Raw genomic sequence first — 59,656 nt, 5'->3', positions numbered from 1 at the left:
AACCTGATAGAAGAAGAAAGTGAGAACTATCCTTGAGTGCACTGAAGAGTGCTTCCTGAATATAACACCAGTAGCACAGACACTGAGATCAACAGTTAATAAATGGGACCTCATGAAACTGAAAAGCTTCTTTAAGGCAAAGGACACTGTCAATAAGACAGAACAGAAGTCTACAGAATGGGAAAAGATCTTTACAACCACACAACTGACAGAGGGCTTATCACCAAAATATATAAAGAACTCAAGAAACCAGACATCAAAATACCAAATAATCAAATTTTTAAAATGGGGTAGAGATCTAAACAGAGAATTCTCAACAGAAGAATCTCAAATAACCAAAATACATTTAAAGAATTTTTTCAACATCCCTAGTCATGAGGGAAATATAAATCAAAATGACTCTGAGATATCATCTCATACCTGTCAGAATAGCTAAGATCAAAAACGCTGATATTAGCTTATGTTGGAGAGGATGTGGAGTAAGGGGAACACTCCTCCATTGCTGGTGGGAGTACAAACTGGTACAGCCACTTTTGAAAATCAATATGGCATTTCTCAGAAAAATGGGATTCAATCTACCTTAAGACCCAGGTATACCAATCTTGGGCATATACCCAAAAGATGCTCAATCATACCACAAGGATACTTGCTCAACTATGTTCATAACAGCATTATTCATAATAGCCAGAACCTGGAAACAACCTAGATGCCCCTTGACCAAAGAATGGATAATGAAAATGTGGTACATTTACACAATGGAATATTACTCATCTGTAAAAATAATGACCTCATGAAATTTACAGGCAAATGGATGGAACTAGAAAAAGTCATTCTGAGTGAGGTAACCCAGATGCATAAAGACAAACATGGTATATACTCGTTTATAAGTGGATATTAGGGTAAAGCACAGGATAACCAATCTACAATTCACAGCCCCAGTGGAGAAGAATAATGAAAGAGACCTCTTGTTGTGTATAGGGGGTGCATTTCTGGGTTAAGAAGAAACCTGGTGCCAGGGAAACTCCCAGGAATCCACAAGGACGACCCCTGCTAAGACTCCTAGCAATAGTGGAGAAGGGGCCTGAACTGGCCATCTACTGTAATCAGATTGGTGACTACCCCAATTGTCATCAGAGAGCCTTTATCTAGTAACTGATGGAAGGAGATGCAGAGAAGGCACAGTGTCAATGGCAAAGACACTAGGAGTCAGGTAAAAGGCAAATAGAAGACTCATTTATTCAGTAATGGGGAAAGTCTTATATACCCTCCTCCCAGGCTTTGTCTCAATCTGGTGACATTATATGGCTGTCCCTTATTGGCTGGGCATGATGACAGCACCTGTTGCTAAGCCCTCAAACAGAATCCACATGATCAGGCAGACCCCAGGTTGGCTCATAAGAAAGTATGCTATGTGCATGCCTCAGCAACTGGTTTGAGCAAATTTCCTCAACCCTATGGGCCTGTCCTACTACACATCTACTCTTTTTATTTTATTATGTGGGCCCTCAGCAGGAGTCAGAGTTCTTTGCTCCAGCCTTGTTGAGACTGCCTGGGGTGGGGGGGGACTCAGCAATTAGACTGTGCCTGACTTAGGTTGGCTTGCCACATAAACAAACTCTTACCCATCATTGACTATCAGCCTTCCGTGGGCAGTCACCCTGGGTGGGGAGGATCAGAGAGTAGCCTTTTGAATTTCAAATTTTGGAAAGCAAGGCATGCATAAACTCCTGTGAAGGGCTATGAGTTGGATGTCTAAAAGCCATTAACACCTGTAGATTCTTCTTGTGAATGCCCACTGTTGTTGAATGTGCTGTAGGAGACACTTTAAAAGGAGAAAGATTAAAAACATCACCCCATCAATCAAAACTTAAGTGAGGATCCAGGAGGGGTCAAATCACCTTTTTATGTTGCAGAGATCCACACCTAAGCACTGGGCTGAGCTCCAGGAGTCCTCCTAAAGAAAAAGAGGAGGGATTGTATGAGCCAGGAGGGTTAAGGTCATGATGGAGGAATCATCAGAGACAATTGACCTGAGCTAGTGGGAGAACATTGTAGCCAGAAGTTTTCCTGTGTCATGCCTGGTCCACAGCTGCTCAGACCCAAGTAAACACACAGAGGCTTATATTAATTAAAACTGCTCAGCCTTTAGCTCAGGCCTACCACTGACTAGCTCTTACACTTAAACTCAGCCCATTTCTGTTCATCTATATGTCACCATGTGTTCTATGGTTTTACCTGTGTGGCATTACATGCTGCTCCCTGGATGGCAGGCTGGCATCTGCTCACTCAGTCTTCCTCTTCCTAGAATTTTCCTTGTCTGTTTATCCCACCTATACTTCCTGCCTGGCTACTGGCCAATCAGCGTTTTATTAAACCAGTGTACAAAAGCATTATCAACATTTCCCATTTTCTGTTTAATTAAAAAGGAAAGTTTTTTACTTTAACATAGTAAAATTATATATAACAGAACATCAAGCAAGAATTACAGTTACAATATCTAGTCTATTTATACTTGGCAAATTTAAAGAAAATATTTTATTTATCCTCTATTTATGAGTCCAAGGTTTCATATCTACCTTATCTCTTATTATAACCAAGGAAAAGTATAATTATAATTATCTAGTCTTCAACTACATCAAAGACTTCAGGAAGATACAATATAGAGGCTCCAATTGTAGATGGATTTCTAAGCAGTCTTATTAAATAAAAAACATGGAGCCAGAAATAGGGGTGAAAATCTGACAGAGATCAGAGGAATTGCAACAGCCACCAGCTAACCTTACTTCACCATGCCGCAGCTTCCAAAGTGAGCTACTTCCTGTCTACTTGGGCTTTTATTGCCTTGCTGTTCTGCCCCCTTATTGGCTCTTACCTCTGCTACCTTACTTCCTTGTCACTGCCTGTCTGTACAGACCTCCAGGTCTCTATGGTTGGTACTGGGATTAAAGGCAAGTGTCACCATGCTTGGCTCTGTTCCCAACATGGCCTTAAACACACAGAGACCCTGCCTGATAAATGATTGGATTAAGTGCATGTGCTACTACTACCTGACTTCTACATTTACTTAAAATGGATTGCTATCTCCTCTGATCTCCAAGCAAACCTTATTTATTAACATGTAAATAAAATATCACCACAGAACATGGGTTCTGAACCAATAGTTAGGGAGCCTGCAAGGGACCGACCCAGTCTCTCTGCATGTGTGTGACAGTTGTGTAGCTTGCTCTGTTTATAAGGACAGGACCTATCCCTGGGGCTTAACTGGCTTTTGGGAACCTGTCCCCCATGCTGGATTACCTGGCCCATCCTTTTGGCAGGGGAGGAGCTCGGTATTACCTCAGTTTTGATGTGCCATGCTATGTACCAGCCCATGGGGGTGCCTGTCCTTTTTCTGAATGGAGAAGGAGGAGGAGTGGACAGGGAGGGGTAGATAAGAGTTGGGGGGGGGAAGGAACAAGAGGAGAAAGGGGAGGGGACACTGTGATCCCAAATGTAAAATAAATGAAAAAATGTTAATTAAATAAAATAAAATTTTACTTTATTTAGTTAAAAGTCTTGTTTAAAAGGATAGGAAGAATGGTGAGCTATTCACTTGGCTGTCGTGGGTACAATACCAGGGGTAACTGCACAATCACAGCTCTGGGCTCTACTACTTGGCTGTATTAGTCAAGGTCACTCACCTCGCAGTCGGCCCACATGAAGGTCATGGAGGCCTGGGGCTGGCTGGTGCAGAGCTATGTGAGGTGAGGATGTATACGGGGCCAGCCATGCGTCTGTGACTATGAACTATGTCACCCTAAGGAATTTACTCTAAATTAGTGTAGTGACTAAAGGGACTGCTCTCTGCCCTTTGAAGGTTTGCTGGGACAAACTGGTAAAGATGAAACCAGAAGAAAGGCATGCAAATCTATTAACATGCAAAGGGGGAGAATAGCATTGGAAAATCACAGTAGTGAGATAACTCACTGGCCCAGTGCCTTCAGAAACTTTGTGCTTCTTTCTCTGCAAAGAGCAGGAAGGGTAGAGAATGTGGACAATTTTAAGGCATGTAGGTGATTTTTAGGAAACATTTGTGGATTTGGAGATTTTTGTTTGAGTGTTTCATTTGTGCTGGGATCGAACCCAGCACCCTGTACATGTGAAGCACACACTCTACTACTGAGCTACATGCAATCCCAGCTTTCCTTGGGTTCTGATCGTGCAACAGCCAGAAGCAGTCTGTTTAGCTGGCAGAACACACTATAGTTTGTAAGTAATTATCTGTGGGATTGAAATGTAGAGCAATGGCAGTGACAAAGGTCTGTCCAGCTGTGCTGACGGGAGGCTTTGGTCTTCATTCCTAAGGCAGGAGCTTGAATGTTTTCCAAAGGGACCAGAGCTCTGTGTTTTCCAAAGGACCACAGCTCAGTGTTTTCCAAAGGACCACAGCACAGTGTTTTCTTCCTTTGGTGTCCAGACTTTGAACAGATGAAGGTGTGTAGAAAGCCTCTGCCTACACTGAGAAAAATAAGGGAAGGTAAGAGAGATATTCTGTAACATGAATTGCTAAATGGTCTTATTAATAAAAACTCCAGAGCCAGATATTGGGGTGAAAGCTGAAAGATCAGAGAAACAGAACAAGCCAGCCACGTTCTTACTTCTATGAAATCCTTAGCTTCAAGAGAGAGACTTCCTGTTTACTCACGCCTTATATACCTTTCTGTGCCCTGCCATCTTACTTCCTTCCTAGTGCTGGGATTAAAGGTGTTGCCACCATGCCTGGCTCTGTCCCCAGTGTGGCCTTGAACTCACAGAGATCCAGAGAGAGAGAGAGAGAGAGAGAGAGAGAGAGAGAGAGAGAGAGAGAGAGAGAAAGAGAAATTAGAGAGAGAGAAATTAGAGAGAGAGAAAGAGAGAGAGAAATTAGAGAGAGAGAAATTAGAGAGAGAGAGAGAGAGAAGAGAGAGAGAGAGAGAGAGAGAGAGAGAAGAGGAAGAGAGAGAGAGAGAGAGAGAGAGAGAGAGAGAGAGAGAGAGAGAGAGAGAGATCTGCCTCCTGAATGCTAGGATTAAAGGTGTGTTACTACCACTGCCTGACCTTTATGTCTAATTTAGTGGCTGGCTTTGTCCTCTGATCCCCAGGCAAACTTTATTGGGGTACACAATGTATCACCACATTTTCATTTTGGATCAGAGCTGAGGTCTGTCAGCGTCTTGGTAGAAAGACTTCTGAGCCCTAACTTTTAGCCTCCAATAAAATCAAAGGAATGTTCCTTAGACAAAAATCAAGAGAATTACTTTTAAAACCAGGACCCCCTCAGGGAAGAAAAAGTAGAGACATCTCCCCAAACTGATTTAATCTATGTACTACACCCCCCAGCCTTTCCTCCCAGATCCCCCAGTTAAGTATATTATTGTTGTTGTAGGGATACATAAAGTAGGGTAGATACAGAATGGGAAGGGGATGAATCTGGGAGGATGTATAAAATTTGCAAAGAATTAATAAAAATAAATTTTAAAGAAATGCTATCTATCCAGCCCAAATCTGTTATCTCAATAAAATGCAAGCAGCACTCACCACAGAACTGAGTGTGGTAAAGTGTGCCCTAGAAATGAGATTCGCTTTAGAGAATCACCTTCTTGCTGTTTAGAAACCCATGAAACTTACTATGAGCCTTAGGTGGGAACATTGTTAAACTGCTGAAGCATGTCATATTGCAGTACACCTTGAGTATGAGCCATTAGACTACCTGGAGGCAATGCAGCTCAGTTCTCATTGTGGGTCTCCAAGAAGCTGTCTACTTAATTAAATGACAAACATTCAAGCTATGATGCCCCAGGTGCTGGAGTCCACAGGGGGGTGCCTACGACTGACCTTGGCCACTTGCTACCTGTCTGAGTTGGAATAAATAATAAAAATCTCTTTGAGGTTGAGTTGCTCTTCTGGGACATGGGGAGCAAGATACAGAACTAAACTTTCTGGGTTATAACTTTCCTCAGCTGTAAGTCCCAGAAAAATCATGACTCAAGAGCTGTATCATGGAAGTTCCATCACACATAGCAGGAAATGCCCAGGCATGGCCACAGGTGTGCCAAGCAGCCAGCCTACCTCTGCTTTGCTAGGTTCTGGCCTCCACCCTCTGTGTTCGCTTCTTTCACAACTATTGCAATTGCAGGTAAATGTCAGGTCACCAAAAGGGAGAGAGAGGGAAATCTCTCTTCCTCAATGGGAAAACCTTCATCTCTTTCTTCCAATCATCCTTCCCGTCATCTCTCTCTGACAAGAACTACCCACGTCACTTGATCACTTCTGAACTAATCACTTGAAACAGGTGTCATGATGGGTATAAAAGACCATTCCAACCTTATCCTTGAACTAAGGACAGGACCACCTTCCCTGAGGACAGGGAGATGGGGGAAAACAACAGCTTCCTAGAAAAACAAAAACTGTCCTAATAAGTTGTGGGCCAGCTAAACATGTCTATATCACCATAAAAAAAATTCTTGTGATGAACACATAAATGGGTGAAAATGGCCTATACCATCGCCTGGCATGTGAGAATGATAGCAACTTGTATTTTGAGGAGTCATAATATTAGTTACTTTATATAAATTACATAATTTAATTGGTGTTCTGTATGGTACCTACCATTATTATACCCATTTCAGTTAAGAACACTGAGTCACGAGTGGAATGAGTAACTTAATCCAGGCAGAATATACATTCAAACTCAGTTTTATTTATTTCAAAGACCTGCTCTCATTCATTGGTTCCCTTCAAAGCCCTACTCTCATTCATAGGTTCCCTTCAAAGCCCTATTCTCATTCATTGGTTCCCTTAAAATCCTACTCTCATTCATTAGTTCCCTTCAAAGCCCTACTCTCATTCATTGGTTCCCTCTGATTTTCTGTGCTGAAATGCAAATCAAATGTTCCATTCCTTCACTAATATCAAGAAATGTATGCATTTAGGACTGTAGAAAATTAACCCACAAATAAATAAGAACATTGTAGCTAGAGTTTTCCTGCCTGGCCCACAGTCAGGACAAATCTTTGTCACCCACCAGTCCCACAGCCTCTCAGACCCAACCAAGTAAACACAGAGACTTGTATTGCTTACAAACTGTATGGCCGTGGCAGGCTTCTTGCTAACTGTTCTTATAGCTTAAATTAATCCATTTCCATAAATCTATACCTTGCCACGTGGCTGGTGGCTTATCAGCGTCTTTACATGCTGCTGGTCATGGCTGCGGCTGCAGTGTCTCTCCCTCAGCCTTCCCCTTCCCAGAATTCTCCTCTCTCCTTGTCCCACCTACTTCCTGCCTGGCCACTGGCCAATCAGTGTTTTATTTATTGACCAATCAGAGCAATTTGACATACAGACCATCCCACAGCAGAACATGAGGAAACAGCAGTGATGGCCTTGGTGGCAGACTGGAAGAAAGACCCCAAGAGAGAGGGAAGTCTTTATACACAACTCTCTTTCATCAATGAGAAGACTTTCCTCTTCTTCTGGTCCCCATCCAACCACTCTCTCCCTCATCCCCCTGTGACCAGAAGTGACTAAGGGCTGAACAAGGAGACCATGGATTGAGCACCCTTGGGAAATCCACATGGTCTGGACCTTGTGCCATGGTGACTGGGGAGGTGGTAGGACAGCCTGTCCCACCTCTGTAGTAGTTTGTAGTTTTCATAAGACTTGGCAAAAAAAACATGACTGTGCACCCTGCCAGATAGAGGAATGGAGAAGCAAAGCAGAGGCCCTGACATGCTCACCTCTGGGAGACTTTAAATGCTGCCTCCCCTAGGATCTCAGAGGCCTCTGCACTACATCCCCATCAACTTTATGAGTCAGGAAACCATTGCACCAAAGAAGACCAACCCCATTAGAAAACTCAATCCTTTCCCTAAAGTCTTCCTCTATCTCTGACCTATGAACCCCAATCTACAATGTTATGAACTCTCAAGAGTTTAACTCTCCTGCCCCTGAGTCAGAGGTATCTCCAGATACATTTGTTTTGGATGGAGAGTACTGGTGTTCAAACTCAGAGGACTATGTGCCTATCCCAGTTTTCATGCCCCTTCTAAGGTCATGTCCCACACCTAGATTATGTCAGCCTGAGTCATATTCCTGCAAAAGGATTCCCAGTCACAGAACACTAGCAGACCAGATGGTCTTCCCCAGGGGAGTATGGAAAAGAGGTTTCTCTTTATGTCTCAACTATTTCTGCAGCACCAACTTTAACACCAAGAAAGCACCTTCCAGGACACACTCTGGGCAGGTTTGGGCAGTGAAGCTTTTAAAACAGAATTGATTCGCTACTAACCCATGCAGAACCTTGACTGTTAACAAGGTCTGCACCTTGTTCGTCATCATTTACTTTATCTAGTCTGGAAAATTTCTTTCTAGATGTCTGTGCCTTCTGACATTAGACAGGTTAGTAAAACAATCAGTCTGGGAAACAATGAGGTGAAATCAGTGCTGACTGTGATCATTGCAAGTTCCCCTGGACCCAGGACTGAACCTCTGCAGAAAAGCACACATGGTAAAAAAGTGCTCAATGTTGATAGAGGTTTAAAAAAAGAATAAGAAAGACATCTTGCTCATTGTCTACACACAGTCACTGTTTTGAATGTTAGTTGTTTTCTTTTTCTTTGTCCTTTCTCCACTATAGAAAATGAAAAGGAGTAAAAAAAAAAATAGTCAAAGCACAGAATAGCTCTCTAAGACTGTGTGGTATGTGATTATGTCACCAGTTGATGTGTGACCAATGGTGAGTGCTTTGCCTTCTCTGGATCCTATCTCTCATGTCCGCAAACAGAAGCTTGGTTTTTTTTGTGACAGTTGATATTGACTCTCAACTTGAAAGGGTTTAAAAACAGTGGTTCTCAGTGTGGGTTTGGATGCATTCAGGTCTGCAATCAAGCACTTACATTATGGTTCATAACCGTAGAAAATTACAAAACAAAATAATTTTATGGTTGGGGGCCCCAGCTTTAGGAAGGTTGAGAACCATAGGTCTAGGATCATTTAGGAGACCAATAAATATCTGGGCATATCTGGGAGGAAGTCTGTAGATTGGGTTAACTGATGTGAGAAGGCTCACCCTAAATGTGAGCAATGCCATCGCCTGGGCAGATCTTGGACTGAGAAAACGAGTTGAGGACCAGTGTTGATCTTTCTCTCTGCTTTATGAATGTGAGTGTGATGTGATCAGCTGCCTGAAGCTCCTGCTACATTGACTTTCCTGCCATGATGGACTGAAATCAAAATAAAACTCCCTTAAGTTACTTTTGCAAGATATTTTATTACTGTGATGAGAAAAGTAACTAATTTTATTTTCAAAATCACTTATATATTAAAATGGCATTTAAACATAATTTACTGTCGATGTTTCCCAAGTTCTGAGTCATGGAACTTCTCCAAATCCATCAGCTTCATGCAGGCTCAGACCCATCTCCCTCAACTGGGTGTGGTCTATTCTTCCCTTTCAACTCTATCTGCAGGATCCTGCCTTCTTCTGATGTGCTGTGCAATGGTTGCTCTCCGAAAATAGCAAGTACCTACTGACCACTCAGGAAGGAGGTGCAGTGAGGACCCAGAGATAACGATCTACAAAAGACCCAGCAGCCAGATGCGGCCAGACAGTCTGAGGTTCAATCAGAGCAACTAAGAGCACGCAAAACCAACAGAATAGAATGTAGGGTCAGCTGGTCCTGAGGTTTGTAAAGTGTGGCCCTAGGAGATGGGAAGGTTCCCCAGAGGCACTGGCACAGAGTGGGTGGGAGACAGAAACAAATGGCCAGCTCCACTCTGCCAGCACGAGTCCACCTCTGACTCATACATTCCCAGGTTTTCTGCCTAGAAAGAAATCTAAAGGTCACCAGTGTTGTCTTCCCTTCCTCAGAATGAGTCCTGCACACTTCCAGTAAGCTCTCCTAAGAAAATTGTACTAGATCTATGAAAAGCTTCAAGAGCATCATCCCGCTGCACTTTACAGTAGAGAAGGAAACAGGAATCATAGGCAAGAAAGAGAAGTGGCTGGACGTGCACCATGTTCCCAGGACATGGAACACTGGGAAGTCCCAGATAGCATGGAAGACGGGCACTTACTTGGGAAAATGTTCACAATAGATTGCTAAGTGGAACACAACACATACACATTTGTTCTGTGGCTAATTGTCTGCATCTATGTCATTGAAGGGCATTCTTGGAGTGTCTAACTGGGGCACCACCCTGTCCAAAAATGGTCAGCAGCTGGCCTGTGGCATTGGCCTGGTGGCCCTTTTCTCATCTGCCAACTCTCGTTCCTGCATGATATCTCCTCCTGCTGCTGCTGCTACTGTTGAATGAATAAATATCTCCATGCTATAGTGCTGCCACCTCCCTGTCTCCATTTCTGGTACACCAGAACTGCAGGATTCTTCAACTGGTGACTCTGAGCCACATCCAGTTTTTCTGATCCTGAACTGCTCAGGAATGTACCCAGAGTCTCATCTGTTTTCTTTGAATGGTTTCTTCCATTTCTGGCCATCAACTTCTGTCTAACAAGCATCAAATCCTGTTCGTCAGCAAGAAGGGATCTTCTTCTTCTCTGGTTTTGTTTTACTCTTCCACTTGAAAAACAACAGAAGAAAAAAAAAAAAACAACAGCAAAACTTCTTACTGTTCTTCAATTTGCAACACTAAGCACGTGTATGAGTGTAAACACCTCTACTCGGTATTACATAACCAATAAGGGAATGTGTCTTGGGGTTGGAAAGATATGATAGACAGGTAACAGCCCTCCAGAAGTGATACATGATCGGTTATATGACCACAGAGGTAGAAGTTGGAGTCTACTTATGGAGCTGGAAGAAGGAACAATAGTCACAAGATGCTGGCAGCTTCCTTCCTTTACTCCAAGGAATGCCGGTGGCCGAAAGGGTCAACCAATCTGTTTCCTCACCTGCAGTCACTGGTGGGGAGCACTGCTTCTGTCCTGTAATCACTGGTGGGGAGCACTATTTTTCTCCTGCAGTCACTGTGGGGAGCATTGTTAGCTGTCTTGATCCTTGTTCTACAGTGCACATTTCAGCTTCCAAGCTCTGGATCAGCAAAGTAACACATTTGTATTGCTTTAAGTCATGCAATGTGGGGTACCAGGTTATCACACTGAGGAAAACTCATCCAAAAGGTAAGAAGTTCATTCTGGAACAGCCAAACCTGCCCCATTGTTAATGACTAGGATGGCACTAAGAATGACTTTTCCTTAACTATATTTTCTGTCTTTAATCAAATGAACACACAGTAACTTTTGTAATAAGGCGGAAACATTTTCAAAAAGAAAATCCTAGTGAAGCATTATAGGAAGGTCCTGGAAGGGAGATGAGCTGGAATTTATAAAGGTCCTGGAAAGGTGACCTGCAATCTCACCTGTAGCTTGGTGGGCATGGGACTGAGTCAAAGGCGACAAGCATGGGGTCTGAAATACTGCCTTTACCATTTCGGACCTTGATGTCCAGGGAGTCTGGAGACAGGGTTAGGACAGCATTCGGAACTTTGGTGCTCTCAAAATACAGACTGAGAGAAGGAATCTAGAAGTGGGCAAGCATAGAAAAGAGATTAAAAAACAAAACAAACTGAAAAGGAGTCAAGGATGTTGCCTGTACCAACATTGGGGAGGAAGCAGGAAGATAAGGAGTTCAGGGTCTTCCTCAACTTCATAGCAAGTTCAAGGTCATCCTGTCTACATGAGACTGTCTCAGACACAGACACACAGACACACACAGACACACACAGACACACACACACACAGAGGGGATGCACTAGGGTAGCTGTGGAAGAAAAGTCAAGCTATTACATGAAAGTGAAATGAGTCTCAGACACTACAGTGACAAACAGTTCTTTCTTTTCATGTCTGTAGGAAGAAGTCTCAACAAAGTCAAGGCAATGGACTGCCTACCCGGAGAAACCGCAACACAGGGATTTTACAGGCCCTGTTGCAGAGGCCATGCAGAGTTACCTACCAGAACATTCCATCTAGGCCTTCCTGGAAATGACCCTTCCTTGGGGCTTTTTCTCACCCTTTTCCATCCAATAAATGCAACTTTCATAAGCACTCCATAGTCTCATGGTCATGGAGGAAAATAGGGGAGGTATATTCTAGAAACAGCTAATAACTCAAAAGAGATATGGTGCAATTTTTAATCTTCTGGAGATTCTATTAAAAATAAATGAAGTGAGATGAATTTCAACAGTGTGGTGATATATTGTGTAGCCCAATATGTTGTGTACCCTAATAAACTTATCTGGGGATCAGAGGACAGAGCCAGCCACTAGATTAGACATAGAGGCCAGACAGTGGTAGCACACACCCTTAATCCTATCATGGGAGACAGAGATTTGTCTGGATCTCTGTGAGTTCAAGACCACACTGGAAACAGAGCTAGGCAGTGGTGGCACACACCTTTAATCCCAGGACTTGAGATCTCATGTGTTTGCTAGGGAAGGACACACGCCTTTAATCCTAGGAAGTAATGTGGCAGGACACAGAAAGGTAAATATAAGGTGTGAGGAAATAGGAACTCACATTCTTGAGACTGAGGATTTCGTAGAGGTAAGAGCTTGTGGTTAGCTTGCTCTCTGATTTTCAGCCTTTACCCCAATGTCTAGCCCCAGGTTTTTTATTAATAAGACCATTTAGCAATTTGTGTTATACAATAGTATATCTCATTTAAATTAATTATACTCAAAATATTTCAACATGTAGTCCAAGCTTAAAATATATCGAGATAGCTATCATTTATTACTTCACACTAGATCTTCAGGATTTGATGTGCATATTGCATTTATATTTTAGATTTATATCTATTATACTAGCCGTATTTTTAAGTATTCAACAGCTCCATATAGTTTGTAACAATTATACTAGACTACAGTTCTAATTAAAAGAAATAAGACTGAATTAGTCTGTTGCATGTTACTGCTGTGAGATGTTCTGTATGTCCTGTGGGAGCCCGTTCTCGGGTTCCTCGTGGCTTTACCCAGCAGGTCCGCATAGAGGATGATTAGGACCATGGGCCTGAGTGCAGGTGTCTGAGATGATCTGCACTTGGCTGTGCTGGGGATGGTCTGTATGTCAAGTTGCTCTGATTGGTCAATAAATAAAACCTGATTAGCCATGGCTAGGCAGGAAGTATAGGTAGGACTAACAGAGAGGAGAAATAAAAGAGCAGGAAGGCAGAAGGACTCACTGCCAGCTGCCACCCTGACAAGCAGCATGAAAATGTCGGTAAGCCACGAGCCACGTGGCACGGTATAGATTTGTGGGAATGGACTAATTTAAGCTATAAGAACAGTTAGCAAGAAGCCTGCCACAGCCATACAGTTTGAAGCAATATAAGTCTCTGTGTTTACTTGGTTGGGTCTGAGCAGCTGTGGGACTGGCGGGTGACAAAGGTTTGTCCTGACTGTAGGCAAGGCAGGAAAACTCTAGCTACATGTTACTATAACAAAATACCTAAACCTGGCTACTCTATAAAGAAGAGAGTTTTCTGTCCATGACCACATTGCTCCTTAGCCCCAATGGGCTCCTTGTGTTCCACACAGCTATACACATGAACCACTTCAGATCCCTTAGAAGAACCACACAGAAAGTGCAATTAGGGGGATCAGATATTAATACCTAAAATTAGTTGCAGAAGTGTGAAATACCAATCATTACATAATTTTTAAAGCATATTCTCCTCTTAGAGCACGAAAGATTAAATAGAGACAGACCAGAAACATGTTGTGTATGTTGAAAGTTCTATTAGCCAAAGCCCAAGGTAACCCAAAGCATAGCTGTGCTCTAGACACTAGTTGAATTATGTTGCATTTTGTTGTTGTTGTTTGAGAAGTCAAGAAAAATACAGATTGTTTTTGTTCTAAGACACAAATCTGAAGGTATTTTTTACCACTAACAGAAAATGAAAAACAGTATGCAAATGGAGAAATAACTTTCTATCTCAGAAACTCTGTGCTCCTGGTTCCATTTTTTTTTTTTTCAAATGATCCATTTGTGATGTGTTGTCCTGGCCCCCTACTCCTCCTTTGGTTTTCCACACTGTGAAGCTTCTTATGTTCCAAGGTTCATCACCCTTTGCTAGGTCTACAGACCTTGTTTATTGCCCTACCCTGCTTCATTATGTTCTTTTGACACTAAAAATTTATCAGAGCATGCACATTTATGTATCCATGCACTCACCAACACATATAGACACACACAGACAGACAGACAGACACACACACACACACACACACACACACACACACACACACACACACCTGAACAGACCCACATGTAGGAACATCATACCAAACACCAGAAGTCCTCAGACGGTTGTCAAAAATTCATGAGCCACATAGTCATTCCAAGGCTCCTAACTTTGTGACATCTGGTTAAATTTCTTGGCAAAAAGAAACATAATGTCACGTTTTTAAAAGTCTACAGGATATCTTCAAGGATATGGAGTTCTATGATATTGTTTTTATTTCCTAGGATGTGCACTAGGTGAGTATTCTTTCAGAATGCTATGTGGTCTACTTTGCTAAACTTACCTGTAATTGGTAGCATTTTCAAAGTATATGAATCCTTCAAGGTGGTTTTCTTCTTAGTAGGTCATGATTTGCTCCAGCAATCATGCTCTGGGACTTAAACCCTTACCTCATACACATAGTTTTAAATGTAGTGAGCTTCTCTTCATTCCTCTGGAGCCCCCAGAGGATAAATGTTGCCTATCTAACTGAAAAGCATGGAGCACAGTGGAGATTTAGCTGGGTGACAGATGAGCAGTGCTACGGACTGGACCCAGCTAAGAAGCCCCAGGTGTCAGAGGTGAGGGACATACCCAGTGTGATGAGAAAGAAGAGGAGGAGAAATAATGAACCAACATTCTGAATATAAAATCCTCAGATAGAAACTGAATCAACTATTGAACGCATGTCTGATGGCCCTTGGTCTCTTCCTTGCCCTTTTGTAAGTAGTGTGGGGCTGTCCTGGTTGGGGCATCTCCCAAGGATGGGAGGAGATAGGCCATAGCCCGAGACTAGCTGCCCCACCAGAAATTAATCTCAGTCCTGACCAACATTCTTACACATTGCTTTCTCAGCCAAACAAGACACAAAATTCAGAAGATTGTTCATATCTAAATTCAAAGTTTTTAAAATTGGTGTTTTCAGTATATTTTTCTAAGCCCCTGGGTGAATGACATATTTAAGGTCAGCATTAAAACTTCTCTTCTGGGCCCAGCTGAGCACTTTTCTTCCCTGGCTAGAAGGCCAGACACAAAACTGAGCAAGAAGCCCCATGGAAATTGTGTCTAAGATGTAGGAAATTTCCACAAGCCAGTTTTTTAAAAAATGACCTGACTTCCTGCCTTTTTTTTTAATGAGACTAACTAAACACACAGACAATGTGCCAAAATCCAACTATAGAATGTGCATCAATTATGAAGTCAGGCACCTCAGATCCCTGCTAGAAACCAGGAACAAAGGGGTTGAAGCCAGGCGGCCCTTTCCCACCTACGACATAATCTCTACAGGTAAAAACAAGATAGTCTGTTGGTCAGAAGGCCAAGCTGGATTTTGAAGATATGATGCAAGGCAGAACCTGTCAATGACTCACTCTACAGGGCACCTATCTCTGAGCCTGCTGAAGATTCTTGTGCCTATTGGACAGGGATGGGAAGTCCTCTTATAATAGGAACTACCCCACCATGTACACACATCTCTGGGAAGATTCCCCCATCCTCATACATGGAAGCCTGGAATTTCCCTGACAGTCACTCTCCTGTTGCAAGGGTCTAGTCACTGTGTTTCCAGAGAATACTCATGACCACAAATCCACAACCCCCCCCCCCCACACACACACACCCAGTCTATTGTTCATGGGGCTCCAGCACCCTCAGGATGCCAACAATGCCCCTTGTTACACTCGTGATGGATTCCTTTCTTAAGGTCAACATGAGGGTTAATATGACCTTCCCGTATTCTTCACATTCATACTGAGATCTGGCTTACACCTACTTAAGAACAAGGGGGATGCTGTTGGCAGTCTTTCCGCTGCCACAGTTCCTTCCTAGAATATCTCCTTTCTCTGTTTGCTGTGTTACTGTAACTGCAGCCTCGGCCCTCGTGGAGTCCAAGATCAGAATAATGGCAGAGAACAACAAAAGAGTTGCCCCTCCCTTTCTGGGTGGGCTGTAGGCGCAACAGTGAGTAGTAGACATCTTTAGATGGTGGCTGGCCTGTCCGTGAAAGTGCGGTTCTTCCTGGATTCCGAACGGCGGCTGTCAGTGCTTTCTCTATGCAAATAAGCAGCATTGGTTTAGTGCAACGTGAACGTCTGAATCCCAGGACTGAAAGGGCTTTTGTTTTAGATACTTCTTTGACGTGGTTTTTCCTTTCACTTTGGTCCTACTCAAGTTACCCAACAATCACTTACTGTTCAGAGAGAGCCACCCCTGCCAGAGACATCAGGACCTGAAAATCCAATTCTCTGAGAGTCAGGAGTGACTCTCAGAAACCTGTCCCAGGTCTGAGACGGTCGCCCCCTTAGGAAAGTTAACAGACTTTAAAACACTGAGACAATTGCTCACTTCAGGCAATTCAAACTACTCCTGCCTTCAAGACACTACAGCAAAAACGCAAGCCTTAGCTAGAGAGGTAATTTTTCACCAGATTGCTTAACGTGAGACACAGTTAACTCATTTCCTGGGACCCTGGACATGCCATGCCTCTGTTTAGCAAAGCTTAAAAAACAGGCACTTCACCCGCTGCCGGCAGTCTCCTCTCTGCTGTCCTGCCAGTGTGCAGTCGTCTCAGGATGCTCTTCCACATGATTGCACTTCGAAGAGGCTGTGGTGCGGAGAAAGATTTGGTGTGTGCTTGCATAGCTGGCTGGGGGCCAGGTGTCCTCACTAGATAGAAAATAAAAGTGAAAAATGAGCCCCAAGTTCCCTAAAGGGCAAAAGAGCATGAAGGCACTGTCGGCATGAATGGCCCGAACGAAGAGAGCCTCTGGCTTAAGTCTCACGTAGGCACCTGGGTCGGCAGTGGATGGAGGGCTCCCCTCCCCTGGGTCGGTAGTGGATGGAGGGCTCCCCTCCCCTGGATCAGCAGTGGATGGAGGGCTGCCCTCCCCTGGGTCGGCAGTGGATGGAGGGCTGCCCTCCCCTGGGTCGGCAGTGGATGGAGGGCTCCCCTCCCCTGGATCAGCAGTGGATGGGGGGCTCCCCTCTCCTGAGTCGGGGTCAGATCCGAGTCAGAAGCTGCAAGCGGGACGGGACGTACAGAGGAACAAGGAGGAAGGATACTGAGTGCACTAGGTTTAGACCATTGTGGGAAAGAATGGTCTTGACTGAAAACATAAGGAGGGGACAAAGAAAAGAAAATTCTAAGTGGGTGTTAATTTTTAATTGGATCAGATCAGCCAATATCTGAAACTGTGTTAGCACCTCAAAAACAATATTCATACCTGTTTAAAATAGACTTTGAGACCACAATTCTAGTAACAATTTGGTCATAAAAATAAATTATATGCAAGCATATGTTCTCTCTTTCTCTCTGTCTCTCTGTCTCTCTCTCTGTCTCTCTATGTCTCTGTCTCTCTATGTCTCTGTCTCTCTCTCTCTCTGTCTCTCTCTCTCTCTCTCTCTCTCTCTCTCTCTCTCTCTCTCTCTCTCCTTGCCCCCTTTGTGTGTGGGAGTGATGAGGGTGGATGTGGGTGTGTGGGTATGGGTGTGCAAGTGTTAAAATCCTGTTACAGATACAACTTAAAATGTAAAACTTCTTGGGTTGTTATTAGAAAGACCCAATACCCAAGGGCTAAGACCCAAGTCACTTCATCTTAAGAACGTCCCTTTTCCTGCTGGAATAGACCAACACCTTCAAGAGAAGAATCATGGGAAAGAGATGGTAACAACAGCATGTTTCTGGCCCAATCTGATTTTTAAAATGAAGAGAGAGGGGGAGGCACAGAGAGAAAGAGACAGGATCAGAGACAGAGACTGAGAGCATGCACTTCCCTGTCCTGTGGAAACCGGTGTGTTACACTGGCATGACCCCAGCCAGAACACTACTACTTTCACTTTTCAAACAATGTGAAAGAGAAAACTTGGTGGCAAGGACAAAAGAAGTGATTCTTCTTAGCTATTTGTAGAAATGCATGGACCTTGAGACAGAGCAAGGAACAGTTTGTATGTGAGCCAAGAATCTCATCTCCGTGATGCTCAGAGCAGAAACTTGTAGTTGATAAGACAGTTCAGAAGTTAGGACTTTGCTGGGCTCATCAACCATCTATTTAAACCTAGTTGCTTCTCCCTTTTCCTTATGAAGTACCTTTTAATGACTAGTGACCGACAAGCTCAAATGTTTCGGATGCAGAATCTAAGCTGTCATGAGTGAATGCCATAGCAGAGGGGTGGTTAGCTTGTGTCCCAGATTTGCTTCTCACAAACTGTGCTCAGATGAGTGATGCACGCCCCCCCCCCCCAAGCCTTAAGTTCCTCCATGACAAAGCAGGGACCATGACAACTGAATATCAGCACAGTGTTTTGTGAGGGTGAATGAGATCATAGACATGCCTTCCTCAGAACAGCTTCCAATGTGCAGGAGTCATTCCCTCCTGAGGGCGAGGGAACCAGAAAACCAGGAGACACAATCAAATATGTCAAATAAATTATTAGTAAGTAAATACTTACTTTAAAATACTCTGTTCCATCACAGTAACCCAGGTCAGTGCAAATCAGCATGCAGCCAACCTTGGTGGTTTAATTGTTTGGTTGATTTTGTCTCCTACTGATTTTGCCTGATGGTGTGGATGACTTTCTTCAGAAGTCAAGGATTGTCATGTCCTTTCTGTTTGGTCCTCTGGTATAACAGCTCCGAGTGTGACATGGAACAACAGAGACTTATGCACATATGCATAATCCAGGACAAGCACTTAAGAGCTGGTATGCCAGCAGGTAGTTGTAGGGTAGTTATGACTCTGAGAGTCTCTAGTATTTAATGACATTTTTGGCCTCTAATTTGCTCAGATTGTGATGGGTTCTTTGTTTATATGTTGTCAGGGTCTCACCATGTACCCCAAACTGACCTCAAACTCACTATCCTCCTACCTCAATCTTTTGAGTGTTGGGATTTTTAAAAAACATATTTTATTTTTAAAGAGCAATTTTTAGGTTCAAGGCAAAATTGTGTTGAACACTATCATTTTTTATCCACATGAGTACAGCATCCTCCTCCAAAATAGAGCATGTGTGACAACTGATGAGCCTAGGTCATTGTCACCCAGAGGTCATGGTTTGCATTAGAGTTCTATAAGTTTGAATGACTATTTGATGTCTAGTGTCCCCACACACATCACAGTGTCTTACAAAATAGATTCGTTGTTCCAAAAAGTGTATGCTACAGCCCACATTTTAAAGAAGATACAAGGCAGGTTTGTGGACCCTGGCCTGTCATCCTAGGATTGGGGAGATGATAGCAGGGAGACAATAAGTTTAAGATCTATATTGAACTCAAGGCCAGCCTGGGCTCATGAGACCCTGTCTCAAGAAAATAAAAACATAAAAGTGAACGAGTATGTGTTTATGCCCACCCACATAACCCACTAACTGCTCTTTATTTCTCCTGTGAGTCCAAGGAGACTAGAAAGTGGTTCCTCTCTAAACTCACTGATGACAACTCTTCTGAGACCAAGTGAGAGCATCTAATCTTCCAGGAAGGAGCAAGCCTTACTGCCAGGCAGGCTCCGGGCCAAGGACCCAAAGCAATCACAGCACCCACAAAAAGTGTTTCAATTTCACTACTTTTATCAATAGACAAAATGGGTAGTTAGGGCTGGATAGACAACTCAGTGAGTAAAACATTTGCTGCCCAAGCATGAGGACCTGAGTTCAAATCCCCAGAGGCCCCAGGAAGATTGTGAGCATTTGTCTTTAGTCTGGCCCCTCTCTGGCAAGATGAGAGACAGAGATCGGTGAATCCCTGGAAGATCAGAAGCCAGCTAATTCAGTTTATACAACCGTGAACAACAAAGAGAACCTGTCTCAAATAAGGTGGAAAGGAAGGACTGGCAAGCAAGGTTTCTCTCCAACCTCCACATGCATTCAGAACTCCTGTACTCACACACAAGAGCGAACACATCACACATGCATCCACACACGTCATACACATACAAGCATGCACATGCGCACACAGAGACAAACAAGAATATTTAATAATGAGAACAATCTGGATTATATTCATCTTTATGCCAATGTAATTACAAAATGTGGTTTGAATTTTTATGGAAAAAAATGAGAACGCTGAGTTTGGAGAGGCTTCGCGGGGAGGTCTTAAGGTAAACAAATTGGTGATGTTATCTCCTACTGTGTGTCTACTCATCCATTTTCTTCCTCTTGCCATTCCCAGGCAAAAGCCACAGCAACACTGAGTTCTCCAAGGTTGTCTTTTTAAACAGCTACCAGTATTGATTATACAGAACTTGTTTATTTCGTGTGCCCATCATAAGCCTCTCCCAGATTTTTCACACCCCCATCCCAGATACCAACTAACAATGTCACAGCAACTAACAGCACAGTGGGGTCACACCTGCATGGGCCAAATTAAGATCTGGCCTGGGTAGCACTCCTCTGGGAGTAGATCTCACTTCAGAGGCTCCTGTGAATCACACAGAGCAGCAGTGATCACACTTCTCACAGCCAATGGGCTGTGCCTTTTGCAGATTAACGAGCAAGAGCAATGACTGAGCACTTAGTTGTCACCTGGTCAAGTGCTGGTCTCCATCCACACTGGAGAGCTGTAATGAAGACGTGGCTAGCATTTTCTATCTAAAACAATGTAGAGGAGAAAACAATTAAAGAAACAAAACAAGCAAAAATGGTAGTGTTTCCTTCTACATTGCAGTGTGTGTGTGTGTGTGTGTGTGTGTGTGTGTGTGTGTGTGTGTGTGTATGATATTGAGAAGTTATTTCCACCAAAATGCTTGAACCAGTTGCACACTAGGCAGTCACACAGACTAGTTTTGATTTATTCTTGGGTCAAACTGTAGCTGCTGCTCACCATTTTTGCCCCTCTAAACAATGCAGTTCTGATGTGCACAAACCAGCCTTGCATTGACTCTATTACGTGTAGGACACTCACTATGTATGAAGAACACAGGTACCTACTCCATGACAACCGCCCTCACTCAGAGTTCGCTTTCTACTTCTAAAGCCAGACAGCTCAAAAGAAGCACCTAGAAAATGATCATTCAAACCCAAGGTGTATTTTCATGGGAGTAGTGTCTGCCCTTGAGAACGTCATCCTCTATTCTCATGACAGTGAATCAGACTGAAAAACAACAACAACAACAAGAAAGACCTTCTCAGGCCTAGTAGGAGAGGTACTCTTTGGCACAGGAACAGTGGGATTGGCTATCAGAATGCCAATGTCAAAATCAAGTGGTAAAATCGTTTGTATTTGGGTGTGAAACTGGCTCCTTTAGGTTTCATTGAGTAAGCGGAAGAATGAGCAGGGCGGGGAAATGGGTCTGAGTCAGGGGGTTACTGTCCAAGCATTACAACCTGAATTTTGGCCCCCACGCCCTGGTAAAAGCTGTGCACTGTATGGCCAGTGCTTCGGGGTGCACATTGGAGGATCCAGGAACTCTCTGGCCAAAGAGAAAAACAGCAGGAGCAGGGAGAGACTCTGGCTTGAGGGAATAAGGTGGAGGGGGTACAACAGGACACCTGACATCCTCTTCTGGCCACGACACGTGAGCACACGGACACACGCACACATGAATATAGTATATAGACAGCACACACACACACATACACACACACACACACACACACACACACAAGGGTGGCTTCACCTTAAAGGAAACATTCCCTTACAGAGCTTGAGGATACACCTGCTGATGAACCCGGTCTGAGAAATATCTCCCCATGTTAATTTGCAATACTTTTCTCTGCTGTTCACATGCAAGTTGGTCTACAAATTGCCGGGAGTTTTTGTTTCAACACTGTGTTTATCATGTACTTTTTTAATGTATATCAAATTGAGCAGTTTGGGGTTTTCTTTTTGTTTTGTTTTGTTTTTACCCAGAAAACCACATCCTTTGGCTGATCCCGGCCACTTGAATCTTTCTATAAACTGGTTTTTTCCAGCTTTTGCTCGTGTGCCTTTGCAGGTGTTAAGTGATTAAGCAGAATGAGTTCCGTGAGGTATACAATACGAGCTTTAAAAATAGTATTCGTGTGGCCAAACTGGTTTAACGTTGGAATCATTGCTGTTATATTGTACTGTCAGCCTCTGGAAAGAGGCCCAGTGTTGAATTTTAATCCCTTCAGCCCTCTCTCCAGTCCTAGTTGTCCCAGGCATCCAGTAGCAAACCCGAGGGAGTGTGCTAATTGAATCACACCCGACAGGGAGGGAGGATGGGAGGAGCTGGAGAAGGCTCTTGAAGATGCAGAACCTTCCAGCCTTTGCCAAGGCCGGAAGTAGCAGACTGATACCAGGTTGTGTGTGTGTGTGTGTGTGTGTGTGTGTGTGTGTGTGTGTGTGTGTGTGTGTGTAGGGCGTCCCCCGATATTGTGATTCAGCACTGGCTCTCCCTAACCTCTACAGGTTCCTTTTCTTTAGCATCCCCCACCCGACCCCTTGGTTCTCCTCTACCTTCTGGCTCAGGACACTGTTCTGACCCTTTGTGTTACTAGCCTGGACCTTCCTTCCTTCCTCAACCAACAAGTGGAGTAGGTGTCCATAGGCGCGAACACAGCGCTTGGCAGAGTACTGAAACATCCACTCTGGCAGCATCCACCCTGGACACAGAGGAAGCAGTCAAAGCACTAACAGTACCACATCCGGGGCAAAGCATGCTGTATGCTCTGATTCTTTCAAACTCTTTTGAACTTGTTTTTTATGAACAGGCTTAGAAAAATATGTTAACTTACTTAAAGTCACTTAACTGAGACATCTCAGGGATGAGAGCCAAATTAGTCTGACTCTCAACTCATACTTTTAACCAGTGAATTCATTCATTGGTAAGAAAAGGAGATACTATTTGCTACTTGAACAAAGTGTATTTTCCATGTTAGTATCATGAGAGACACTTCTCTCACATCCTCGTACCTGTACCTGTACCTGTACCTGTACAGAGGAGAGGTGTGTGTGCCTGCTAAAGCAGAAGTCAGCTCCCAGCCCTCATCTCTTCTTCCTCTCCAGGAAGTTCTCTCTCTCCAGAAATAGACATCATGAGACCTTTTCTACGATATGGTATGCTATGGTATGGTATGGTATCATATTACATATAGTACTCTATTCTTCATATTGTAGTACAATGTATTGCATTATCGTGTGTTTATCGTGTTAGCATCCTAAAAGATACTCAAATCAAAGCTAAGACTATTTAGAGACATTGTTTCTGCCTATGTGCTCTGTGGGATAAATAAATACAATTTGCCAGACTCTGGTAAAGAAATTCACAGAATCAGACAGCAATCTTCCAAGCAGCTAAAAACAAGAACAGGTTCCCACATTTAGAATCTGACGTGGAGTGGTCTAACAAAATACAATGTAGTGGCCTTCATAAAACCCCCATTGAAGACTTGGGAATAGATGAGTTGGTAGAATGATTGTCTAGCATGAAGGAGCTCTGGATAAACCAGCACTGCATGAACCAGGTATATTGGTTGGTGCCTGTAATGCCAGCACTCTGGAAATGGAGGCAGGAGGATCAGAAGTTCAAAGTTCAAGTTCAAGGTCATCCTCAGCTACATAGCAAATTTAAGGTCAGTTTGGGCTACACAGGATCTGTTTAAATACAAACTATCAAACAAAACTCTTCTTTGGAGAAGACACCTCTGCTCATTGGAGTTCCCCTAGCCCTCCTCCAGACAGAGACTTCCTGGGAGGCCTCTGATGGACACAAGGACAATGTCCAACTCTAAACCCAGGTCTGAAAGACAGAAGCAAAGGAGAACCTCTCACACAGAGATGCCCTCCTAGCCTTGGTCTGAGGTGAGCCACAGCAGAGAATGCACTGTGCTTACAAACCTATGGGTCTGCAAGTGACAACGTGCAGAGAGTGAGAGACTTTGGAGCACTCGGCTCTAATCCAGTCTTTTTGTCAGAGTCCTCCTTTCACGGCTCAGGGATCTATGTGAAAGAGGGGAAAAGATTGTAAGAACCAGGGATAATGACAACTCCAAAGAAAGAGTGTCTTCCAGACACAGCAAAGCTCATGCACATAGGAACCTATGGAGACTGTGACAGCGCACAGAAAACCTGCACAAGTTCAAGCGAGAGAAAAACCTCAGGACAGAGAAGGGGAATGGGTACAAACACTGACTCCAACCAAGAAGCTGTTTGCAAATGATACCTCCCGGGAGAAGGAAGAGCAGTTTTTGCCAGCAGAATGCCCCGAGTATAATAACCACACTCCAGAGCAGGCTCCAAGCTCAGGAGTAGATGGCCAACACAAAAATAAACACCATGGTTTTTGTGTGCTTCTTTGTTTGGTTATTTCTTGTCTTTTTGTTTTGTTTTTTAGTGGAGAGAAAGAACATGAATTTAAGTGGGTAGAGTGTGGTAGGTTCTAGAATGAGTTGGGGGAGGGGAAAGAATATAATCAAAACATACTATATGAAAAAAATAAGAAGCCAAGAAATAAAATAAAAACCCACAAATCAAAGGCCTCAGCAATGGCTCAGTGATTAGGAACACTTAGTACACTTGCAGAGGACCTGAGTTGGGTTCCCAGCACCCACATAATGGCTCACAAGTACCCATAACTCTAGTTCCACAGGCTCCAACACCCTCTTCTCCTCCGAAGACACCAGGCAGGCACACGATGCGTAAACATACACACAAGCAAACAAATAAAGAAGCAAACTGTAGAGCAACCATCACAATCACACAAATAATGAGGCTAAGTTTCCCTGGCTCGGGGACAGAGCCATGGTCAGCAAAGCCTTCGGTAACCTGACTCCTTTCCACTCTCATCTCTTCGCTCCCCTCTGGAGCTGAGCGCCCCTGTCCACTGGCCTTGTTTTACAGGCCCATGAGCTCTTGACTAGGACATGGGACCACGAGGAGGAGGCCTCCACTGGGACACTTCAGTGTATCTCCATGAGGATAGAGGTATCCTGGCCCTGAATTGGCAGTCCCCGGACAGGAGAGGGTTAAAGTTGCAGCATGTTTACATATTAATTTATTTGCTGACTTGGTTACTGTCCATATACTGGACATGTGAGCTCGTGAACACAAGGACCTTACCTGTCTTGTTCTCTCCCAGACGCTGAGTAGCAAGAACAGCATCTGACATGAGGGAGGCCTCTAGTAATTACATCTTCAAAGGGTGATTAAGTCTTAGACAACGCCATGTAGATTCCCCAAGTGTGGTCGGTCATCAGGTCAGGTCTAAAGAGAGGTTTGTACACCCTGTATCCATGTCTGCCCTCTAGGGTGACCTGATTTTCTAGATAACCTGGGTATAACTCCACGTTGTGTGTTTACCAGGCAAGGCAAGACGGCAGCAAGCTTATAAGCACATGTATTGCTTCATAGGGTACAACAAGCAGCAATTATCAGGAGTGATCACAGTTCAGCCTGAGAAGTCAGGTACCAGACAGGAGGGGCCAGCCATGAAGGTGCACAAGGTTATGATGTCCAAACCGTATTTTCTAGGTAATGGGGAATCCCTAAAGTCAGGAAGCTGAGAAATAGCATGATAATATAACCATGGGAAAGACCTAAAAAAAAAAAAATCAGAGAAAGGAAATCTCAAAATTAGGAATGCCAGTTACAATTCTATGACACATGTCCTGGTGAGGGACGATGGGAAAACATGCCAGTTGGTGGTTTTGGAGACAGAGAGGAGGTGACAAGTATAGGGAGTAATAGAGGGAAATGTGACTCTGTTAGATGCTAAGTGTAGATACTCAACAGAATCCTGTGGGTCTTGTTGAAGCCATGGAAGAAAATGAAAATGCCTCACTGAAGTGCAGGTCATACAGAAAAGCCAATGAAAGGAAAATCACTTTCCCCAGGAAAAACATACACACAAAAAAAGTGGATACGATTGCAAAGGTGTCACACACTCAGTCCCTCATCTGAGTAAAGGGTCTGTGGACCTTCATTAGGAACCCCTGAGTAAGAAGAGGACTTCTTCTGACCTTGCAGAGTCTGGGGAGAAAGACCGGATGGGTCCTGACTGCCACAGAGGCACTGACAGTACCAGATTGGAAAGCAGAAGCAGCAGTGGAAAAGGGTAAGATGGGGTACAGAAAGAGCAGACTCTTGGTCTCCAGTTAGAAGTGGTCCGTCCGAGTGCCCAGGAGACTAGCACACAGCAGGAGATGGAGAGGGAGATGGGCCGGCAAGATTTTTAGGAGGCTAAGGAAGGCAGGTTGCTCAGGTAGCAGACAGAAGAAACTCATGGGAGGTCTCGGGTGAGTGCTTCCTTGGCTGCCACGGGTATTCCATCCTCGTGAAAAAGTAAGGCGAGGCCCCCACTTCCGCTTCATCATCACTCACTGGCACCAGCCTGCACACTGTTGCCCTCATCCTGCATGGCCCTACGGCAGTCATCACCTAATAATGCTCAGGAGCATCCTCAGGAGAAACTTCTTCCCAGCATCTGCGACAAGAACTGCAGATTTTTGAAGTACGTTTTTTTTTTGGGGGGGGGGCGGGGTCTTTCATATGTAAGGAAGTGAATTTTAGAACAGGCCTCCCTCTTGGACTTGACTACTTGACTGGTCCACTTGAAGCAAATATAGATTGGATTCTGTTTTCCAAATTCGTATGTATACATTAGCACATGATTTTCAGAATAATGTTCATTTTGGGCCCCATTTTATCAGCCTTATCCTCCCCCCACACACACTTATTTTTACTTATTTTTGTAGGTTATGTATTCTTGTAAATGATCCTCAATTCTTTTTCTAGGACAACATGGCACATAAACATGAGGGAATATATGAGATATAGCAAAAGGAGTTCTTAAAGTCCAGGACTTCGTGGCTGGGAAGATTATGGGATGTGACAACAATAAGGAGTATGTTATTAGGCCAGTCCAACATAATAACTTAGAGGCGTCAGGCAGAGCTGAGTCTGGGCCACCTCTCTTTTCTGGTTACTGGCTATGAGACCTACTGTTCTTTGAACCTTAAGTAGTGACCTCTTTGCATTTGGAGGGGTAGTTTAAATAAGGTAATGTGAGGGAAACAGGTAGCTCAGCCCTGGATCAGCACTAGCTGCTGTTATTACTAACATCGCCATGCCTCAGACAAGTAGTTGGTAGGTGTCCCCTCTTGGCCACGTCTGCTGGCACACTGGCACAGCCAGAAAGCCCCCTCCCCCAACCTTCCGTCCCTCGCTTGGCTCCGCTGGTATCCCACACCCACAGACTCCAAGCAGCTGTCTCTCACTCGACACGGATCACTCCTCCGGAGCTCACCTCCACACCCACCACCTCTTCTAGGATGCAGTGCACACATCCATGTCCTCTCTTGTAAAATGTGCCAAAGAGAACTAAGTGCACAGGTTTAGGGCGTTTCTGCCTTCCCTGCCCTGATCCAACTGTACACCCCCACTGATACATACAAGACAGCCCTGTGATCCGGAAAAGGGTCTCAGTACAACCCCCAGGGGACCCGTGGCCTTGGGTGGAGACAATTCTTCCGCAAGGCTCTAGCTGGATCAGTTTCAGTGCCGCTCACTCGGACCCCTCGGACCTAACCCTTGGGCTGGGAGAGATGAATGACCCGGGCGAAGGAAGAAGCGAGGGCTGCGCAGGCCCTCATCGGGGCGCTACCGAGTAATGGGGGCAGGATTCGAAGAAGAAGAGCTGCGGGCGCCCCACGTTTCCTCCAGCCTGATGATAACATCAGCGCCTGTCAGGTGGTTGGTGCGAGGGAGTGCGCGCGCGCGCGGGAGCGAGCGCAGGGAGCGCGCTCGCACAAACTTTGTGCCTGCGGGTGCGCCTGGGTCGGCTCGCCGGGCTCCGAGAGTGGCCGGCCGCCGGGCTGCGAGGGCCGGCGGCGGCCGAGGGATGCGCCGCGCCCCGCCGAGCCGGTCCCGCCGCTCCAGGTGAGACGGCTCCAGGAGCGCAGCGCGCCGCGGCCATGGGCACCCTGGGCAAGGCGAGAGAGGCTCCGCGGGTGAGTAGCTGTGGCTCCTCGGGAGTCGGCATCTTTAGTGGGGAGGGAGAGCTGAACAGTGTCCCTGCGGTCCTCTCCGTAGTGGTAAGGAACGGGATCGGAGGACCAGGCGACTCCTTCCGAGGAGAATCGCTTCTCGGGGTGGACCATAGAGGTAGACCCGGGAGCCAGGTCAAGACTGACGTCGGGGGAGAACAGGCGTGAGGCCGACACCCTCGGAGCCCAGCACTTGGGGCCAGGAGGGAAGACAGAGTCGGGCGCTGGAGTGGCGAGGCCACAGGTCGCCTGGCCAGATCTGGAGTGGTCTGGGCCCAAGCCTTCACCTACCCAGCGCCCCACAACGGTGGACCTTTCTGGATGCTCTTCGGCAGGTCACCCCCGGGAACTCCCACTCGCATACTTTCTGAGCCCCTGGCACCTGCTGAGGGCGCGGGGAGCAGGAAGCGCCACCTGGTGGTCTCTCCAGGCCTTTCTGGAGCGACGGCAGAAATGGCTGCAAACGGAGGTGGCTGTGCTGGCTGCTCATTGAGGGAAAAAAAAAAAGTTTCCAAATCAGTGGTGTGCAGAGCCTGCACTCCTACCCCCATACTCTAGAGAGATGTTTGGGAGAGTCTTGGATGACAGGAAGTGAAGAAAGAGTGACTATGAACAGTCTTGCTCTTGGAAGCAATAAGGGCCTTAGGTGGTCAAGGAATTTGACATTTGCCCTCAAAGCACAAGGAACCCTCAACTGCCTGGACACCGCTTCTCCTCGGTTGGGGCCGATCGGGTTGTGCCCTTCACAATGCCCTTCATGTGGACGCAGATGTGAGCGCACCATGACCGACCTATGTATGTCCCTATGTCCATTCTAATTCCCTGCCGGGCCGTGCATCGGAGTGGCCTCCACCTTCCTTTGCGCTACCCTGCAGTGGATCTGTCCATCAAATTAACTGTACTGTGGGCAGCGTGGGCAGGACTGGAAGGTGCACTCGCAGAAGCGGCCAGCGAAAGTCGCCTTTCCAATTCTGAACAGATCAGCGATGTCTCCACTCTCCCTTGTTCCTCCTTTTGCCCTGGGGATACCGGTGCCTGGAGACCAAGTGTCCCAAACCAGTTCAGAACTTCCTTCAGCAGGCTCTGGGAGTGTGTTGGGGGAGGGAGAGCGAACCACTGTAGAACTAAGAAAACATCTTCAAGTTAATGTGTTTCTTTCAAGATTTTGTTGTTGGTTTTGTTTTATTTAATTCTCCAATTAAACTAGAAACGTGTGGCTACTGCCTTTAAAATATGCCTTTGTAGAATTAGCAGCTGTGCATTCTGTGGATGGTTAAAACGTTCTCAGAACTTCCTATAATAAAGCCCTGTATTAAATCAGCGGGATTTCAACCTGTGGGTCCTGAACCTCCTGGAGTCACCACATATCAGATATCCTACATGTCATGTGTTTACATTACGACTCATAACAGTAACAAAATTACAGTTATGAAGTATCAACAAAATAATTTTAGGATTGGAGATCACCACAACATGAGAAACTGTATTAAAGGGTGGCAGCATTCGGAAGGTTGAGGACCACTGGTATAAATCCTTACCTATAACCGTTCCACTAGGAGATTGGGAGAGAGGGGAGGTGGAGGGGGCAGGTGCTGGGGTGTAGTTCAGTGAAGAGGCTTGCCTGGCATGTGACAAGCCTGGATGTGGTCCTAGCACTATGAAAGAAAGCAATTTAAGATGTTTCTTTTATTTCCTTTAGCTGCATCCAGTGAGGGTGGTAGGGTTGTTTTTTTAACCAGGTGGGATGAGGCATGCTTGCAATTCCAGCACCAGAAGGCTGATTGAAGGTAGAGAGTTCTAGGCCACCCTAGACCCTGTTTCAAAAAACAGTTTTTAAATACTTTTTTTTAAAAGAAAGAGCGGGGCGGGGGGGGGGTGGGGGGTGTTAATGATCTGAGAGTTTTCCAAGGCAAGCGGTCAAGAGACTGAGCAGAAGGAGAGTTTGCAGCCCACAGGGCACCCTTGGCTTTTAACACATCCTCTCCTGTTTCTTCATGCCTGAATTTCTCAGCACTGGACCAGGTTTGGATAGTTGTGACTGATTGTAGGAAGGGAAGGGAGCCTAGCTCGGAAGTGTGGCATGGTGCTAAGGAAGCTGGCTGCTGGTCTTCTCTGTGCTTGAGGCCAAACATACCTCTGTCGTTTATCTGTGGATGTTTGGAGAAGGACTGTGTAGAGACTGGGCAGCTCTCAGGGGCTAAGGACCATTCCAGGGACCTGCTGAGCAAGTAAGAACTGAGATGCCACCTTTTCATTATCAGCCATCTTTCTGACGAGCTGGCTTTTGTTGTACATTGAATAAACCTTTTCAGTCTCTTGATAACCTACTCACCAATTCTAGTGTGGTTATAAGCATATAGCCCCCACCCCAAATGCCAATTAGATGAATAGAGGTAGGGAGACCCCAGGTATTAGTCCCCTGAGATAGTCCACATGCACAGCCTCAGAATGTTTAGGACTCAGTTTCCACATCAAATGGTAGCATCTTTCTGGGCTGTCGCTTCAGAAACAATGCAGATCCCAGTACAGTGTGGTTGGAAAATGGAAACTCACTTTGTGAGAGCTGTTACTGTTTTTAGATTATCATTTTGTTCCCACACACTGATCTGACTCTCGGGGCCTGAATAAAAATCAGTGATGGCCAAGAGTTGGATGGAGTTCTGCAGCCCCAACTTGATCCTTCTTTGGAAATCAGTGGCTTGGACTAGCAGGTTTCTGGTAACCAGAGTGACTAGGCTTCATTGGTCTCACCTCAGTTTGGAACAGAGTCCCATGTACACCACAGACTGATGTTCTGAAGTTAGAACAGAACTGGAAGGACCAGGGTGTTCCCCTGGAGTCTGGCTGTATGGTGTGGCCCATGTTCAGAGTACTGTCTTTATGCAAGCTGATTTCTCCAAACCTAGGTGTGCCCAGGGTGGTGTTTTGTTGGTTAGTTTGTTTGATGTTTGTGTTTATAAGTGCATGGTTGACCCCTTCTGGGTGAAGCTTTTACCTTGTCAGGGCACATCTTCCACAGTCCCTGGAGAGTGCTTTTCCTTCTTCAGAGAACATTATGCTTCTTGCCCTCCACACTCTTTGGACATTGGCCTAGAAGTTATGTGGTGACACTCACTGACTTGTTTAGGTTTCTCCTACTAGGGCTGTGTGTGAAGGAACTCCCGATGCTTTTATACAAGAATAAGGAACGTGCACTGGACATGTGGTATAATTTACAGAGTAATTACAAAGTCCATCTCACTGTGGTCTCCCCTGACCTACGGCAATGTCCTACTCATGGAATAAGTACTTGGCTAATGGATGCCGGTTTATGCTTCTAATATGTGTTATGGTTCTAGAGCATTTTTTTTCACTTTTCTTCTTTGACAGGGAACTATAATTTAGCCAAAGGTGCAACAGGAAAAGAAAAACTAAGTACATACGTGCCCAAAAAGTGATCAGCAACAACACCTTTCATTATTGAACCTGCAAAGATTATAGATGTGGGTCTCTGTGTGTTTTTTAACAGAGGGAAATAAAACACACTACATGAGACACTTTGCAGAGTGACTTGTATCAACCAGATCATGGCCACTAAAGCTAAGCAAAAGCACCAGACTCCTAAGCCATTTCCAGGCGCAAACAGCTATTTTACATTCAGTTCTAGAGCAGGCAGTTCAGCTCAGAGTCAACCTTCTCCTCTTCATTAAGGACCCAAGTAAGGACCTGATAGAATGTTTACTGGTCTAAATGATTCATAGCGATTTCTTGTGTTATCAAAAATGAAACTATTCATTAAAACCAACCAAGACTTGTAAGAGAAGCAGAGATGGCTGAGAAATCTAAATGTCACCACTATAATAACCCCCACTTTCTCCCCACCCTGGAGTCTTTAAGATCTCCTGAAAGGCTCTCAAAGGTGTTTCAAAGGCCCCCTGCCCTTCGGCATCTTAGGCATTGCTCAAATGAATGAAACTAGCTGAAAATGAGGCCAACCGAACCAGTCCTTCAAACCCCAAGGCAGTAGCCTAGCAGCTAGAAGCTAAGGGCTGCCAGGGCACAGGTTTCCCTCTGCCTCTCCCCTTCTGAAAGAGCATGGAGTAGTCCTTCCAGCAGTGGGGAGAAAGCTGTTGCGGCCCTGAAATCTCACCTTGTCATTTGCTGGCGAGATGTCTCTTTAACAGCCAACCAGTCCGGTCAGTGCTTCTGCCAAGTGGGAGGGGTGTGCCTTCAACCAGCCCAGCTTCAGGGACTCATTCATTGCCCTGGCTCCTCTTCCCTCTGTCTTCAGAGCCTAGAGCTGCCAGCGAGACCCCCAACTACTCGGTCTATCCTAACCTGGACCTCTCTTTCCCAGCAGGAAACCTCCCCATGGCTCCAGAGCTGGCCCTAAAGCAAGACTAGAGGCCAAATCAGTCAACGGCCCTCTCCCTGCCCAGCCTAGCTTGGCCCAGATCACCCAGTTCCGAATGATGGTGTCCCTGGGACATTTGGCCAAAGGAGCCAGCCTGGATGATCTGATCGACAGCTGCATTCAATCTTTCGGTGAGTTGCCTAACTGCCCACATCCATAGAAATTGCTGGGTTATTTCTTTCTTTTCCTTAAAAAGTGTCTTATACAAGAGCAACCTAGATTGTATTTTGGTTTTAAAAATAGCTTTTGAGCCTTTGAAATGTTGGAGACAGTCTGCACGGCTATGGCACATGACTGTGTGGGTGGAAGAGGTCGTGATGAGAGGTGCAATCTGAAGTGAGAGAAGTTACCGAGGGGAGTTGGCATTTTCTTTGCATGGAGGTTTGTCGCGTGGTGGGAGATACCAGAAAATGGCATTGGCCTCTAGTGCTGTCTTCTTCCTTCTCGGGGGTAGAAAAAAATAAGTCTGTCTCACACCGTCAAACAGAATTTGAAAACATCCAGGTCATTTGGACAAATAAGGTCCCAATACTTCCCCCTTACAGTATGGAACTGTGCTTGTGTTTGTGACGAAAAGATAAGAAGAGTTCATGGGTTGCAAGGTCGGGTGTGGGGGGAGAGTCAAGGAGCTAGGAAGTGAGCATGTGGGCACATAGGCCAACCATGCATGTTCCGGGTGCTGCCCTCTGTCAATACATGCAGAGCTTTACCGCCAGCAAGCAATGCCCTGAAAAGATTGATTTGTAATTAAGCATTTTCTTTTGCTGATGATTTGAAAGTACTAGATATTGGGTTTGCTTCAAGACGAGCAGAATTAAAATGGATGGATTTCAGTGAAATCTATTAATTCAAAGATTTCCAGCATCCTTTCCCCCTGTCTCCCTTTCTATGTCTCTGCATCTCCTGCTGGGAAGCAGATGAGTTTGCTGGGCTCAGCTCTGAAGCATCAGCCCACCCCAGCCGGAGCCTCCTGGAGCGTAGAGGGGAGGTGTGCTCAGCTCTCAGAAGTGGGGACCGTTAGTAGTTAGGGCTTGTTCGAACCTTATTTTAGACTTGGGAAAGACTTGGCACTTGGGGAGATTCGTTGCGTGCAACTGTCTCAATTTTGGTTTAAAACAGTGCTTCTTCAACATTCTTGTGCACACAGTCATGTGGAGGGTTTTTTTCTTTCTTTTCTTTTCTTTTTCTTTTTTTTAGTAATGCAGATGGCTGGGTCCCACCCCCAGAGTTTCTGCTTGAGTAGGTCTGGCTAGGGTGGGGTCCAATAATTTGCATTCTAACGAGGTCCCAGGTGAGGCTGAGGCAGCTGCCCCCAGAACCCCACTTTAAGAATCACTACTTTAAGTTACTGTTTGCTCTAGACTTCTTGCCTTTGGAAAGAGGGAGGGGATTCGATGTGTGACTCGGTGGTAGAGTGCTTACTTAACACACAGGGGCTTGAGTGCAACCCGTCTATCCCTGAAAAGAAAAAAGCCATTTGTTCTGTTCCTTGGTTTACCCTTACCCGAAAGATTGATTTGAGACGGGTATTCTGCCACTAAGCTACGTCTTCAGTCCCAGATTGAATAACTTGGTGTTTCAAAAACTGTCTTAGAAAATATGTACATTCAGGGAGACAGCTAGAAGCTGGTGGGGACCAATGGTAATGGGGTGGTGGTTAGTGCTGCTAGATACGCTGTCCATCTCTTTGGCTGCTAGTTGTATTTCCTAGACCTTCACAGGACGTAGCATCGCTACTGCGTGAACAAGGACCTTTATTCTCTACTTCACTACTGAGCACACTGAGACCGTAGATGTATTTATTATCTTTATTCTTTTTCCGCCAATCATCCAACTACCTGATGAATTCAAAACTGTTTTCTTAGCTTTCAAATAATGGTGGCTTCAACTTCAAAATATATATGGTCAATTCCGGAGTCCTTTCTGAAAATAACCCATCCTAGCCCACTCCCCATGACCAGTCAGCCCTACAAAGGCAGCGGTACATTGTTTTCCGGAAGATGTTAATGTGAAAACTTGAGACTTAAAATGCAACGGCTGTGTAGGCCCCACTGAGGCTAAACGTCCTTTGGGTCATTACCAAGAAGCGTGTATTAAGTCCCTAATTATACCTGGGTGGGACCCAAGAAAAATGACAGTGACCAAGTGCCTGCTTCATTAGCACTTATAAAGCACCTGTGAAATAGCCTGTTCAGGAATAAACACACACACACACACACACACACACACACACACACACACACTCACACACACATACACACACATTCACACACATACACTCACACACACACACACTCATACACACACACTAATAAATGAAGGTGTTCAGGAACAAGTTCCTTTTACTATATAGAGTTTGAGCAAGAGCACTTACTGGGAAAGACCAGACACCACCTCACAGCCCCTGGAACATGGGAATGCTGTGGACAAAAACCTCAGAGTTTATGACAGAAATGTCATGATCATATGTTGCAGAATTGCCCATCCCAGAATTTACATAGAAGACAAAACAGCAAAAGCCAGTGTATGTCAGAGACAATTAGAGAGGCTGCCTTTGTGAGTCGCCTTCTCTTGGTTATCAGCTGACCTATCTATTGTGAAGAGGAGCTTCACACTGGCCTTCCTTTACTTTCCCCTACCTTCTCACCTCGTCTTCACACAGCCTGGGATGTGTTTCACTCAGGCTGTGTACTGCTGTCCAGCACAGCGGCCCCTAAACACACGAGGCTATTGTCATATATATTTTAATTAGTTACAATGAAATCAAGTGTAGACTTTCATCCCGATGCCTCAGTCGCCGGTCTTCAAGTGCCTGATGGCCTCAGGTGGCGACTCCTACTAGACAGACAATGCCCATGGTCACAGGAAGTCTGATTGCCAGCGCTGGTGAGGGAAGATAACTGATGTCCAGGGAGAAACAGCGGGTAGATGTTTCTGAAAACTGAGGTTCCATTCATTTCTCAAGCGCACCTAAGGGACAATCTAAATGTTATTTAAAACCTCCTGGGTATTGAGAGGTGTATCCTGAAAGCTGTCTCTTGAGCATTAAGTAGCAATTGTCTACCCCTTCCTGAAACTGCTCTCAGAGGAAGGCTGGATTACAGTGTTTTAAGGATACACATGCAAATGAAGGCACCGTGGAAGCCCCCAACGACCCTCCCCGTCTCCAGAGGTTACAGATCTGTGATTAGAAACACCACCCCTCCAGTCGGTTCCTTTGCCTTCACCCTGCCCGGGCCCACTCCCACCTTCTGTTTTCATCAGACCCTGCATGTGACTGCTAGTTAACCCCTTCTGACACTGAGCGTAATGAGGTGGCTGGTCACAGCCAGGAACATGCATGCCGGAGGTATGTGGATCACACCAGCCGCTACAGAGCTCAAAGGCCTATGAGATCACTTAAGCTTTTCATTTCTTTTTCACTTGGCAAGAGGGGCTACCAGCATTGGGGCCAAGTAGAAAAAAAAAATCAACTACCCCAACTTACAAAGTTCTTCCATGTCTCCTTTCTGTGAAAGACAACTTCTGCTGGCATCAGAGAGCAATTGCACACGGGCCCTGGCCAGCACCCTAGCAAGCTGCTCCAGTGTCCAGAGTGGCCTGTCAGGGTCAAGGACAGTGCATCCCAGTAGCTTATATTTATGGGGTGTTATTTTTTTTCTTAGTGTTCCATATGTATTGATTTTTCTTTTATAGTCAAAACAAGCCTGAAATAGGTCGGGTATTATTATCTCCATTGGATGAACAAGAAAAAAGTGGGGCAGCGGAGAACTGAAACAACACGCCTTGTGCCCACATCTAAATAGAAAACACGCTGCCCTTTTTCTCCTGCCTCTGCCTGCCGCAGCCCTGTGTCCCCTGAGCTGGGGCAGGTGTGGCTCTCTCCCCCAGACAGGCCTCATAGTCTCAGAAGAGTCTTCGTACTGCACAGAGTAGCCCTGCAGCCTGTGTTTGCCAGTGTGTAGGCCTGACCTCCCCAGTGAGAAACCAAACTCCATTCAGTGCAAGAAAGAGTCACAGACTCCACCTCTATACCATCAGAGGTCTGACGGAAATTAATTCTCAAGTCAAATTTATATTCTTAAATTACCATGCGCATGCATTGTGCTAATGTTTCCCAATCCAGAAAGACCTTGTGACTAGCAAGTATAGTTTCTGTACTATGAGCTAGTTGGTATTAAGCACTTTGTAGACCTTAATGCATTATGGGTATAACTATACCTGTCTTTAAAACTGAAGCTGAGTGAAGGCAGTCAGGTGCTTGTTAAAACCACAGTCCCCTCCACAGCATGGGGAAGGTCGGCTATTTCTCAACTCTCTGTAGCTTCAACTCTGTCTGCCAAAGAAAGCAGGCTGCAGAGGAGACAGACAGGCACCACACCACACAACACATCACCACACAGATGGGTACCTAGAACTGGCAACCACAAGCACGAAGCTGTGTATATAAAGTCACGTATATGAGGCCTTTGCTACTGCTGATAACAGGCCCTTCAGCTGTCTCTGAAGCCTCCCCAGGCCTACTCCCCAGATCTACAAGGTTTCTCATAGGAAAAAAAAAAAAAAAAAACAGTCACAGGGTCACCCTGTCCTAAACAGCTGGAGTTGACAGATGTGCCCAGCATGGCTCTTCCTAGTCCTCTGGAGAGATTTGGCATTCTTTGGTCGGCATGCCGCTTATGCTGTGTCTCTGCTGGGCTGGTGTCACCCAGTGCCCCTAGGACGTCTGCCCTCTCATGAGGGTGAGTTCTGGTGACTCTTGGGCCTGAGGAGGAAAAGTGTTGAATTCTCGCCACCCTGAACTTTCTTGTGTAGGTAGCATCACCTCCAGGAGCCCTCCCTGTGTGCTGGGGCACAATCAATCTTCAAAACAGTGATACATACGAGTCGCAGTTTCTCAGGAACCCTGGGTACTTTTCCTCAGTAGAAGGGCCCAGAGAAAGGGATCTTCCTGCTGACTGGAAGGCAAAGGATGCGAAGTGACTGAGCGCTTAGGGATTATGGGCTCGGTGGGGAGTGAGCCTTTACCTGAACTAACCCCACTGGGCTTCCCCACATCACTGTAGGTTATTAGTTTGCTCTCTGAGCTGATAGGGAACTGGAATTCAGGAGAGGGAAAGAGCATATGGGATGGGGTCCAGCTTAGTACTGGGCCAGCGCTGACAGCGAAGCTCTGATCTGCTCTCCGAGACTTGTGTTCTCTCTGCTGGATTAGAGTCTCATCGAGAGGACTATGTCAGATTCAGGTTCCTGTCATGCAAGCCCAGAGGTTTGTGTCTGCCCGGGACTCACTATGATGTTTGAGCAAAGTCCCTCATGGGCTAATATTGAGTACCACTGCCTTGTAGCCCACAGGCTTCTTGGACATCCTAGGACATGTTCTCAGGCTTTCTAAGAAACCATGAAAAACGAACATCTCTGAGAAGCAATGGAACAAATAGGGTTTTCAATTTACAAACTGCTAAAGCTCTCAGGGAAGCTAGCCTCATGGGAGCATGAAAGCAATCCAGCCAGGCTTAATTAGAGATATGCTCCTCCTGGGAGCAGGTCGGAGTCCTAGTACCACTACTGTATGATTTCCCTGTACTTCTCTCTCCTCGACTACAGCAGGCTATCTATAAAATTTACAGCCTGTCCATCTTACACTTGGGGGGAATAAACAGAAAGCAGATGTCTATGGTGCCCACAGCTTGATTCCTTGCTCTCGGAGACAGTTTTCTCAGGCTTACATTTGCAGCTTTTATGATCTTGTGCTGCAATAAGGTCTCTACCCTCATCTCCAGGCAGCTTCCAGGATTCAGAGGTCTTCAAGGAGTAGCTGAGCTGGGAGAAACTGGAGAAATGCTTTTCCCTGAACTATCATCCAAACAAACCAGTTTGCCAATAGATTTTTCTGAGGCTTTCATTGGGAAATAATATGAATCCAAAAGTGGCCTGCTCTGTCGACACTGACTAGACCTCTGAGAGCCCTGGAGAAGGGCACATCAGAGGCAAACTCACTCCCTGGCCTTCCGGTTGCTGCCTCACACCTGTAGCACTTTGCAGAGGCCTGGTTCTAGACTTTAGGATACAGCCAAGCCAGGCTTCCTGCCCTGGGGGACATCAAAGGAAAAGCCAAAGAAATAGTAAGACAGTGTAGGTAGGATCCACTTCAAGGCCACCCCCGTCTTGAAGTTGTGGCAAAGGGGACACCTTTTCAGGCCTATTGGATCTTAAAAACCAAATAGCCAGTCATGAGCATGAGAATCAGAGAAATGGGTGGGGATAAGGATAACTTGCTGAAGATGTAGAGGAGAGATGGGCCTAAACTTGTTTTCTTTTTTATGGATATGAAAGTGTGTGTAGAAGGGTAGATAGTGGCCTTATCTGCTAACAGCGGCATATTACATGATTATCAAGCTCCCAAGATCACAACTGTTCTATTTTCTCTAATTTGTCAAGCCAGTTGTTAAGCACAGCCACCATTAAAGATTAAGTCATGTCCCTGTGTGATAAGTAAGTTCATAAACGACAAGCATTCTAAATGATCACTTTCTAGTATGTGGTCATGTTTACTGTCCCGTGTACTTCTGAGGGTAGCTCTAGCTTGTCTGTATGGTGGAAATGCTGGAGAGGCTTTAGTGGCAGAACAGAGCCTCCACGGCTCCATCTGCAGCAAGGCAGGGCTGGGGGCTCTGTTGGCTCCTGCCCTAGCATTTGCTGATGGATGGACTTCCCCTCATTTTCATCTCTCCGTTAATTTTACTATTACAATATGGATAAATTGTGTGTTTATGTATGTGTCTTAGATTTTTAATCCTTTATTAATTCTAAACCTAAAATTCATATTCCAACCACTTGGGGGAATATGTTCTTGTCATTTTAACCAAAAACAAAATCATTTTAATACATTCAGTGTATAATATGTATCATATACTCTTGGGGATGATCAGTAGAGTTTGCAAGTTATTGATGGAGGAGAGAAAACCCTTGGCTCTATTTCTGACTTAGAGCCAGTCTGGTTTTGGCTGCAAACCAAAACACTGTGCACAGGTCATTTTGTCACTCAGAGTCCTGGTTTCCCTGATACTGTCAAAGAACATCAAAATCATTTTGGGAACCAAACAATGTCTGGAAGAATAAATATGTGATCTTAGATGTGAAATTGACTGTGAACTTGAAGGAAATCCTTCAGAATGGAAGTATGAAGTGCTTTTATATATTAAGTGTTTTATATATAAAGTGCTTTTAACTGCTCACAGAGCCAACTGATAGCCTTAGAAGACTCAAAAACTCAACTACGTTTAAATCCCATTTTTTAAAATTATTAATATAGATTGAGACTATATTGCTCTTAAATAGGCCTTTTTGTGATGAGATACACAAACATTAACACACACTTACCTAGTCTTTCTAAATGTTCAAAGTATTATTTCACTAATAACTGACTTTTGAAGAATTATTGTGAACAATAAAATGTTTATGTTAATATTTCATATATTTATTTAATTTAAATTCCTATGTTCTTGTACCTACAGAGATTTAAAACTCAGAACTCATAATTTTTTTAAAAAATTAATAGCTTTAAAAAACCATTTGCTTCACTCTGGGAAACCAGAAATATAGAATAACAAAAGGAAAAAATTACAATCACATATCCCACCCTCACAAACAATATTAACCTATGAACATTCTCAGGTGTGTCTTGGCCTTCTAAATCGACTCCTCTGGACATTCACAGATACTGTGAACCTATTGCATGTTTAATGATAAATTATCCAAACCTCTGTGTGTTCAAAATTTACATCTTAACCAATTATGATCCCGTGATCAATATTAGTAGTTCCTAAGAGACATGCTAGCATACAAGGTTGCTATTCTATCTTAAAATTGATATTAAAAAATTCTGTTATAATTCCATCAAATATGAGACATAATATTGAGGGTTGCTTGGCAACTAAAATGATGCTGGTGAAGAATTAAAGGCATTTCCAGGAAAGAAGAGTACTTATTTTTCCAATGCTAAATGCTAATTATAGTGACCCAGGGTTGATTACCGATAGAATAAATGAAGTGGGGGCGGAAATACTTCTACTAACTGAACATGGGAGAAGCGAGCTGTCTTTTTTGTTATGTGTGGTGAAAGTGAGTTAAAGATTTGCTGTCCAAAACAAAGAATAAAATCTGTTGTCTTCATTATAACTTCCTTAAGGAGCTGCTGGAGGGATTAAAGGCAGAGCCTAGAAGAGGCCTAAGTCTGTCCTGTCAGTCTCCTGCAGTGAGGACCACTGGGTGGTGGGCAACAGCTGCAAAGGCTGTTGTTTACTTTGGTTTTACTCCAGAACAGGTCAAGGGCCCTGGGAAGATCTCGCTAGAGGCCTTTATTTGGCAGAAATGGCTGTCAGGGATGGAGCCTGACCTGGGGCACATCAATGATTGATTGAAACGGACAAAGGAACGTAGTGACTACAGGAGGAAGATGCAGCCCAGACTGCTAGCTTTATACTGAAGGAGCACAGGGCATCATGGGAGTAGTACCACCGTTGAGGATAAAGTCATGTGAAGATTCAGAAATAGGATAGCCTAAAAAGCAGAAAGTGAGAATTCCCAAGGGGAAGAGCAGAGAGTTATTCTGTCTCCTCTCAGGGATCTGTCTAGCCACAGTCTAGGACTTGTTTGTATAAAATGTTGAACAGCCCCATTCTAAAGAGGAACTGAAGCAAACCAGGAAGCGGTGTTCCCTTACTTATCGTGTGTGTGTGTGTGTGTGTGTGTGTGTGTGTGTGTGTGTGTGTGTATGTGTGTATGTGTGTGTGTGTAAACTTGTTAGCATGTAGTCACACCCTACAGAGGAACCTTAAATCCATTGTGAGCTAATTCTACATTCCCTCACTTCATGCATGATCTTAGGGACTTTTCCATACTCCCTGCCCTTCTTTCTCACCTTGGATTCCAACTTTACTTCATCCAAGCCTGCCTCGCCATTTGTCTCCAGTCCTGGGTAACTCAGGCTACACAATAAAGCATTCAGCATCTAATACATTGCTTTCCCGAGCAGCCACAGGAACCACACTGCCGGTCCCCATCTGTCTTCAGTTCCTGCTAAGGATGTGTGCTGTCTCTGTGGTAACTTGTGATTTGGCCCTGCTCTACAAATGGACTCCTCTCACTTGTTCTTCCTGTAGACTCCTCACTGTCTTTGTGCCCAGTGGCTTAGAGTTCCATTACCTTGTCCTCAACCACCAGTGTCAACCTGAGATGGACATAGTGTCACAGGGGAAAACATAGAGACAGAGACTCTACATTAAAAGAGATCAGTCTGATGTGTGTCTGTGTATGTATGCAGATAGGCTCACGCTATACAGTTAGATATATTTGTATAATTATATATATTGAAATTGGGATACTTAGTTTGATATTAAAAAATCACAGCTGTTTTGTTCAAGTATTTTTAGTCTTTTATTTTTTATTTTTACTAACATTAACTATTTTACATTAATGGGGTTAGTATATTTCCATACATACATACATACATACATACATACATATATACATACACTATACACTGATCAAACCCATCCTCCTTCTATTCACCTCCACATCCACCCTTTACAAGCTCTATTTATCATTATTCTGAATTCACATGAGAAGGAAAAGGGGAGTGGTGTGTAGTGGTGCCCACCTTTGACCTCAGCACCTGGGAAGCAGAGACAGGCAGACATCTCTGAGTGCAGGCCAGCCTGATCTACACAGGGAGTCCAGGCAGGGCTCTGGAGTGAGGCCCTGTCACAAAAAAAAAGAAAGGAAGGAAGGAAGGAAGAAAGAAAGAAAGAAAGAAATAGAAGAGAAGAGAAGAGAAGAGAAAGGAAAGGAAAGGAAAAGAAAAGAAAAGAAAAAGAAGAGGCATTATTTGGAAAGAGGAAAGATGGAAGGAAAGATGGGGACAAGAAAAGTAAATCTAAGGATGAATATGACCATAGTGTGTTATATACATGTTGTATACATTATGGCGTGGAAATTTCAAAAGGAAACCTATTATATTGCACAATTAGTGAATTTAATAATTTAGCACAAAGAGGGGAGAGGAATATAATATATCTATGAAGGCATCCCATGTCAAACCAGCTTGTTTTCCTGTCCACACTCAAATGATAAATTCCTGGGTGTTCAAAAAGAAATGAAATCAGAAACTTTAATATTCAGTTTTCCTATTAGAAGCTCTATTTTCTCTTTTGTTTTTTTTTAAGTAAGAAAATGCAGCATTTCCCCCCCCCCCACACACACACACACACACAGTCTGGGTGATAGAAATGCCAGTGGTCTGGGCACAGCAAGCTCCCTGCAAGGCAGAGAACAGATCGCAGCAGGATGCCATTAAAGGCCACATGGTTCTGTGGGTTTGGGACGCTAATCCTGACTCTGCTATTTACCAAACATTGCCTTCCACAAACTGTTTTACTGTGCTTGTTCTCATCTGCAAAATGCTTAAAAGTGATGAAAAGTTTTAAAGGTTGTTTTAGGTTAGATGAAAATCAGTTTGCCTTGGTTTGAGCTATCCCAGAAGCAGATCCCGATACAAGGAATTGAGCACAGGTAGTTTGCTTTGGAAGGTGCACCTTGGAAAAGCTGGTGCAGACAAAGAAGGCTGCCCAGCACTGCATTAGCACATGGGTGCCTACTCCGGAGGCCAAGGTAGAAGATGCAAAACCATCCTGAATCCAAGAGAAAGGTGTTATGCACCACATTCCCCAGGTGATGCTTATGGGCTGCTTCAAGGGGATGTTCAATTTCCAGCGTATCCTCCAGTCTTGCACATGGGTGAGGGTGGAGAAGAGCCGGAGGAAATGGTCAGGTGGAAGCCAACTTCGGTAAATGCACACAGTGATGGCAAAAACCTGAGGGTTGGTGGGTACACACTTGTAGACTATGTTACAAAGTCAAAAGGTTGATGCCCAGTATGTGTTAGTAGGCAGGTACAGAATGTGTACAAACCCAGATGAACTCAGAGTTGGTGAATAGTCTTAATGTAGATATGATAGCCATGCCTGTGGGCAGACAAGCTGTGGATGTGTCCATCAGACTGTCACAACATGTAAGATGCAGAGCAGGTCATTAAGCTTCGTCTCAGAAAGTTAAAAGACCCTGAAAGTCCCAATTGTCTCCTGAGGCCCAGTCCCAGTATTGAACTTCCAAAGCAAACTACCTGTGCTCAATTCCTTGTATCGGGATCTGCTTCTGGGACAGCTCAAACCAAGGCAAACTGATTTTCATCTAACCTAAAATAGTGATTTTGTGGGGTTTTTTTTTTAAGTTATTGTATTAAAAAAAAGATACTGGATATTGCCATAATAAACCCCCTAGCCTACTATGTATAGACCCAGCAGGTCATTTGTCATTTCAGTTTGACATAAAGTTGAGCTATATTAATGTGCTGCAAAAGTTTCTCAATTTTCAAAATATTATGAAAATGTTATGACTTCTTTATGGAAGCTATTGGAGGTGAGAGGACGTTCCATATACCGGCAGCCCAGGGAAGGACAGGATACCTGCAGGCCCTGTCAAAAGCAGGGCCTGAGGCGTTCTAGGAGATTAGCGTCTCCTTCCCACATACACTTTGCATGTCAGCCCTCTCTCCTCACTGAATACTTCTCTCCGTGGATGGGAAACACGGTATCGTCATGTGTCTCAGACCCTTGGAGATTTCATGGTTTTTTCGTCCTATGTTCAACTTAACAAAAGCCTGAGAATTTTGACTGGTTCAGATTGGATCTGGTGGCAACTGCTGGAGCCAGTCACCTGTGGTCACGGGGGTGGAGTCACTTGGGGAGGCAGCGTTTGGTTTCCAAGGGAAGGTGGGTGTGTTGCAGCAACAAGACATCTTGTACTGTCAAGCATGTGCGTGTCTTGATGATGTGACGTTGTATAGGCGTGCAAGAGCTTCTGGTATCACATAAAGAGTAAGTGTGTTTACCAGTAAATGGACCAAGAATTGCGACCTCCCTTTTACAAAAGTATAGACATCAAAACAGGGATTCATTTCAGAATGTTGAATAATGGATTAAAGCAACTGTTTTCATGTATTAGAAAACAGTCCAGAACGGAGATTGAGAATTCAATGAAACACAGGAGATGAATTCTCAAGTCACCTTGGCTTGTTGTCTGGAACCACTTAAACCACAAAACAAGGTCTGGAGCCCAGTGAAAGAGGGACATGTTCAGGACTTCCAGAGATGGTAGGGGTGTGTGAAGCAATGTAGAAGAGAGAGAAGGTCTCCCTTAGTCTTGACCAAATGCTGAGCTGTTCTGACTATCATTCCAAGGCACTGCAGCTGTGGGAGCCAAGAGGCCTGACAGTCAGAGAGCGTCTGCAGTTCTGACCTGAGAGTGGAGAGGCCGCACTTGGGGCACACAGGGGGACATGAGGAGTTAGAGTGGGGTATTCTTCACTCACTCTCACAAAACCTAAGGCCAAGCCTTGACAAAATCAGTCTTAGGCTCCAGTAAACTGAATGCCACCATAAAGGAGCCTAGATTCTCAGTATTGTGACCACACAGGCACATAATAAAAAATTATAAGACATAATTTATAGAATAGAACCAGATATGGTGGTTCACAATTACAGTTCCAGAACTGGAGAGGCCGAGGCAGAAGGGTTGCCATAAGTTGGAGGCAGCCTGGGGTACACAGAAAGTTCTAGATCAACCTAGAATACAGAAGGAGACAGATAGACAGATAGAAAAAAGGGGGTATGGAGGGAGGGAGAAAGACCCTGGTTTTTTTTTTTTAATTAAAATGAATAAATAAAGCAGGAAAACATGACTGGTAACCATAAGAGTAAGAGGTCAATAAAAGTGAACTCAGAGATGCAGAGATGATGCAGTGTTGGAATTAGCAGACAGAGAATTTTAAACAGCTCTTAAAAATATGTTGGAGAATTCAAAGTAAGATGAACAGATGGGGAACTTCAACAGAGAGAAATAAGGGAGCCAAGTGAAAATTCTAGAACTGAAAAGTAAAAAGTATCAAAAGGAAAAATTCACTAGATGGGTTTAATTGTACGTTGAATGCTGAAACAGGAAAGATCAGTGAAGTCAAAGACGACCTGATTTCACAGGGAAAGGACTGGGCAAAAATCAGCTCGGGTTTCAGGTGATATAACCGGGCTCACAGGCACATGAAAGGATGTAGGACAGCTGGGACAAAGTTGAGAAACATTATACTACCTGTCCTCATGAGTTATTGTAAAGCTGCAGTTTAATTAAGATAAACAAGCACAGGAAAAAACAAATAGATCAGAGGCACAGAATAGCAGTTTTAGGGATGAATGCAAGCATGATCAATTGCTCCTCCTCAGAGACACCAAAGCAAGTCTATAAGAATGGGTGTCCTTTCCACAAATGCCAATGGAACAAATCACACACACACACACACACACACACACACACACACACACACACTCGCATGTGCATGCATCCATACACACATGATTGCATGCTCATACATCCACACATATGCACACATTCACACACATGCACACATACACATGCATGTACACACATATGTACATAAATTACGCCACACATGAAAAATAACTTGAGATGATCCCAACATATTTGATTACAATAAGGCTCCTAGGAGGAAATATAGGTGAGTATTCATGCAAGACTTGAGGAGTTATTTCTAAACAGGATATGAAGTAACCCTAAATAATGTATTTAATGAATTGGACTTCAAAGAAATAAGAAAGTTCTACTCAATAGGTATTGTTGAAGAAATGAATATACAAGCCACACAGTGGGATAAGGCTCTTGGCAATATGACAGAAACATTTGATTGTGTTAACATACAATAGAATTCTCCCTGCAACCCAGATTAATTACTTTTGGGGTTTTGTTTGGTTGGTTTGGTGGATCGAACCCAGGACCTTGTACATACATGCTAGGCAAGTGTATCTCTACCACCAAGATAATCTTACCCCTGACCCAGGCAGGGGAGTTACTTTCTACCATGGCTCTCTGACTCATACCAAATCAATTTCTGATGTGTATCCTATTGTGTTTTTCCAATTAGAACTGGTCAGGTCCCACCACAGTGTCTGTAGCATTGCTGAAAAAAATCACCCACATAAGTACTTACCTTCAGTTTATTCCACTGATTTCTGAAGCTGTGGAGATCTTTGTGGGGCCACTTAGTAGTATGTAGACCCACCCCAGGGTTAAGGCATATAACTAAATGGTTCAGATAGGCCCAACCAAACTTGACTAATCTTCACATCCCCACTGCAGGGCTTTCAAAATTAAAAACTCTTTTCTTTGTCCCTGGGTGTCTTAGTTAGGGTTACTATTGCTGTGATGAAATGCCAAGACCAAAAATAGCTTGGGAGGAAAGAGCTTATTTCACTCACATGTAATAGTCTGATCACCAAAATCAAGCAGGGCAGGAACCTGGAGGTAGGAGCTGACGCAGAGGTCATGGAAGGGTGCTGCTTACTGGCTTGCTCCCCATGGCTTGTTTAGCCTGCTTTCTTATAGAACCCAAGACTACTAGTCCAGGGGTGACCCCACCCACAATGGGCTGTACATACCCCATCAATTTAGAAAATGTACTACAGGCTTGCATACAGCCTGATCTTATGGAGGCATCGTCTCAGTTGCTCCTTCCTCTCTGGTGACTCTAGGCTTGTGTTAAATTGGCATAAAACCGGCCAGCACACTGGGGTATCTTGACATGGTGACTGAGTAGTAGACCACAAAACTATTCTCATTACTTAGTCACCAGGAAAGTAAATTTCACCCACTAATTGGTCCCAATTGCTACCTATTTTGAATATTTTCTTTGTTGTTTTAAGCTGTTTTCATTGTGGTGACTGTGTGTGTGTGTTTTCTGGAGCGTTAAGTCTCTAACAACTGGATCATAGACACACCTTCCCTTCACTTTGTGCAGGTGAATGGGTGTTTTAGTGCTGGAAGGTGGAAGAGAAGAGAAAAAAATGTACCAAGTGAGGGTACCATTGTAAGTGTCATCTATTGGGACTTGTGGTTGTTTTCTGTGGATCAGGCATGGAGGTGCGGGGGGGGGGGTGCTTACAAAGCAACTGTAAATGAAATAACCACATTTACTCCACTTTACCAGGCAGGTGAAGCCTTGCCGACTTTAAGCTCCATCCTGGCTGCCTTCATACATCTTTGGGGTTATGAATTTCTCCCGCTAGTAAATGAATGACCCAGCTCTTGTAGATGTGGGGCAGAGGCTAGATCTTTTAGTTTTCTGTATTCTTCAGGATTATGCATCCTCATCTTGTAAAGGCCAAGCTTCAAGGCAGAGAGAGGAAGGTGTGAACACCAAGGACCAAGAGTCCCAACTTCAAGTGACAGAACCTTCTAAACAACAAAATTAGCTCTAAACAACAAAATTCAGCAAAAGCCATCTTTTTTTCCCTAGTTACAACAGTACATGCATGTAGGGATGCTTACACGCTCTTCAGCCTCCCTTGGCGACTGTCTTCTCAGGAGCTATGCAGTCCAGGAAGGTTGATGTGCAGAATTTGAAATGATGTCTGGATTCTTTACAAATGACTTGTCTCAGGCTTGAGACATGCTAGCAACGCAAGCGTGAGGACCTGGGTCTAAAAAGCCAGATGTGGCCATGCAAGTCTGTAACCTCAGTCCAGAGGTGGAAATGGGAGGACCTCTGGGCTCGCTGAGTTTTGGGTTCTGTGGGAGATCTTGCCTCAGCAAAACAAGGTGGAGAGTGATTGAGGACTCCTGATGTCAGCGGTCTCCGGCCTCCACCTGCACCCACATCTGCATATACATATGAAACACTCATGACAATAAACAAACAAAACAAACAAACAAACAATAAATAAATAAATAAATACCTTGCTAAGAACCTCAGGCTCAGGCTGCAAAGTACACAGCCTTTTGGGTTTTTTTGTTTGTTTTGTTTTGTTTTACAGTACTGAGGAGCCAATCCAAGGCCTGGCACATGCTAGGCAAATACTTTACCGTGAAGCCATAGCATCAGACCGTCAGTGTTAACAGAACACTAGGTCAGAGGTTGCTGCTTGCTTTGCTTGGAGGACATTCTGATTTTTCAGTCTTCAAGACAAAGATCAAAACAAGGGCTTCTTCTCAGACTAGTATGTGAGGTCCCCAACACCATGACCCTGACCCTCCTTCCTACCCATCCATCACTCCTTCCATATCAAAACTTCCTAATCCAACCAGCTTGGGTTTCCTTTCCCACACATATCTTTATCTCTGTTGTCTCAAATATAGAAATCACTTATTCTCCAACACACTTACCTCCATCTTACTCTGTCAAAACCTGGCCCCTGCTTCAAGCCAGCCTCCAATGTCACTGTCCTTCTGAAGGTCTCTCCATTGCTTCTTGTCAAGTCTGACTTTCCCTTCTTCTGAACAGCCTTAGTGTTTTGTTTGCAGTTCACTGAAGGCCCTGATGCTCAGCTTCCTGGGATGTCAGGATCTTCATTATACCCATAGCCCCACAGCACCTAGCACAGCTGTTTTGAACAAAGAGCTTTTGACTAGTTCCAAGCACGGTACTTCATCTCCGTTACTTGGTGGTGGGCTATTACTACTAGGGGGTTGTTATTTAACTAGAGGTGATGTTCAAATCACGTAGTGACTGGGACAGCCCAGGTCCCTATCAACCTGAATAAATGCCTTTTGGGACAGCCTGAGTATCAGCCCTGATTCTGTGCATATTCCAGATGAATATGGTCCCTCCCCTCCCCCTCACAAGACTGCTCTGGTCAAATGAGGTAATGCATGTGAAAGTCCTTGGGCAGCAGAAGGTGGTTTGCAGATATGGGGCTGCAGGTAGTCCTCTAGTACCCAGTGTGGGCTTGGCTCCTTGACCTTTAGTGCATCCTGACCACTGCTCCACTTCACTCTGAGCTGCCTCCCAAGAACAACTGTTGAGCAACTGATTGGGACACCACACGCTTGTGGGAATTTGGAATCAACTATTCGATCTCCCTCACCTCTTAGTGTTATCTTTTTTAAGCTGGGCCTCTTACCTTTTTTAGGCTAAAGGCTAAATATTTTCAGCAGACGAGTTTTGAGCAATCTCATCAAAAATTTAAACCTAGGAAGACTCTTTGAACATTACTGTAAATTGGCTCACTTAAGAATTCCATTCACTATTGCATTTTGACCTTAAAATTCAGGATCCTGAATGATGTCTGGACATATCAGGTGTTCTGACTTCCTGCGTGACACTGGGATGCTCTGCCTAGATCTGTGAGTGGATTTGACACCAATGAAAACAATCTAAGATTTCATCTTAGTTCCTTTGTCTTTACAGTTCTCTGTCTCCTTTTCCAATGCGTTCTCCCTTAAGAAGTGTGTTTGAGCCTCACCACTTCATTTCCTCCCCATATTCTCTCCCATCTCTAAACTGTGGAAATACAAATCATTAGCCACTTCCTTCTCCTGAAGACATTAACTCTTTCCCATTAAGCATTGATTGCTTTTTTATGTTCATTGGTCATTTGCAGTCAATGTCTCTTCTTGTACCTTTGGATTTCTGTTAAAAAAAAAAAAAGTCTCAATGTTGTGTATACAGCAGAGTACTAGAAATCCCTGGGAATTGACAGAAGAGTACACATGACTCTTCTCCTTAGCCTTGAGGAAGTCCCATCTTATAATAAATATAAATAAGTTAAAAATCCTAGAATTAGAATAACAATTATTATTTGGACAGTATTGTGCCACCACTTTGTAGCAGTGGGACAACTGGCAAATTATTTGTAGCTCTCTTGAGTGTGTTCCTTCATGGAAGCATGCACTGTGTGCACAGCAGTTGAGAATCTCTGGAACGTGCACAGGCCACATCTGGCCACAGTAGCCATCATCCATCTTGTTGATATGCTCCTTTATGGCCAGCTTCAGAAACCGTCAAGTGTTGGGCCAAAGGATGTTCTTTTGTCTCACAACTCTGGCCATGAATTCAAATCCCCATGCTGTCACTCACCAGTCATCTCATTTCAGCAGGTCACATCTCATCACCACCATTCTTCACCTATAAATAGTGAGAATAATATCAGCCACCCAGAGGCTTTATGAAACTCGGAGGAGACCGCACCAAAGGAGAAGGTGGCTATTGGCTGTAGCCAGGGCAGGCTGATCATGCTCCAACAGCTCAGTGAGGATTTCATGTGCTCATGGGACAACTGTCAGGCCACGTCTATGCTTGAGACCCACAGATCAAAGAGACATCAGTTTGGACTCAATCCTTGAGTAACACCCCCACCCCCCCCACCCCCCGCCAAATGTCTGCCTTCTCTCTTGGTTGTGTCTCCGCCAGGAGGAGTTAGAGTGAGACACTGTCGAACTCTGAAAAGAAGCAAACTGGGGCTCAGAAATGGTCAGCACCCTCTCAGGGCTAGACAGTCTGGACAGAATCCTGTGTCTCCTGCTGACAAATCGCACAACCTGAGCAGGTGACAGGGTCCCCTAATTTCAGTCCCTTTGCCAGACGGTGTTAACGTCACTTACTGGACTTCCCAGGGCTAATATGGAAAGGCCCTGGGAACACAGGAAGAAGTCCAGGTATGTCCACAACAGCAGCAACAACCAGAAAGCAAAAAGGAAAGGCTAGATCTGACTTTCTTCCAACAATGCCCAGGGTTCTCTACCTGCATGGGTGGAGAAAGCTTTGTGATGTTCAGTTTTGTGTTTCAGCAGTTTGCATAATGTAGTCACATGACGTTGGTTCATTACTCAGAATGTTGTGGAACGCATTCTCACTGGGTTCTTGGCTAACTGAATAGTGGGCAATGTCTTCCTTTCTATGGAAGAGATTCCCACCCACCCATGCGGTTCCCCCATTCAGAGCTGCTGCCCACATCCTCATGAAGCCTCCTTCCTAGCAGCTCTTAAGTTCTGAGGTGCTGAGGGGAAGGTGCAGGTAAAAACCTAGCTCTAAGAAGACTCCTGGGAGGCAAGAACTAACTGCGATGGAGTCTTGTTTGAGAGCAAGCTAAGTACGTCAGCGGCCCAGATGGTGTGACAGAGCATGATGCACAGTCACTCTTGGGACTGCGGCTCCCATTAAGTGTTCTCTGAAGATTCCCAGCCCTGATCCAGATTAGTCAAGGAGCAATAAAAGTGACAAAAGGTGAAGAGAACAAAATAATGTCCTAAATCTGGCCAGAGAAATGGGGACCACTCACCATTATCACAGTGCTTCACAGTTTACAAAGCATCTGTAGATACTCGGTGAGATGTAATCTATCGCCGATGGTTTACAAAGGCAGAGGGCTTTCAGACGAGTTTCTGACTATGGCAGACTGTGCTCAGTGATTTTTGCCTTATATGGTGTTGCACTGGTCTTTTCTCTAGAACTATTTGAGGGTGGTAAGGGGGCATTTGGCACCTCTCTAGTTAAAATCAGCATGCCTGATTACTGTACGGCTGCCCTGCACTAGACTGAGGTTATCTATTATCTAGGTTTGTCATCTGATAAATTAAAGTTACACACAGAAAACAGTTCTGAAGAAGACTGAGGTTATGGCGAGCCAGTAATTCACAGATGGGCTTTGCAATATTTCACTGTGTGGTATGCAGGAAGTTCCCCTCTTTAGTACCTCCTTGACCTGCTGTCCTCGTCCTCAAGCCCAGAGTTTTATTTTATTTTATTTAGGAAAAGCCATAATTACATGATTTTTATAATTAATTTTTTCCTTTATAAAATGTGTTTTGATCATATTCTTTCCCTTCCCCCAACTCCTTCCGGATCTTCCCCACCTCCCAACCATCCACAGACTTTATATTCTCTATAAAAAAATCAAAACAACAAAAAAAAGTAAGATAAAGAATAATAAACACACACAACACACACAACACACACACAAATATGGAATCTGTTTTGTGTTGGAGATGCCTAGAATTTAATAGAGAAGAAAGAAGTAAGAGGAATAAGTTACAATAAGCAAGGTAAGAGTTCCGCCCCCCCATGTCCTGCCCAGTTGTTTGTATTTCTGTCTTCTTCAAGTCCCTTGACGAGTACCCAGCCTCCCATAGGCCACTTTCTAGCAGTTCTCCATGTCCTCTGAGAAGCTGGACCTGGCCTATTGCTCTATCTTTCCTGCCTAGGTGCATTCCCGTGGGACTACAGTGGGATAGGTCATGACCTGTGTGCCAATGAGGCTGTGTCAAAAAAGCTTCCTTCAAATCAAATCAAACTGCAGTACACTTATTGGCCAGGTAATTCTACAGTTTGATGGATGCTAGGAGTAGAAGCTGGTACAGTCTTCTAACAGTGGCCTTTAGAGTCTGACGTCATTGCATTACACCAGAGTCTGTTCACTGGCTCTTCCCACCTGGCGCACTTCCACCCTGGCCCAGTCTTTCACTCTGCCTACTTATTCTCAGAACTGTGTCTACTTTGCAGAATTTCTACAGGCAACTTCCTTCATGACTTCTCAGGTTCTTGGTTCCACAGATGTGGCAAGTCCAGACTTGGGCAAGCAGCCCCCTAGGAAAACCAGCTGTTTTGTGCAGCAGAGATGTCACGCAGCTAAAAAGCCTCTTCTCACTTTAGACAATCCATGTACTTGGTTAGACATTTATAGACTGCAATCTCTCATCTAAACAATTTAGGTCATTCTTTATGTTGAGCTTCATGTCTAAGAAGGAAAGTATGCTGAAAGAGAGAGAGAGAGAGAGAGAGAGAGAGAGAGAGAGAGAGAGAGAGAGAGAGATGTGTTTGTTGGTTCCTGGTTTGCAATAGGAACAGAGAGCACTTCTCCTGGCCAAGCAGGGTACTAACAGCTTAGGACAGCCACCATTTTTACCCAGGGGCCATTGGCTCATAGGCTGTCTGCATACTAGATGACCCAGGCAAATGGTACAGTAGTAACTGCCTCATGTGCCCATAAACAACGATGGGTAGATCTACATACAGGTTAGGATTTCTGGGGAAATCTCCAGAGCATGTTCTGTAGTGATAACTCAAAGAAGAGTGAGTCTGTGTGTGTAGCGGTTCTTAGGCAGGGGAGAAGAGGGAGGCACTAGTGGGAATATCCTTGTAGCATGAGCAACTTTTCCTGAGACATTACTACCCCAAGGAGTAGCAGGTGCCAAGGAAAGAGCCCAGTGCTAAGGACAAAAGGCCCTTCCTGCCTGGTATTCAATTCACCAGCCCCATGACCTCAACTAAGGCATGTTGCCTGCATTTCTTAACCTTAATATCAAGTCCATGGTCATCCCAGAGAATAAGATAAGATAAAGATAAAGAATAAGATGAAGATAAGGAGACTAGAAGAGGACCCTAGAAAGCATGAGCTCTTTAACCTCACAGGTCTGCTGAGGGGGCATGGATTGCCTATGCTTAGAGCTGACTGTCAGCACCTCTTCCAGGCTCCACTTCTCAGCTGTGGCTTTATGTTGTTTCCTTGAGACAAACCATAGGAGAATAGTTACACCACAGAAATACAGAAACACCACAGACCCATCATCCCCAGGAGAGCTCTTGAGGGCAGCCATGCTGATTGGCAAGCTTGTCCTGGGTCCAGTCACTAGCATATCACTGGGTTTCTCCATGCTATTCTTTTCCTCTCAAGTCTTGAAAGGCTGAGAATTTTTTTAAAAAAAATTAAAAATTAAGGTGACCTGGACTATACGTTTTAAGCTGCCAAGGCAGTAAAAGCTGTGAACGTTGAAGGTATGTGTAACCACATTCCTTCTTCACGTGGGCTTGCTGTCTCCGTTTCCACTGTCGGCATTAAAAATCCCTGAACCCAACACACAAAACCCAGGAGTTTGGGGGTGTACTTTCCAGTGTAGAGAAGGCTCTTGTCTTGCTGTCAAGTAGGTTTCTCTGAAGCACTCACCCTATTGTTAGATGTTCGGAGTTCTGAGTGTGCCTGTTGGGTTCTGTCTGGATCCAGTCTGCCTTCATTTCTGGGATACTGATCTCCTTTGACAGGTCCGGCCTTGCCCAGGGATTTCTGATCCTAGCTTCCCCGACCCCTGGATGGAGCACACACATTACCTCCTGTTATGCAAGGCACCTCCACCCCCATGCTTACTCATGCTCAGTACACCAGTTTCTGACATTCTGCCTTTGGTACCCTCCACATCTTTCACACATCAAGCTATTTCCATGGAAACCAAAACAAAGGGGGACCAAAAGGCTGTGCGTTAGACTTACTCTCTGGTGTCGGTCATGTGCCTGTGTGCTTCATGTCAGCTTTGCAGTGTGGCATTTTCGCGTGGTCCCTCTGACAAGTCTCACTGGAAAGCCACCCATCCCTTGTCAGCAAGGTGGGGAACATGGATTGCAGCCTCTGCTGGCTTTTCTTGCAGGCTTTGGACCACAAGGAAGCAGTTCATCCATCAGAAGCTAAAGCCTATTTAAGTCTAAGCCAAAAATAAAAAGGAGGAAGAGTGTCTGTGAGAAGACACAGACACGGCTGGACTTTGACGTTCCAGGTCACCTTGCCAGAGGCCTCGTGAAGTCCTCCCTCAATCACCGCATATATGTAGGGTCGCCTCTCCCTTCTCCCGGCCCTCCCACCATTCAGCAAGGTCTCTGTGATTTCTCTTCCTAACATGTGGTGCCTAAAATGATTAGGTCCACTGCCTGTGGTTCATTCTTCAGCTAGATCTGGTCCACTGCCTGTGGTTCATTCTTCAGCTAGATCTGGTCCACTGCCTGTGGTTCATTCTTCAGCTAGATCTGGAGCTCTTGCGTGGCAGCCTGTCCATTGCTCATCAGACATCTGCTGGGACCCAGGACCATCTAGGATAGTTTCGTAATCAATATTGGTGAATAAGGTTAAAAACATGTTTTTGCAGTGCTAAGTACTGAACTTGGGACCTTGTACACGTTGAATAAGCACCCTGCCAGGATTGGCACCCTTAGGCATCCATTCTTTAAAATGGAAACAGAATAAAAAGTTGATACATAGAACAGTTTGAGAGCTATGTGTCTTTATTGGTACAAGTAGATGCTAGGTGACCTGCAGTGCTTTTAGAAGGAAAAGGTGCCTGAGATAGAAAATGGAGCTAGAAGACAATCAAGCATCTAGGATTCTGTAAAGGAGAGCTTTTGCTGTACTGGAACCAATGGTGGAAAGTAGATTGTCAGCTCATGGACAGATCACTCCAGAGCCCACATGGCTTTTTTGTTCACTCTATCAAGCAAAGGGTCCACAGGTTAAATGTGTTTCATCAAGTATATTTCCCGAGAAGTATGTGTCCATCATTCTATGAGTCAAGTTGCCGAGAATATTAGAGTGACATCTTGCACTCCACTAGGTTTCAGCCCTTATAAGAATAAGCAGCAGCAGATGGTAGTGAAAAATCATGCACATTTTATTATGCATTGCACATTTTGCTTATTAGAATTTTTCATATGACACCCTGCATTTTTAAAGACCTAAAGATGAAAACAAAATGGAATAATCATTGAAATATTTAAATCATCTTACAGCAATTATATCAAAATAAAATCTAGCACCCTGGAAGGTAGTTAGATCCCCCTTGGCCAGCATCTTGAAGAAGTGTGTTTGTTCCGTGGGATGAGGATAGAAAGGGAACGCTCCCTCAGTGAGGTCATCTCGTCATCAAAGGTCATGCGGGGCAGAGATGGTGGTCGGGTGAGAGTGAGAGACTGCACAAAGCCAATCCCATTGAAAAAGGAAAACCAGGAAGGGAAAATAGGAGAAGCTCTGTCTAGGTGTAGAGAAAAGTGCTCCTCTCTGCTCTTCGCCTCGAATCATCTCTGCCTTCCTTAGTGAGTGAGTCACCCCCTCCTGGACTTACCATTTGCCAGCACTCACCCCCACAGAAAGCATGTGGGATTCACAAGCCACCGTGTGGGTGTGTCACTGAGACTGTAGAAGAGGTGGGGGCGGGAGTGGAGTGTGAAGATGCTTGTGAATCTTAGGCAGAGCTCCCTGGCATCTTAAAGACAACAGTCAAGTTCAGATGGAGCAAACATGACTGATGAGACTTCTAGAAATCACCAGGTTACAAAGGTCATTCTTCCGTATGTGGATTGGCTCCAACCGGGCTTTCTAGCAGCATTCTAGAACCTGGAGCCAGAGGAGCCAGACACATTGTTCTTAAAGCTCACTGGAGTCAGCTTCCCATTTAATCTATGAGTGCCTGGGCCTGACAGATGGCCACACAGCACACAGCCAGGTGTGGAGGAAAGCGCACGGGTTCTGGAATTAAGCAGATTGAGCCAGATCTTTCCCTCTAGGCCCCATTATCTTTTGACCTAGAACATATTACCCAACCTCTCTACTCTTGGATTTCCTCTCCTTGCAAACTGTAAACTATGCAAACATTGCTGGGTTGTTCTGAGAATAAGAAATCACTTTACCATGCTTAGCACAGCCTCGGTCCTACAAAGGGCTTCAGAAAATGGGAATCACTATGCAGCATGCACATTCAATATGGTCTCTAGCTCTAAGTCCTTTGTGATGGGAAGGCTTTCAGCACTGTGTGAGTATATCAATTATGCTTTTCTGCCACACGTTAAGCCAAATGCTGTTTCCCACAGTGTCTGTCCATCAACTCAGATGCTGCCTTTTATGATCCCACTGAACAAATCTAAACTTGTTCCAGCAAGTAATTATCAAATACTTGAACAGTTTCAATGTCTCCCTAGTCTTCTCCATGGTGAGCCCTTTTAGATCTGTGAATCCTTTCAAAGACTTTGATCTCACTGAGGATACTCCTGGGACCCTTTCCCTCCTATGTAAGCATCCATGGGAAGGTGTTTGCCAGCCATAAGGAGATGCAGGGATAGCAAGTCTTAGGGGCAGTACATCCTGAATGAATTTGTGTGGACATGAGAATGTGTGCACCTCACAAGCATAGTTCATATCGTCTCCTGTCTTTCACCACTGTGTTGAGGGATACGGACACACTACTACATATACAAAGAGAAGCATGTTGTAAAATCATATTGTCAAATGTTGCATTGAAGAGTTACTCCCTGTAGCTCTCATTGGTTTTGTTGCATGGTTGTCCTCGATTTTTCTTTCTCTCTGTATGTCTAATGCTTCCCATGTGACTTGAAATTCCTGCCCTTCAACTTCGGATTCGAAAGCATGGCCTGCTTTAACCAAGAGAATGAGACATGAGCGACAGCAGACCACTCCCAAGCATAGGTTTAAGAGGCTGTTGGATATTTCCATGGAGCTCTCAGGATCCTATACTTCATCCTGAGAAGCACATGCTTACATTAGCTTAATGGTTCAAGGCAGCTGTGAGACTTATTGACCTGCCCCCCCCCCCGCCCCCACAAAGGTATCTGTACCAGACTGCACACAGCCAAAGCATAGACTCTTGAGCAAAAGCAAATGTTTTTAAGATAATCTGTTACACAGCATTTTTGCGTCAAGGGCAATTACACAGAACTTGTGTGGGCCATAAAACATACACATAGAAAGCAATTCTTATCCTGTCTATCAGAATATAAGTTTAAGGGAATTTATGGGTGAGGTTACAAAACTATAATCAAGTTAAATGAATGTTTCATTCAAATGCTTTCCCAATCTGCAACTTTCAAGTTAAAAAAGAACTGGCTAAGAAGAAAATAAGTATGTGTACTACACCAAGTGAGTGAAATGGCTAATGACAAAAGCAAGCTGAATTATGACCAAAGAGACACAGGAAGGCAGGGGATCCCTATTGGACACAGTTTATGATGTCGTTCAGCCCATGCTCATGGGGCACCCACCATGTGTCAGTACTAGTCTAGACCCTGAAAATAGATGGTGGATGGAAATTCACAAGGCTCAGGTCCCAGAAGATTTGTATTCTATTGAATATTTAGGAAGTTAAACATTTTGTTTTGTTTTGTTTTTTGGAGACAGGGTTTCTCTGTGTTGTTTTGGTGCCTGTCCTGTATCTCACTCTGTAGACCAGGCTGGCCTTGAACTCACAGAGATTCGCCTGGCTCTGCCTCCCCAGTACTGGGTTTAAAGGCATGTGCCACCACTGCCCGTTGAGGAAGTTAAACATTTTTAAAGACCAATGGGACAGCCAGATCATGTGTGCAATGAAGAAATTCAAGCAGAGCAATGGCTACAATGGACAGTCAGAGGAAAACCTCTCATGGGATGAGGCTGGTGTGTTATGAAAGAGCCAATGGAAGAAAGATAACATTGAGGGCCATAGCAAATGCGAAGTGTTTGAAGTGGAAACAGAGGTATAGAGAAGGGCAAAGCATTTCAAAATAAGGGGCCATATTCAAAGAGGCTAGGCATGTGGAGCTCTGCCAGCCACAACAGAGGCAATGCAACTCATTGGAATGTACTCAGAATGTGACCTGATTTTCCAGGCTCCAGGAGCTGTGCGGAGAAGAGATTGTGGATAAATAAGAGTGGAAAGAGGCAGGGCAATAAGATGGTTGCATCATGGTGGTTGTTCTGGAGAGATAGCAAAGCCAGAGGCGGGCAGGTCCCCAGTGTATTTTGGAAATACAATCAAGACTCACTAATGCACCAGGTGTAGGAAAAGTGAAGGACTGCATGTGAGCTCTAGTTTGTTTTTTTTTTTGGGGGGGGGGCTAACTCAGGGGGTGGTTGGTGGCTCACTTCTGGAGATGAGGAAGAGTGGAGGAGAAATGAATCAGAGAAGTCAAGAGTTCTGTCTGGATGAGTTCATTTGGACTTAAGCCTCTAAGGAGACTAAGCTGCTGGACATACTAAGTTTGTGGTCAAGGCTGAGAATAGAAGTTGGCAGATATCAGCATAGAGATGGCGTTTCAGTCAGAACCTGGATTCATCTAGGGAAAGAGTTCACTTTTTCAATTTAAAATTTAAGAACTTTTCAATTCTACAAAACGTTAGCAGAAAGCAGTGGGAGGAGTAGAGTGTAGCACAAGCTGACATTTAAGAGCTTAGCAGGGGGAGAGGAGTCGGAAGAGGAGCCTGAGACAGACGTGACACAGTGGAGAGATGGAGCCAAGAGAAGAACATCTTCCAGGAGGAGACTCATCCGCTTGGCTTTGGTTGGATGGAGATTAACTGAATCATAATGCAAGAGGAGGACAGGGGAGTGATTGGAAGTATGCAGCTGATCGATAACCCTGACAATTAGA

The 59,656-nt window shown here is 44.6% G+C and overlaps 1 protein-coding gene across 1 annotated transcript; it reads left to right on the top strand.

Moving 5' to 3' along the window:
• The first annotated feature begins 27,753 nt into the window (after positions 1-27,753).
• On the top strand, positions 27,754-55,380 carry LOC119087815 (atherin-like). The gene is made up of 4 exons (XM_037204440.1): positions 27,754-27,901; positions 28,003-28,154; positions 32,531-32,714; positions 54,901-55,380. The coding sequence occupies exons 1-4, from the start codon at positions 27,754-27,756 to the stop codon at positions 54,939-54,941; spliced, it is 525 nt and encodes a 174-aa protein (XP_037060335.1). The 3' UTR covers positions 54,942-55,380.
• Positions 55,381-59,656: the final 4,276 nt, after the last annotated feature.

This window comes from Peromyscus leucopus, chromosome 4 (assembly GCF_004664715.2).
Source record: "Peromyscus leucopus breed LL Stock chromosome 4, UCI_PerLeu_2.1, whole genome shotgun sequence".
NCBI lineage: Eukaryota > Metazoa > Chordata > Mammalia > Rodentia > Cricetidae > Peromyscus > Peromyscus leucopus.
The sequence above is the reverse complement of the archived record's forward strand: the minus strand, read 5'-3'. Positions and strand labels throughout refer to the sequence as shown.

What these genes read in the sequence shown, in the direction of transcription:
- LOC119087815 (XM_037204440.1), top strand. Translation starts at nt 27,754, where the DNA reads ATGACCCGGGCGAAGGAAGAAGCGAGGGCTGCGCAGGCCCTCATCGGG. An exon ending in AGGCGAGAGAGGCTCCGCGG is followed by an intron (nt 28,155 to 32,530) that starts GTGAGTAGCTGT and finishes TTTCCCAGCAGG; the next exon opens with AAACCTCCCCATGGCTCCAG. An exon ending in CAGCTGCATTCAATCTTTCG is followed by an intron (nt 32,715 to 54,900) that starts GTGAGTTGCCTA and finishes CTTTTCTTGCAG; the next exon opens with GCTTTGGACCACAAGGAAGC.